Genomic DNA, 72,089 nt, shown 5'->3' with positions numbered 1-72,089 from the left:
TCACCCTAATAAAGAAACTAAAGAAAAGCTGAACAGAATGTTTGAAGAGATTGAACTTGGGAAAATGTGAAAAATTGTCATCTGGTTCCATGAATTTGTGATGATATAAAATATCATCAAAGAGGGGATTGATGGAGCAAGGATTCACACGTACAGCGAATAATGTTAATCAGTATAACCAACATGTTCGTGTTACTAATATTGCACATTTCTACACTACACGGGGTGTCCCAGCGAAGCTTGCATATGTGTTTTCTAACTGTAATACGCTTGCCTCTAAAATGGCCGCTGTTTAGCGGGAATTTCTTCTGCGCATGCGTCGGTCACACTCATGTGACGTGACGTACTCGCAGTTCTGGTGGGAAATCTTTGCGCCTGCGCACTAGCTTTAAAATGGCTGCTCTGTGTTCTCATGTCCAATGCTTGCACCGCAGCTCTTTGCTATATTGTTCGTCTTGCACTAATCCTAATGCTACAGTTGATATAAAGTAAAGGGAGTCATATAGGGATTCCTGGTATACAGTGTAATCAATTTTTCTGTATTTCTAAGTTGTTTTTCTTTACTTTCCATGTATCGAGTCTTTTTGGGCCGGGGAGATGCTTCACACTCCCTCTTAGAAGTCCCTACTGCGCATGTCATCCTAGCAGAGGGAAGAAAACCTTGTACGAGTGGAATCCAGCCAGCTGGCAGCCACAGTCAAGATGCTCCTTGGAATCGACCTGTGACCCAGCAGGACGAAGCTGAACTGTACTACATTTGAAACAATTGTCTATAACTTTGTATAATCCATTGTTAGGAGAAGAGCACACATCATGGGAACCCCAAATTCAATAGGCGGTCCCAAAAGATGTAAATTGGGGCTTGTGAAAGTCAAATCCTGGTTGGTGTGTTGACCTGTCCTACTTGTGGACCAATCGAAATTGGGGATTCTTACACTTGCAACATTTGTGGGGTGGTACACTGACCCGAAAACAGTATAACTAGCCTAGGTTTAGCTAGATAAGTCGTCCGACTTGCCAGAATAGCTGACCTGTCACTGACCCTACGCACTCAATAGCTGATCCAGAAACAGAGGAGCTGCAAAGCACTCTGTCCGACTGTCTCACAGACCCATTGGGGTTTTGAAAACCTTAAGTGCTTGGCGGAGCACTTTGCTGGGGAATTCGATAACCCAATCGGGGTTTTGACTGATAACTGCAGAGAGGGTGTAGCGCAGGCGTTGCAGCTGAACTGCGGGTGCTGGTCTTACCTTGGTGGTCCTGTCCTGATCCTAATCTGGTTTTCCTGTCCTCGGTTTCCATTCTGCACCTGTTGGCCTACTGGCGACCGTTTCTTCCTTGGGTTTCTCCTGTCCTAAACTGACCCGTGGCCAGGGTTGGTCTTCACACCGTTCTAGGTAAATATAGCGCTGAGGTAACCTATTCTGCATCCTTCATTCTTTTCTTTGCTTTAATAAAGACGTTTTCTTGCATATTGGTTTTCCAAACTTCCTCTTTTGGCTGACAAATGATAAAGTCTTACATTATAGTTGTTATATTAGCATGTTCCATTCTTCCCCGTCCTATAAATGAAATTGTTACGTATAGTTCATGAAATATAGATGTTCCTTTTCTTTACCCGTTACTTTCGTTGATTTATATTTTGGGTACATCTTAAGTATATAGGGTGTTCCACTTTTTCCTGTCCTATAGCTACCTGATACCTTCGAATTTTGATAGACTGATTAAGAGTTCCTTTGCTTTACCCACTTTAAAGGGTATACAAACTGTGACATTTTAGCATGTTCCTTATTTTTCCCTGTCCTTTAGTTACTCCACGTCAAGTCTAAATTCCTGAAAATTCTCACTAGCATGTTCCCTGTTCTTACTTTCCTTTAGAGTCCTAAATGGTTGGTCTTATTTACTTCCTCTATGGATATGTGCTCTTTATAATCTTAGTTATTGACAGCTTACTTGCTGTGAACTTTATGCTTTCTGAACTTGATGAAAACTAGATAAAGGTTTTAAAACTTCCTGAGTCTGTTGTTATTATATGAGTGCGAATATAGTAAATGGTGTTTATATTTTGGTGTCTGCCTTTCTTTTACAGCTAGCTCCCTGATCCATTGTGATCATAGGTACCCGTAACAGTGGATTGGTAAGTCGGGTACATTGGAACTAAATAGGAAGGAACTGGGTTACTGGTAGTAGAGTGTAAGGTTGCCCAATTAATAAAGATGGTGAATTAAATTTATGGGCCGAAATTTGGCATATGGTTAAATTGTTGGACGGATGACCTGCACGCTCTATCACCATCGGTTCTCATTGCTTGCACTTGGAGTACTTACTATAATGGGCAACATCCGTCTTTTCTTAAAAAAGCTGAAAAGAATGAACATCTTGCACTCATATTGTTATATTCATTGAAAGAGTCTGAAATTCAATAACTCACAGGTGTGAGATGACTTGTTTGGAATTCCCATGTATGTTGTTACCCTGCAGTGTGGTGCCTGTTCACTAGGGAGGCGATGACCCCAGTACAAGGTGTAAGAAAATAGGTTATTAGGTGAGGAGGATGTAAGTCTGTCCCAAATAATACACCCAGATTCCTGTTAAGTCCAACACACAGGTTCAATAAAAAAAACCTAGGCTCAAAACAATTCACTTTCAGATGACAACACAATCGAAATTCCACAACCAATTTTTTTTTTTTTATGTATCATATCCCATTGAACTAGTAATATGTCAGACAGCTTATCTAACAGGATTTGCATGACTTGGGCGGAGTAGTCTGATGGCTATTTGCCCGACTCCCCAAGACCTAACAATTCTTGTATGTAGTAGAGTAAGCACCGTTAGCAAAATTAAACTCTAGAGAAAAGAGGAATGGGAGAGAAAAGAGACAGCAGGAACACCACAGTCTTGTCCCTGACTAAACTTCTGTTCTAATGCCACATTGGTGTAATTGTGCTCAGCAATTATGTTTTTTCTGTATCGGCAAGCAAAGATTCCTATATGAGTTAAAAAAGGAACCACTGCTTTTTGCTTCCTTTCTTTACATTTCCAAACATGTCAGATTTGCATGAAAAACAAAATACTAAGAGTACGATAAACATGGCAATTGTCTGCCAAGTGTTGTGTAGAGCTTAAGAATTATTAGAAAATAAATGATTTTTGGGCCTCCGTTAAACATTGCCCCTCCACCCACCCCCTTGGATCTGCATGAAATTCGAGGTTTCTTTGCACGTTATACCATGCTAACAGCCTGCCACAATTCTTGGCAATTTATTAAATAGCAATAAAGTTATTATGACATGAAAATGTTTTTGTCCCGCCTCCTTAAAATCTGCCCTCTCTTTTTTATATAAAGGGATGAATATTCGATACCCACCGAAAAAAAATATGCTAATAGTCTACTGAATTTCATGCAGATTTATTAAGTGATTTCAATTATTAGCAAAAAAAATTGGCCGTATCTTCTAAATCTGCACAAGTAACGAAAGAAAGGTAAACATGCTAAGCATCAGCCATCCCTTTCAAAACCATCTACATATTTTATAATTCTAAATACTTAAAAACTACTGAATGGAATTAAAGGCCAAGTAAAGACACTTCTTTGAGTAAAGTTCTAATATTATCAAGATTTCTGGTGTATGTCAGTATTTTCTGTAGAGTAGAGCGAAATATTTGTACAGTGTTAAAATGTATGTTTATCCCCCTTCATTATACGTCGTCTTCACCTCTTAAGTGCAGGTGTCGGCCATTGGCTGACACCCGCACTACCTCTCTAATGTGTATGCCTACCCTTGGCCGACACTGGAAATGTATATTAAGTCCTCTCTGGGGCTCTGCACCAGAGGGATTCCTTTGGCAGCCAGGGTCTTTTCTTTTTCCTTCCTGTAATGATGATAAGTGTGAAGGGCACACAGACGTCATTGCAGTTAAGTGAAAGTAAAAACAAGATGATAGGGTCGTTTACTTTCACTGCATCAATGTTTGGGTGGTATATTTCAGCCCAGGGAGCACTGATTATCTTGGGAGAGGTATAATATGAGCCCTGCTTGGGAATCGCCACAGGAGAATGATCATCAAGCAGGGCTCAACCCACTTAACACAAGGGATTTTTGGGGAGCAGTCTCCTGGGCAAGGGATTGTGCTGCCCCATCCTCAAACAATGTCAGCCTTTTTGCCTCCCGGGGGACGGATGAGGTAATTCCTCCTATCTGCCCACAGAATGCTCTGTGGAGAGCAGGGCAGAATATTAAAGAAATATAGTGGTGGGGGCTACCGGCTATGGGCACGGCCATGCCCCCTCCCCCCAAAAATGTTGCAACAGTCTCTCTGCTTCCCCAGCGGGCAGATGGGGCAATTACCCCAAATTTGCCACCAAAGGGGGCAGAAAGCCCATTAGACACCAGGGACTGCATTTGGCCTATGTTTTCCCCTACCCTAGCGCCATGGATGTGAGTATGGCATAGCCAACCCACTTGACAATAAGCATTTCTACTTGGAATTCCAATGTGCATTTCTTTTGAATTTTTTGATCAGCTTCCAGATCATTTTGAAAACTTTTCTCTTTTAGTGTGTGACTACAAGTGCCCCTTCCCTCCTGTGTTGGTCTCCTGATGCCTGAATTAGGCTAAAAAGATGTATGTTTTATCAGTACTTAATTCATTATTTCACAAAGCACACCATTAATTATTTAATCTGATCATTTGCTCACTACCAGTCATCAATCCAACCTATTGATGCATACATGTATGGAGTGGCTATCCTAGCATCTCCTTTAGCATGCAGAAAACTACCTCATAGAGTGGGTGATTTATGTTATATGTATTGTATTGTCTTGTTTGTTTTTCTAAGGGCAGCACAACACTACCAAGGTCAATGCAAGGATAAGTCATGCACTAATGAAAAATATATCACTCTTGTTAACAAGTTAACAATAACATAATGTCCTATCTTTCCAAATCATACACAAGAAATCTTCCTACTAGGTATTGTATGTGATTGAGAAGTTCTCACCTTAATAGGTATTAAGAAGACCAATAGGGTACTGTTCTAGGAGTGGCACATGGGATCATTTAGTCTGGTGCTGTTGAATAGCCTTAGGGGATAGGCTTGAAACATGTAGACCAGGAGATACACGCCTATCACAGTGTGTTTCTCCTCTTCCCCCTTTTTAATAATACTAGCTACAGGATTTAATTTAAAAATAATTCCATGTTGCCAGGTACTTTTTAACCCACAAGTTAGACCCTCCCTCTCTTACCACTAATCACTTTATTGTCCACACCCTACAAAGGGCTCCCACATCTCCGTTGGTCATTGCACGCCCCATCCTGCAGTGGGGCGGGAAGAAACCGATGATGAAGCTTGCCACTAAGGGACATTTTGGTGGTTGAGGGTAACTTATTTTGAGAAAACATTTCATTTTCCTTGATACTATAAAGAACACAGGTAAGATAGCTATTTCAGTTGTTCGTCATACCATCAACAATAGCAATCCAAAGCTTGTAATTCTCAAACACAGGACAGTTTTGAAATCAACATTTAAAATCTATGGAACTATGCTAGAGTCGTCCAACATTATAATTACCTGGAAGTGTGAATGGATGGATGGCAAATTATCATGTACTGAGCATATATTGAAAAGTAATTCAATCTTAAGGCAATTAATTTCTTCCACAAAGAGGCTTACAACCCTCGGAGGTAACCCTGGTGACATTTAGATCCGTTACTTGGGCACGAGCATTCTTAGCCCAAAAGGATATTTTTCAGAAATGGGGAATTAAAATCCACCCTTATTCTACCCCAGGCTATCCCACAGCACTATTAAAGCAGCCAGCAATCCCGACAAGAGTGCAATGTTCAAGGATTGGTGTTAAAAACAGGCCTTATTCAATCCTAAAAAATGCCTTAGGCACAACACAACTGACCGAAAATTCATGGGCTAAAACCCCTAACCCTGAAAAAGCTCAAGATTGGGGTTGACTTCCGGCCACCCTGTCCTGCAAAAAATTAGACTGACCACTTGGAAAACACTCTGCAGACCCAAATTGCAATGACCCGGTGCAATCAAGACCTTAATTATTACCTCCTATAAACCTTGTAAACCCCCAGTTGCAGCCATCCTTTACACTGTGTTCATGGAACATCAGTGGTCTCCACCAGAAAATGACCAACTTGGAGACGTACAACTTCATATTTGGGCACGATTTATTAGCCTTTCAGGAAACATGGGCCACCCCAAATTGTCCAGTGATAGGCTACATTGAATACTTGAAACCTGCAATCAGAGACCGTATTAACGGCCACCCCAAAGGTGTCTGTCGATCTATGTTTCAAACAACCTAAAAGTTCCGAACGAGCTATTGAACTTTGATGAGGACTGGTTACTCAGAGTTAAAATCAGTTCATGGTGCGAACAGCGATTGCTTTTACTTCTTAATGTTTACATTAACCCGAGCACGCGTTCGAAAAAGGAGCATTTAACACGCTTAATTAAAATCGTATGTGACCTGGCTGTGGATTATCCTCATTCAGACTGTATGATCACCGGAGACTTTAATACCAACCTCTTTCTGGGAAACTCTGCTGACTTTGAAGGGCTTTTACCATCCATATTAACAGAAGTAGAGGCACAGTCCAAACCACCAAACCAAGCATATTGTGGTCTAGGAGAGCTCTGTGTGTTGCAATTTTACAGTGCCGGCTTTTTGGTAATGAACAGTAGATCTTCGAAAGACATTCCGTCAAAGTGGTCTTGGACTAACGGTCGCAAACATTCCTATCTTGATTACACCATCTGTAATTCAGCCCTGTTCCAACATTTGGTAAACTATGGCATTCACCCCCGATCGGAAAGCGACCATCGCCCACAAGTCGCTACCTTCAATGTAAAGCTAGTGTATCATAAACCCACCTTAACAACTTGCAAAGGAACTTACACCGAAAACGTGGGGGGCGCTAGAGGGCGCACACGCAGAATGGCCGCACTTGCGTGAGGCTCCTGCCGCCTGGACAAATAATCCTTTCATTTATCCTGTGAACTAACACCTTACCCGACTGAAAACAAGCACGAGTGCGGAAGATACTGCTCTGCGACTGAGTTAGAGGCTACGGAGTTTTGGCCGGGGACTGTGCCGGAGCTGGGCGGAGCAACCTGCGGGGCTTGAGAACTACACTAGGCCGCAGCGGCCCACGAGGCGCACAGGCCTCGAGAGGAAGACCGCCCTTCGGCGCTGCTGCAGTGCGGAAGAACCAAAGGCACCGGCGCGGAGCTCCAACGGCCGATGCCATCTGCGGCGCCCGGCAGGGAGTCTGTATAACAATCGGCTGTGTTCCAGGCGGCTGGCAGAGGAGACCGGAGCACCGCGGTGAGGAGCGAAGGCTGCTGATGCACTTCAGAGTGGATGGGTGCTGTAGTGACTGCGTGCGACACCATCGGTGAGCAAGAACAGACATAAATGCACGTGAACAAGAGGCTGATTCCCCCGCTACTGGACTTTAACAAATAGATCGTGAGTACTTGTGAGGCCCGACCTAGGCGCGGCGCGGCTCCCCGTTGTGACACTCAGAATCAACGGGGCTGTCCGTGTGCATCTTTCGGGGGTAGCCTGGGATTTGACCGGTGTGGAAGGTCTTACCGAAGGGGCCCTGCCTACGCATGGACTTGCAACTGCAATCGAGTGCACACTGTGAGGCCTTGGCTCACGCTGAGGCACAACTTGCTACGAGACCTGTAGACCACCTGTGGACAGGCCCCAGAGCGAAGCAAAAGAGAGTTGTAGGAATCACTGGAGGGGCCTGAGACACACCAACAAGTCACTACGCACCCCTGGGAAGACACATGGAAGACACATGATACCGTGACGAAGAGATTGCACAAACTTTCCCATAATAAGGTGAGCAGCTGCGTCAGGAAGGGGAGCTGAGGAACGGCGCGAGTGCTATATCCTACATGAACAAAAACATCCCCGCTGCCTGCCATGGTGCCACGGCTACAAGGACAAGCCCAGGGAGAGATAGAAGTTGACTGCATCACGCCTTAATATCACGTAAGGGCAGAGGTGGCGCGCTCTCCGTTGTAGCTCTCACCACTATTTCTAAAATAAACTGCGAGCCAGCGTCTACGGCTATATCAGAGGCACTATTGGGACACAAGATCTAACGGCTCTTGCCGCACTTCCTTGACCCGCGGTCAAGTGGCCCGCCCTACTGCCCCATTTGTCCGGATTGTGGTGAAACTACCAAGGGTGCCACGTAGACAGGCCCTGTTTGCTGCCTGGGACCGCGAGTAGCCGCCCTCGGCGTCTCCCTGGCTGGTTGCGACCGGGCGGTAAGGAACAATTGCTGCCTCCGTATCCTTATCTTCCTGCTGGGCATATTATAGGTACCGCAAGGCTACATGAGGCTAAGACTACTCTGTTAGAAGTGGGGTGCTGCGCCCCTTTTCCCGCCTAAATATCACGACTGGTGGCATCGGCTCATTTTTCCCTGTGCACTAGTAGTGGAGATATCCAGTCGCACTGCACTGTGCTCATGAATACAGGCTCCTGCCCTCTCCGGGAAGAAAGTAGAAAACGACCCTCACCACCCACTGCAAGTCCCTGCAAGAGACCCACCATGGGTAAACAGGATAATCGGCAATCTAAATTGACCTTTGAATCCGCCACAGCCAAGAAAGGGTTGCGCAACGCGACGGATGCAGTGGGCTCACAAAGCCCATCGACAACAGGAGCGAGTTCTCACTCCTCCTCGTCGGACATACAACAGCTGATGCAAGAAATGAGACAAGGATTCACCACAATAGTAGACAAAGTTGACCGGATATCGTCAAGGATGGACGCCATTGCACAGAAAATGGATGTAAACGAAGAGCGAATCACTGAAACTGAAAGGCGAATATCTGATAACGATGACACCACGGCCTCGCATACCACGCAACTCTCGAGAATGGACAATGTCCTCAGAGTCATTGCTGCGAAAAATGAGGAATTGGAAGCTCGCAGCCGGCGCAATAACATTCGCGTGATAGGCCTGCCAGAATCCACCAATACGGGGCGCATGGAAGAGTACGTGGAAAAGATACTCCTTGCTGCGGTTGGGCCTGAAGCGTTCTCCAAACAATTCATCGTTGAAAGAGCTCACCGCGCGCTTGGACCGCGGCCTAAGCCTGGGGCCCCACCAAGACCCATTATTGCACGGCTCCTAAATTACCGGGACCGGGATACTGCGTTGCGGGCAGCACAGTCCAACCAAAATCTTGCCTGTGATGGTGTCAGCTTTTCCCTTTACCCAGACTTTACGCCTATAGTGCAGGAACAGCGACGAAAATTCCTGGAGGTCAAGAAAAAGCTCCGTGCACTACAGATTGACTACGCGTTGCTATACCCAGCAAAGCTGAGAGTGACACACCAAGCTAAGCAACACTTCTTCACGAATCCGCAGCAAGTGGACGATTTTTTGAAAACTCTACGACGGACATGATCTGCTCATAATAATAACGGTGAAGAAGGGCAGGAAGAGGAACAATCACTGAACGGAGACATGTAAATTGAAGTGCTGATTGCTGAGGTGCTATGATGTCCCATTGACATTAACTTGGAAGCCCACAGGAGGGCTTCAATCGTGAGAGACACTGCTGCTGATTGAGAGTACCATGGACGGGTATTGGACTGTTGGTGGTAATGTATACCAGGCACCACCCCCTTCCCTTGAATTTGCCCTACCGCAGCCGAACAGGATGAAGGGCAAGGTGTAGGGGGTGGCTATGTGCATACTGTTGTACATTGATTCTTCATGTAATATGGTTGTCTTTTGTCTTAGTCCTTTCTTTGTGTTTTCTTGTTCTCTCTCTACCACAATGCCTATGTATGTTCTGACTTCTACCTGGAGAATTCTACTAGTGTCAGTTGGTAGTCTGGTCAAGCCATCTTTATTATGAGGTTGCACTGACATTTGGTGTCTCATTCTAGTCTGAAGGGCCATTTCCTCCGATGTACTCTATCTAGGAGGGCTTATGTGTTTTTCCTGGTGTGTTTAACTTTTTGAATGTTTTGGGGGTCAGTGTGGAAAGTGGTTTGAGAGCTGTTGTAGCTCTACTTTCCTATGGCAGTGTCTTTTACCCAATGGTGTACCCTTCTATGGGGAGGGTGTGGGGCCAGTTGGTACCCATGGTATACCTTATGTAGGGCATGTTGGTATATAAGTTCCAGGGTATGAACCCTGTGCAACCTGTGTGAGTTGTTGTTGTTGTACTTTCCTATGGTGGTGTTTTTACCCATTGATGTACTCTTCTTTGGGGAGAGTGTGGGGCCTGTTAGTACCCATAACATGCTGTAGGTTTAGTTTCAGGGTTTGTACTCTGTGTTGTACCCTTCTTTGGAGAAATAGTGTTGGAAGTTAGTCAATCTCCAGGTTAACCATCCTGTGCTGTCGTGTGGTGTAGTCTACTTTGGAGGGTGTAGAGTTGGTGAGTAATCAATACTTATATTAGTTCTCCAGTTGTCTGATTTAGTTTTTCTGAAATGGGTTGTAGGGTTAGTGCTGCTCTTATTAGTCATTGCCCATGTCAGTTCCCTGGTTGTCTATCCTGAGGTGTACCCTGTTAAAGGAAAGTTGTGTTATTTACCAGGCTTGGTTCCTTATGTTGTTCCTTATTTTGAGGGGTCATGTTTACACTGTCTGTGTGTCCGAAAAAGGGAACTTTTGGTTTCTTTAACTTTCTTGGGGTATGTTGTGTTTCTCCCAATCTCTAAGGGAGGGGGATGGAGTGTATTGATATTTCGGATTTGGATTTATCTTGTTATTGTACAACATGGGGTAGGTGTTGTTTGAGTGTTTTGTTTCATCTGAGAGTTACATTTCATTCTGTGTCTCTGAATACTCTTTTGTCTTTGTGGTTGTTGTTGCAGTCTTTTGTATTGTAATCTTCGTTTCCTTTATTTCTTTTCTTTTCTATAAAGGAGGGAGATGTGTTGTACATTGATTCTTCATGTAATATGGTTGTCTTTTGTCTTAGTCCTTTCATTGTGTTTTCTTGTTCTCTCTCTACCACAATGCCTATGTATGTTCTGACTTCTACCTGGAGAATTTCACTAGTGTCAGTTGGTAGTCTGGTCAGCTGGCGAGCCTTGTGCTCAGCTGTGTCCTGCATTAAACCTAATTGTAACCAACACGAAGTATCCTGTCATCTGTTCGCATCATCATACAACACATACCCTAGATGACCCCCATAGGGAATGCCTCAATGTTCATGTTGGTTACACTGCAGATGTTGGGTTGTTTAATTGTAGCTGGGGGAGGTGGGTGGGATGTGGTTTCTGGCAAGTTGGGGATGCTTCAGTGGGAGGGGGGTGGGGTAGTGACCTTTGAAAATGACTTGATGCTATATGCTACCATGGGTGTTACTGAGATATCTCTGACAAATGTGCACAGTTATGAATGGTTAAAAAGCGAGATGCTTAACCTACTAGCAAGTGAACAGACGAGGTCGGGGAATGAGGATTTAACTGCTTTGTTCATTTGGGTTTTGGGAGGGGGAGCGGCATGGTCATGATGCCTCAGTGGAGCCAAAGACTCGAGGCCTTGAACTGTTGTGTGAAAAGTATACTGGACTGACGGCTGTAACTACTCCGGGGTTTTCTGCTATTGGCAAGTTAGAGCTGCTTCAGCGGGGGGGGGAGGGGTAGGGGTGTTTGAAAATTTTGTTACAGGGTTGGGCGAAATGTATACTCAGGAGATGTTGCTCCCAGAATCAACAGCATTGCGAGGTGACGAAAGGCGGGAGATAACTCCCGCAGTGGATATTGTACACACACGAACTCATTCACAATACTGCATTGGCATGTACAGTACTACGGGGCCCGGTTGACTGCCTGTCGTCTCGATGGACAGGTGCAATTCCCAAGCGTCACTGCTTGCGGTGGCTGGCCCTCGTGGCCTTCCCTAACACACTGCATAATCCCGCGAGGCCAGCCTAATCATGGGGGACACTAATTTGAACATATTGACATGGAACGTGAGAGGCCTAGGAGACCCACGGAAAAGGCGACAAATTCTATCTTACCTGGACCGCCACGCAGTACACATAGCCTTTCTCCAAGAAACCCATTTCAAAGCTCAGGCTGTTCACTCCCTTGCCAGCAGGTGGGCGGTGCACACTGCCTTCTCCTCCTACTCTACGTATGCTAGAGGTACAGCGATACTAGTAAAGAGGGGTACGCCATTTGTTCTGGCGGGCAGTAAAGTGGACGTTCAGGGGAGGTATTGTATGATGTGGGGTAGACTAGGACACACTGCAGTCACGTTGGTGTGCTGTTACGGCCCCAACATTGATGACCCTCAGTTCTTCACGGACTTATGGGCGGCCATTGTAGGTACGGGCCCACAGCACCTCCTCTGGGGGGGAGATTTCAATATTACACTAGACCTGGCTATAGACAGGTTTCACCCCGCCCCTCATCATTACACTAGGGCTAGGACAGCGCTGCTCACGTCACTGAAAGATCACAATTTAATAGACGCCTGGAGACACCTACACATGGACACAAGGGAAGGTACACATTTTACGGCACAAGCACATTTATGGGCGAGGCTCGATTATATTTGTATATCACCACAGTTTTATTCTGCGCTTGTAAAGGCGCAACACCTCCCTAGAACATACTCTGATCATTCGCCTGTCATAATCACGTTGCGGTCTGCGGACCTCGGCCCCCCGATGGCTGCCTGGCACTTACAACCCACGATGTTACTGGATACGGCATTTCAGGAGGAGCTGCAAAAAGAATGCTTGGATTTCTTCAAGCGCAATAAAGATTCTGTGAATGACGTAGAAACTATTTGGGACGCATTCAAGGTGACTTTGAGAGGAATCTGCATTGCTAAGGGGTCGGGAGTTTTAAAGAGTATAATGGCACGACTGACGAAATTAGAGACTGAGCTCAAAAGCCTTGAAGCATCGTTAGCTAACTGTCCTGATGATACCACCTTCTCACGCATACGTAAAACACTGACTGAATATACTGTCAAAGCCGCTAGGGAATCCAAATTTAGGGGCAAACATTGGATAGCTCGCCGATTTGGCGAAGGCGAGAGGCCAGGGAAGGCGCTGGCCGCGACGATAAAACTGATGCGTTCCCCTAATATTATATTTGAACTTGAAGGCTCTGAGGGTGAGGTGTATAGAGATACCGCGCAAATTCTCAGCGCTTTTGTGGCACACTACAGTGCATTATACACGTCCACTAGAACTGGTAATCTACACTTACAGGAATACCTTGACGATGTGTCCCTGGGGTGGTTGAGTGATGCACAGAGGGCATTTCTGAGTGCCCCTTTTGAATTGGATGAGGTGCGAGATGCTATTATGAGCATGCAGTCGGGTAAGGCTACAGGACTCAATGGGATTCCAATGGAATTTTATAGAACATACATTGACTTTATGGCACCAGTGTTACGAGAGGTCTACGAAGACGCCCTGGAGGTGGGCCACTTGCCCCCCTCTATGCGTGCGGCACTAATCACATCACTCTTAAAACCCGGGAAGCCGGCGACTAAATGCAATTCCTACCGGCCCCTTTCATTGCTTAACTGCGACGTGAAAATCCTCGCAAAGCTGATTGCCACCCGTATCAATCTCCTACTCACTAACTTGATTTTACCCGATCAATCAGGTTTCGTACCTGGCAGAGCAACATCACATAATCTGTGCACCTTCTTTTCAGGTCTAAACACAGTACACGAAGATCAACCCATGGCTGCTATTTTCCTTGACGCCACGAAGGCTTTTGACTCCTTGGAATGGGATTATGTGTTCCAGGTATTGGAGCGCATGGGTTTCCCAGCTGTATTTATCTCATGGATCAGGCTATTATACGAAGCGCCGGTGGCCAGAGTGCTTATAAATGGCAGGCTCTCCTCTGAATTTTCTATCACTAGAGGCACCAGGCAGGAGTGCCCCCTGTCTCCGCTGCTGTTTGCCATAGCTACAGAACCGCTTGCGGCAAAGCTGAGGCAACATTATAGGGAAAAAGCGCTGAGATGCTTTCAAAGGCAAATACTAATATCTATGTATGCAGATGATATCACTTTATATGTGAAAGACCCCAGGGACAACTTAAATCCAATTCTCAGGGAATTTGTTCGCTTTGGTAGACTCTCTGGAGTCCAGATCAACTGGGGCAAGTCCTGTATATTTCCACTCACGGCAGCCACTGGGTAGTTTGAGCTGGATTACCCCATTGCATGGTGCGAGGGGGATTTTAGATACTTGGGTATCCACAGAGAAAAAGACCGGGATGAACTCATGAGGGCCAATTATGGCACGACAATGACTCGCATTACGGACAATATAACACGCTGGATCACCCTGCCTCTCTCCATGGCGGGTAGAACGTCTTTGATTAAAATGGTGATCCTGCCACAATTACTATATTTGTTTTTAAACATTCCTTTCTACCCAGGCAGGTTTTTCTTTCAACAACTCTGAATGGAGCTCATCAGATTAGTATGGGGCGGAAAATCACCCCGGCTCAAATGGGACATCCTTACTAGGCCATATAATCAAGGCGGGTTTGGCGTGCCCCAGCTGGCGGCAGAACACTGGTTGGCTCATCCAATCCCCATAAAAGGCACACTATATGCCGTAGTCCTAGGAAGAGATAAGACGCCCACGACAGTGATGAGCACGGTGAATGCCTGGACCCGACTGGCTGCTAGATTGGGGATTAGCATGCTATACGCGCCGCTCTTGCCCCTCGTTTATCATCCAAGCATGCCCCATCTACAAGAGGCAGGATTTCGTAGGCTGCTCCACAGCATCCACGTCACGACGTGGGGAGACCTATATCATGCTGGTACGTTCCGATCTATGGAGCATTTATATGAAGGCATACAGCTGTCTCCACTTGACGTCTTTCTGTACATTAGGCTACGTCAGGGACTTAGAGCACTTACACCTGACTTTCCTCATGAGCCTCAGACCTTTGCACCGCTGCAACGCATCCTCCAAGACGATACACCCAGCAAACTGGTATCGACGATCTACAGGTCGGCCCACTCACTAATAGACGCCCCACCATTAGCGGCTAGAGCAAAATGGGATCAGGAACTGGGAGGGACACTAACGGACAAACAATGGGAATTTTGTCTACAACAGACAGAGCGCATCTCCTCTTTCAACTTCGCGCCACAGACAATTGTGATATTTGTCACGCCCCAGGGGTGGATTTTCTACACCTGGCATGGGCGTGTGAAGAAGTGCAAGGATACTGGTATCAGGTGTTTGCAGCATTGTCCAAAATGATTAATACTGAAGTGGAACCCTCCCCTATTCTGGCTCTTCTGGGATACGTAGAGCCCATACAGGCGACACACCGCAAATTCACTGCGCTTGCCTTTTTAGTTGCCAAAAGAAGAGTTGCATGTAGATGGGGCAGGGGCAGAGCCCCGAAATTTAAGGACTGGATACGTGACCTTACCTATTGCCAAGAACAGATCAATACATACACTGAGTTATTACCGATAGCCTCGCGGCCCGCAGATATTTGGGCTCCGTTGCAGTGTTACCTGCTGGGGAGGGGTGAAGTTGCTGAGGACGGCGCCCCCACCTAGATAAACACTGGGTGCTCCTTTATGGGATACTCTTCGGCACACATCTGGGATCACTGCAATGTGTGTTGAGGGTTGGAATGCTGGAGTGGATAGTGCGTGCTGAATGACTTTTGGAGACGATGTGGTATCGTTGTGCAACCCTGTAATGGCTGGAGCGCGCTCCCATTGCTTGTGGACAGACCTTGGGTACTTGTTGATCCTCCTTGGTGGGTATTATCCTGCAGAGACTGTTATTTGTAAATATGGGCGGATGTTGTGGGCAGCTTGTGATACGAAATGGCCGCGGGATGGGTAAAGTGTGAGACCAACTACTTATTGCACAGTGCTGTTATGATGTGACTGTTTGAATTAAATGGCCCTGTTTCTGTACATGCATTTTTTTGCTTATAGACTGAAATGTGTACAAATGAATGCACCTTCTTTTGATGTAACGTCGCTCAAAATTTCAAAATAAAGTTTAAAAAAAAAAACTTACTCCGAAAACGTTAAACGACTAAGATGGAGTGAAGACATCTGCACTAAAGTTATGAAGGAATGTTTGGCCTTTACAACAGGAGGCATTGACTTGGCGGCCTCCCCCACTGTTTCCTGGTCCACCTTCTGTTCCCATTTGATAAGCATTTTTCCATCTAAACAGCATTTCCATAAGGCTTCTTCCAGTCCCCAGTTTTCGATCTCAAGCCAAACTATGGCACTGAAGAAATCTAGAAACAATGCCTTGCACACTTTTAAGAAATCTCCTGGGAACAGGGAGCTCCTGAATGTGTATAAAACAGCCCCAAAAAAAATTAGGCAGGGTCAACAAAAAGACAAACGACTTTACCTAGGCCAATTCTGGTGTAAACTACTATGGGAGAGCAAAAATCGCAACCCAAGAAATTGTTGGGCCTTAATCCATCGTCAAAACTCGAGATTACCCACCTCTGGGTGTGCAAACATTGCAGAAGCCGACTGGTCTGCCTTTTTGATTGACCACTTTAGGGCCACAGAGGGAACAGCCTCTACAAACATATGTGCTCTCAATCCGACGAAAGTAAGCCCGAGCAAGGGCTGGAGCAGTTCCACTGAATTTTCAGAATCTCCAAGTGAGGATCTGCAAATCTCTCAAGAAATGGTCACCAAAGTACTAATAAAAGCAAGATCAGATGGAGCTCCTGGCCCAAATGATCTACCACAGATTTTGTTGAAAACAAATATAAACCTTTGGTCAGGATATTTAACTAATCTTTTCAACTTCGCATTAAGAAGCTCAACCAAACTGGATTCTTGGTGAGGCGCAATAATCCACCCAATCTACAAGTCAGGCTCTCACGTGTCTCCAAACAACTACAGACTAATCGCCCTTCTAGACATTGAGGCAAAGTATTACGCAAGTATTCTACTGGATGAACTGAGAACCTGGGCAGAGCAGAATAACTTGATCCCAAGGTACCAAACTGGCTTCACTGCAAATTCTGGCACTATGACTAACCTACTGACACTGTCTATAACTGTTGATAATGCACTTATTACATCTAGGGCTGTTTTCTGCTGCTTTGTAGATTTTAAAGCCGCCTTTGACAGGGTCCCCAGGGACGCTCTTTGGGTAAAGCTAAAAAAATGGGGGATCCCAGCTAAACTTCTGGAGGCGATTATCCAACTGCACTCCGGCACATGGATACAAGTCAGGCTGGGGACTGGCACACATCTCTCTCAGAAAATCATGACAACTAGAGGTGTCAAACAGGGATGTGTGCTAGCCCCATTACTCTTTATTTGTTCATAGCAGATTTACCAGCTATCCTAGAAGAAATAAACAGCCATCCTCCCAAGATTGGTGGTGTGTCAATAAGTAACCTTTTATATGCTGATGACTTGGTCTTTTTTAGTCTCACCCGGGTAGGGCTGCCAAGGCTACTAAACAAACTACACAGCTACACCACCATGAATACTGTAGAGGTTAATCTAAAGAAAACCCAAGTGGTTATCTATGGCAGAAAACGCAACCACGGTGGTGGATGGCTACACAACAATATGAGTGTTACAATAGGAAAAACATATAAATATTTAGGGGTCAACTTTGACTCTAGGGGTACCTTCGCCAAACAACGTAGCGAAATATCAATAAAAGCCACAAACCTTCAGGTGAACCTTTCTAAGCTCTCAAAAAAACTGTCTGGTCCGAGTTTGTCACAACTGTTGGAAGTCATGAGAGCAAAAATCGGGCCTACCCTGTCATATGGCATTGAAATTTTTAGGGGAAAACTAAACACCAACTTAAACCAACATGTGACCAAAATTTATCAAAAAGTCCTTCACATGCCTAAAGACGCCTCTGCCGCACAGATTAGATTAGAACTGGGCTTACTAAACTATGAAATTTCAAACACTGGCACGTATTTGAATCTGTGCCACAAACTTAGGCAAGCAGACCCAGGTTCCTTGGAGTCATTACTATGGCTAGACATTTCTCAGAAAAACTCAGGTGGCTCTTATGGCCGATTTTTTAGGGACTCTGTCCAGCAAATGTCTGCGGGCGATCTGTGGGCTCTCAACCCCAGCAAGGCAGTTTTTAAATTCAGCATTAAGAAACGCATTCGAATGAGGTCCCTAATCACTGATAAAGCTCACCTTGCTAAACGTAGACACGTATGGGCAATAATGAATTCTTATGGGTTGGCCTCTCCTTCTTCTTATCTGTCCTGCACTGATCCCCTGCACATAAAACTTAGCTTTATGGCTCTTAGATTGGGTGACTGGCAATTTTTAAAGGATTTACCCTTCTGGCGCCGAACGTCAGAGGATCTATTGTGCAGAGGGTGTGGCAAGACTGCTGAAACTCTGGAGCATGCAGTATGTCTTTGCCCCGCTCTACTGTCACAGTGCAGACTAAAATTGAAAACTGAGTAGAACAGGCTGGGAATCCGGACCCGTAGACAGGCAATTATTGCAGCTCTGACTCCTGAAAACACAGCTTTAAACATAGGCCTTACAATTTTCATTCGTTATGCATACCGTAATTTCACTCAGTAATCGGAAGGGCCTGTCAATGCTTTTTTAAAGAAACCAACATGGGACAAAGCTAGATTTTAGTACCAATATTGATAAATGTTTCTTTTTCTTTTTCTTTTTTAAAAAAAAGCAGTTCCATCACATTTGAGATATTTTAACTGTTTATTCATGTATATGCTTGCATGTACTCCACTTTTATGATTATAATTTTTTTTTAAATCAAATAAAGTATCATTAACACTTAAGGCAATGTGCCAGCCAGTATTACGCTTCTCAAACCAACAGAATATTTTATCCCCTCTGTCTGTATACAATGAAAGCCATGGCTTCCAAATCATATGGTGTAACTGGGGGCACTAAAGGACACCACATCTGTAAGCAACATAGAATAATTTCCTGCAATGCATTTTACACCTTGTCCTGGGAACACTATCTACTGTACTCATAGATCCATTATGTATGCATAAAATTGAAGATCACATAGCGCTACAACCTGCCTTGTACTGGGTTCGCTTATGGGCCAAATCCAATCAGTCAATTTTCCAAAACGCTCCCCAGGATCTTTGAGGAAACCCAAAGCATACCTCTCTGCCAGATTAATGCATGTCGCTGAAATGTATACCGAAATTGGATGCCATGATTTCTGGACCAGGGGGGAGCTCATCATGACCAAAGGAAACCACCAGACAATTAGGAGCTAAACTGCGACTATATCCGGAAGTGGAATGTAACACATGAAAGCAAATTATTTTTCCAAACCTTTTTTATTTCAAATTGTTTTTACTGATTTTACCAAAAGAATAATTCAAAATAAAATAATATAAAATAAATACAAAATAAATATAGCACAAAATAAGTATATAATATATAATAAGTATACACTGAAAGTGACCTAACTAAAACAATATCCTTATAATATGATGAGGTCAAGGCAAAATTACAAAGGAGAAAAAGACAGCTAATAATCCAGTTTTGATGTAATAAGAAATGCAGTTATGTAGGAGAGGCATCAGAAGACTATGAGCATCATAGGTTACAAATTAGTTTTGATTCATTGCAGGCAACCCCTGAAGGGCTATGAATATCATATTTCCTCGTATAATCTGTGATCTGTGTCTAAACTCAGAGGGACCCATTTATCTGGAACGGAAATTTATTCCTTATGCTCCAGTACGGTCTCTTAGATCTAGTAGTAATCTGCTTTTGGTGGTTCCCCACATAAAAAAAGTAAGACATGGAGGCAGAGCCCTGTCTGTTACTGGCCCTAAGTTGTGGAACAAGTTACCTTTGGCCTTAAGACAATGTAAAGAACTTCTGACTTTCCGCAAACTTTTAAAAACAATTCTTTTTAAAAATGAAGTCTAACTCATCCCCTCACTGTCAATATGCTGCTGATCCCTGGTCAAAAGCGCAGAGATACTCCTGTAGGAGTGATTCTAGCGCTATACAAATCTATAAATAAATAAATAAATAAATACCATACAGGCATGCGAGAGAGGACATAGTAAATTCACTGCAAAACCCTTCATTACATTAAAGTCGAAGAACATTCCATAACATACGGTCTTTAAGAATGAGGGGATAGGTGGGTAAACATCCCTTAAAGTACGAAAGCATAGTTTGTCAAGTTAATGCAATGGGTTATAAAGGAGTGCGATGCAAAATACTCACGGCGGATCAAATGTAAAGAAGAAGGCATCAAGGGGCCTCCACAGTTTCCTATGTGGGGTGCGCTATGTAGAGGAATGCAGAGAGAGGTTATCAGCCCCTCTGAGGAAGGACAACCATTCCTGCCATATACGGAAGGAGACTTATTTGGAGTTTTTCCATTCGTTAGGCACAACTTTACAGGCCAGTGTAAGCATGAGGTCTAGTATGTAGCGATCATTTACACCTGGAAGCATTGGGTCCAGAAATCCCAGCAGCATGTAGGAAAATTCCCCTGGAGGTGTGATGTTAAATGTTTTGTTTATACATACATTTATTTTGTCCCAATAAGTTTGTTGGATTTGTCAATAGCAAAGCATATGGGAAAAGTAACTGACATGTGTGTTACAATTCCAGCACAAAGGATTCTGGCTGAGTTTAAGTTAAAAAATCCTTTCAGGGGTCTAGTATGTCCTATTTATTAGCATAAGATATGTGTATCTTGTCCCAGTCAAAGTGGATTTCTCTGGAGTTAGTTTCAGATTCCCATTTTATCTAACTTTTTAGGTGTGACTTCCGGGGTTTAGGAGATAAGAGTTTGTAAATTTTAGAAACAGTATGTCCTGATTTTATCAGTTGTAGCAACCCTTTGAGGATTGATAGCTCATTAGGTTTTATGGAACGCAGCGTGAGTTCAGACTAAAGCCTAAGAAACTTGCAAAAATCTAAAGAATCTAGAGCAAATCATGTTCGCAGCTCAGAAAAAGTCAAAGGGAGTCTTTCTGTAAAACAGTCTTTCACTAGAATCATGCCATTGTGGAACAATTTGTCCAAGAAAAGCATCTCACCATCAACCTTCATGTAAGGATTATACCACAGGGAGGTTAAGTTGAATTTGTTAATTTTAACCACAGATAAATGATCCAGGCGTAACAATGCACGTTTGGTATTTTGAATAATATATTCAGAGTGAGGGATGGAAGAGAAATCCATGGTTAGGAGATCAGATAACAGAATGTTGTTAATGAGTGATCTTTCAATCTCCACCCAGACTGGAGTGTAACAATTATGGGGGAATAGCCGGTTTGCACCTTGCAAACACGGATACGTAGTTTGATAGTTCCTAAAGTTTGGAATGCTCAGACCTCCTTTTTCTTTGGTTAATTGAATGTTTTTCAGAGAAATTCTGGGTCTCTTCCCTTGCCACAGGAACGAGTTAAACATTTTATAAATTCTGGCCCGGAAGTCATTAGAGAGTGTCATTGGTAGAATACTGGCTAAGTAATTTACTAGTGGTGTGATCATCAATTTTAACGTCTCCGCTCTTCCCCACCATGATAAAAATGTTGGTGTCCAGCCATCTAGTATCGTTGATTTTTTTTAACGAGAGCATTCTCGTTCGTCTGTACGCTGGTGATTAGGTCCCTTATAAAATCAAATCCAAGGTATTTGATGCAGTTTGGTAGCCATGAAAGGCACCAATTATTTCCTTTCCGCCAAGGTTGTTTAGGAGTTTTACCTCAGTTTTGTCTTTTTTTAGTTTGTAGCCATAAACTGTCGCAAACATTTCAATTGATGTTGTAAGTGCAGTTATGGCTTCTTCCGCATTTTCAGAGATAATTAACATGTCATCAGCCTAAGATGTTATTTTAACCGTACATGTATTGAAGTGTATATCTGTAATCTGGTTGTTGTTCCGAAGTTGATAAAGGAATGGCTCTATCATCAGTAGGAACAAGGAAGGGGAAAGGGGACATCCCTGTGTAGTGTCCTGCTCTAATTTAAAAGATGAGGAGAGGTATCCCCCTGCCCTCACCCTGGTGGAAGGATTAAAGTACAGTGCCATGATCATACTGATAAAATTATCTCCTGGGTTCAACTTGTCTAGTGTTGCTCTAAGGGAGGCCCAGTTGATCTTGTTGAAAACCTTTTTGGCATCTAACGTGATTGCAACTGTTGGGGAATCAGCTTTTTTGGCTTTCTCCAGGGCATGACATAAGATACGTGTATTGTCACTAGAGAGTCTATTCCTTAAGAATCTGATTTGTGAAGGGTGACTGAGTTTCAGTAAGTATTTTTGGAGACATTTAGCGAGGATCATTGCATACATTTTCCAGTCTAAGTTGATCAATGATATAGGACGATAGTTTTTAGGATGTGTAGGGTCCTTTCCATCCTTTGGATTTACTGTTGGAACACAGTTATGATAGCTTCTGCAGGAGTCCTGTTAATCTTGCTGGATGCACTAAATTCTTTATACATGGTTAGCAGAGGGGGGATCAGAGCCGAAGAGAAAGACTTACAGAATTTAGCAGTAAAGCCATCAGGCCCCGGTGCCTTACCAACATTGAGGATTTTTATAGTTTCTCCAATTTCGGTTGCGGTTATTGGGCCATTAATGTTATCCTATCTTGTTCTGAGAGGGCTGGCAAGTTGCATTTGCGTAGATAGTCTTTGGCTTTTGCAGTATACAAGTCTTGATTTTTACTATACAATGTACTAAAGAAATCTTTAAAGATTTCTGCAATTTTTTCAGGATCAGAGTAAGCTGTTCCATTTTGATCTGTTAGGGACTTGATCGTATTTTTTTGTAGCTTGAATTTTAAATAGGAAGCTAAGTCCTTCCCTGCTTTGTTGGACTTACAGAGTTTGATACTTTTTAATTTGTTAATCCAAACCTCCGCCCTTTTACTTATTATTTTATTATACTCGTATTTCTTTTTCACAAATTCATTTAAGATAGAGGTTTCTCTTGATATAATATGCTTAGTCTCCAATGCAGATATCTCTTTTTCTAGTTTTTTAAGTTTGCTGTTAATGTCCTTGTTCATGGCAGACCTAATTTGGATGATCTCACCTCTAAGAGTGCTTGTTAGTGCTTCCCATCTTGTGTGATCAGATGTGTCGCCTATTTTATTTTCTGCGAGGTAATGCTGAATTACATTCTCAATACTTTGCCTATTTGATTCTGTGTCTAATACCTTGTTACTGAATCTCCAGAGGGATTGTTTTTATAGGGTTTTAAATCAGTTATGGTAAGAATAATACATGAGTGATCGGAGATCACTCTCGGCTCAATTGAGGTTTGTTCAAACCTAGGCCCAGCATTGGTTGAAATAAGCAGGTAGTCAATAAGCGAGTAGGAATTATGTGGGGATGAATAAAAAGTATTCTCCCTTCCTGAAGGGTTTTGTATCCTTCAACTGTCAGACAGATTAAAATGGTTGCATTGATTGATAAGGGCTTTGTGTGACTTTGTTCCACGGAAATGGCAGTGTGAGTCCCTATCTAATACTGAGTCCATGGGTAGATTGAAGTCACTGGCCATTATGTGCATGGCAGAATCCGGATTGTTTTGATTTGCTTGCCAAGATTTCCCCAGAATGTCGGATCATCCCTGTTGTGAGCATTTACAAGTCTTGTTGCGACCCACATTCCTTGTGTATCTGTAGAGCTGGATACTATATCTATATTGTCTTTTTTAGCTATTAAGTGTCAGGACGCTGTTCTTTTTACCCACGGCTTCAGAACCGGTAATGTAGCTGTATGACCTATTTCTAAGTGAATTAAATTGCTTGGAGTCTATTTTTGTTTCCTGTAAAAGGATGATATCAGCCTTCTGTTTTTGGAGATAGTCAAGGATCTTCTTTCTTTTGATAGGGTTTAGACCCTTAACATTCAGTGAAACTATCTTGATATTTTGTTGGGCCACAGGTGTCAGTGTAGATCAGGACATCATAGATGAGATATGATCATAATGAATAGTATTCCGTGTACTAGTGACGTTTTGAAGTATTGACACTTAATCTTGAGTAGGTCTAGAGCAACTCTTTTTACCAACATTAGGGTATTTAAGGGTGCTGAATGTCGTTCTAACTTTAACTTAGGCATTAGCTTGGTTGCGATTATTCATCAGCAATACACTCCCTCTCCTGAAGAGTCGCCTGTATGCACACTAAATACTCTGCATTTCTTTATGTTTGGATGACTAAAACAGAAATGACGATGGCAAGAATGGAGATAAGGACAATAAGAGCAAAGAAAAACAACAACAACTCAAATACATAAAGTAAATAAACGAACTCTAAAACCCAAACTCTCCCTTCCCACACCCCATTCCCTCCCACCCAACCCTCAAAGTAATGAACTGGCTTGGTGATAGGGGAAGACGCTTCCTTCCTAAGGAAAACAAAATTTAAGACTTTGAACGCATTTGTCCAAACTGTAATCTAAGGCAAAAACATCAATATCAGAGAACTGTGAGTAATAATAGGAATTGCTGGAAGATAAACAACTCAGCATTATTCTCGATGCAATCAAGGAACTGATGATATGGAAACTTCCTACATAGTATGCGTAAATTAATATGTTCGGTGTATGTTCAACCTTGCAGCCGTGGAAATAACTCATTGGATGTATGTCTTATTAAAGCAAACAACTAAAGAGGCCGGACATATTCAGAAATATGGCAGATCGCTAAGGGGTGGCATTAGTTACCACAATGAATGCAACATTATAGAGTTTCATAATTTCTCAGGCTAAGAGAGTTTATCCTGTGATCTCAGGGGATTCTTTTTATAGGATGTGTTGCTAATATGGCAGATGTATGTTTAATGTTATGATCAGTGTAGTCAGTGAAACATCTCATTTGTTGTATTGGGTGTATGTCATACTCTAGACAAACACTAACTTGACCAAGCAGCTGCAAAGTTCTGAAGCTTAAAGGATTTAAAGGTGGCAATAAAATATAATTTCGTTTATGTCTGACCTATAGTACACCCACACGTGTGTGATATCTATCCATTATTCAGGTGGGCACTAACAAAGAGGCCATAGGATACAAATCTGCATACTTGTCTGAACAGATAGGATTCGATATACTGTGGTCCGGTCGGAAACGACACAAAGACATATAGAGTACAACGGTAAGTTACTAAAAAAAAAAATGCAGATGACCAAGGTGAAGACCAGGCAAGACAAATTTAGTTTTTTGGCAAGTGAGTGTCAACATGGTTCATGTTAGGGGGCTATAGTAGAAGATGAGGCTCCAGAGGAAGTGTCCATGTGTGACTCATCTTTCCCGTCCAGGATTTTTTTCAGTTGTAGGTGGCCAGTAAAGAAATGCGGAGACCCCTGAATCATGGCGCAGTATCTTGCTGGTGCCGCTCATGCAAATTATTAGTTCATGGCCCTTAGCCTGGGGCGGAGTGCCAGAAAGCCCTTCCTTGTTTCAACAGTTTCTTTTCTATTGTCCTGTGAGTTATATATTTTGTTATTTTTCCAGAGGATGTGATTATTTTTACGCATGTATATAAGTATCTGTTCAACATGCTGATAGCAAAGATGTTTACATACAATTGGTCTTGGAGTTTTCTGGTTGGCAGGCAATTGGATAGGTACACGGGAAGCTCGGTCAAATTCTAGAGGGTTACTGAAGGATAGATTAGTGGATTGAGTGAACCATTCTTCTAAGAACGCTATGCAGGACCCAGAGGAATATTCCTCCTGCTCCGGGATTCCAAAGATTCAGCGGTTCCCCCTCCTTATACAGTCTTCCAGACCTGATACACGCTTTGTGAGGGAGTCCGTAGTCATTGTTAGATCTCTGATGGATTTGCTAATTTTGCTTTCTTCATCATCTAACTGGCTAATTCTGTTTTCTGTTTCAGTTATTCTGACGTTAGCATCCCTGATGTATTTCTGGATTGCAAAGATCTCAGTCTGCATTCTATCCGTATTTTGTTTTGTAGATTTGGCAAGGTCATGGACCACCGCTAACTTAAGTAATATGGTGTTCATGGTAACACTGATGGCACTGATGCTTTTGGTTGGTGAGTCAGGGTTTGGTGAATCTGCTTTCACCCGTTAGAGGTTTGTCTTGGTCTCCTTGTCGGCCATTTTTTTATGACTGCCGTATTTCTTCAGTGTACCTTATTTTTGTTGACACCAGCAGTTGCCTGTAGTAATATGCCTGTTGGTTTATCGATTGTTCTCAATAGTTAAGACAATTGATTATTGGATTGGGACCTATTGAGGCCGCTTTACGGTCTGCTATTCTGAGCCTTCAGGGTAGTAGTAACCTGTAATCACCGTTTTTCTCTGGCCACTGTGAGCATTTATCTCTTGTTTCTGTTTCAGCTGTTAAACTGGAGTGATGCCGGTACGGTGTTATTTTCCACTATTATTTCCACTGTTTCTCTTGTAGATCCTGTTTATAATGATCACTCCGGAGGATCTCCTGTTCTTTCTTTGGACACTCTGCTTTGGACTCACTGCTGCATTACTTGCACTTAGAAGCACAGTGCAATGTAGTGTCCGTACTTTCTGTACTGTTTTGTTGTAGCTGCCGCAAATACATGCAGATTTCACTATTGTGGTATTTACATCCCACACTGGTCTTTGTTTTCTGTTTTAACTGCTTTTTCTATTGTCACTTTTCACTAATCTTTGTTTCCTGCTGAACCTTGTATCCTGCTTACTGTCGTTTGTTGTTATTGACCCTTACGTTTCCTCACATGTGGGCCTGAATGTTTGTTGGGCTTCTAGGACACCCGCAGGTTACAGGAGTCTACTTATAACATTATCATCCCAGGTGCCATCTTAGGGTCAGGTACTGTAAGGTGGCTAAAGCTCTTTGAGAACATTACCATCACAGGCGGCATCTTTGTGTCAGGCACTGTATGGTGGCTAAAGTTCCTTTTGTCTGCGGTAGAACTCCCTTGAACACACAGTTCATTCATTGCGCGCAGCATTCCTTACATTCCGCCAAGACTTAACAGGTTACTTAAAGGATGAGAAAAACAGAGCGCATGTTCTGGACCTGTGTACGGTGTTAGATGCTGAAAGCTCTCAGCTGTCTCATTGCCTGTGTCGCTTGTGTTTACTTAAAACCTTGGAGATACTTGCTTTTTTTTTTAAACTCTTTATTCGTGACTGCATCAGATATCACAGTTTACAGTTATACATTATCATCCTCTTACAGTCTTTTCACGTTTTCTCCCATTAAACCTCAATTAGCTGTCATGGTATCCCGCTCCGGTCCTTACCGAATCAAAGCGTCTGTGAGTATTACATATTACATCAGCATTTGTACAGCGTTAATATCATATAATCCACTCATAACCAAACCCCCTCCCCCCAAACTCCCACCCCTCCCTGTACGTCTCCTGGCTTCTCCATCTGTTGGGCTCTGTGACCATCGGCACAAAGGCCCGGGAAGTAAACACGCTTAAAGAAATGTGTTCTCAGTCTGCTGACTAACCCGTGTACCCTCTTGGACAAGTTCTCCCTTCGCATTTCCACCATACTCTGCCTATCAGACTCGGTTATGAGGTATCAGCCTGTGAGGGCGTCATGTCTATTTCCTCTATCTCCAGAAGCATCCGCTCTCAGTCCTGCGCTATTGGGTGTTTTCGTAGCCCTTTCTCCTCTTCTCTACGCAGAACTACACCTTCCGCCCTGCCCCATTTCAGCAAATCAGATCGCCACGTCTCTACAGCTGGGGGTCCGGCAGACTTCAACCTCATAGTTATGACTCTAACTGCCAACAACAATGCCAAGTCCAAGAGCTTCAGCTGGGCTTTATGCTTCTTGGGTCGTTTCCTGTGCCCTATCAGACAAGGAAGCGCTTCTTCTGGTACCTGTATGGCCGTAACAGTGTGTAGTATATGGCGGACGTTCCCCCAATAGGTGCGCAGGCGAGGACATGACCACCTCATGTGGAGAAGGCCGGCCTCCTCTGTCTGACATCGGGGGCAACAGTGGGAAGAAGGAGGGAACATCCTATGGAGCCTTTGGGGGGTAAGATATGCCCTATGCAGCACCATGGCCTGTATAAATTTGAATTTGACATTCCTGGACACCCTTCTGGGATGTTCAAGGACAATTTTACAGGCCCCATCTGTCATAGCCTCTCCTGTGTCTAGGGTCCAGTTGTCTCTGAGTGTGGTAAGGGGTAGAGCAGCGTGTTCCCTAATCCCCGTGTATAGCCATCGAACTAAGTGTCCCCCTGTCCCCATGTAATGGAGGAGGTGCACCAGTTCATGTTGCTCAGGTTTACTGCGCTGTGGGGCCCATGTATGCCGAACATAGTGCGTTACCGTGGCGTGTAGGAAGTACAATCACGGGGGGGGCCCTGTCGACTGTACGAAGGAAGCGTGGTCCAGCAATGTGTCGTCTCCAAACAGGTCGCCCACTCTGTCAACTCCCGCCTCCGTCCAAGGTTGAAGCCTACGTTGTGTCAGGCGCCCATGCGGTGTTGGAAACCCTAACAGGGGAATATTATCTGCATAAGGTCTGACTCCCGACGTGTACGCCAGTGCCTTACGCCAACACATTAGGGCGGTATGTAAAAGAGGGTGGCAGCCCCGAGGGATCCTGGCCCTGGGCAATAGGAGGGAGTGCAACTCCCCGCGCCAACTGGTTTTGTGTGACGTCAATTTCGTGGAGGTTCCTACCCGCCACCTAGCGTGATAGCCATTGCAATTGACTTGCGTAGTAGTAACCACGCAGATCTGGTACTCCAAGTCCTCCCTGTCTGGTGCTCAATTGTAGTTTCTTAAGACTTATCCTCCGCCGCCCAGAGCCCAAAATGAGGGTAATCGGGATCGTATTTAGTGTAGTAAATATGTGTTGTGGGAGGAGAACCGGCAGATTTACAAAATAATACAATATACGGGGGAGCATGACCATTTTAGAGACTGCTATCCTACCCATGACGGACAGTGGTAAAGACGTCCAAAAGTTTACACTACTACGGAGGCTGTTAATGGCTCTCCGGACATTGCCTTCGATCTGGTCTTCCGGTCGTTTATAAACGTTAATGCCCAAGTACTTGAATGTGGTCTGTGCTATTGGGATCTGGCAGTCACCGAATTGTATGTGGAAGGGTCGCTGCCCTTCACGGAAGTAAAAGCCCACCGATTTCGTCAGGTTGATAGCCAGGCCTGACACGGTCTTAAAACGGTCAAAGATGGTTGCCAAGGCAGAGTGGTTCCCATCCAGGTCCTGAAAGTACAGTAAGATATCGTCGGCGTAGATCGATATCAGGTTATGTGTCCCCCGAATGGAGATGCCTATCCTCTCTATCCGGGCTCGGAGGGCTATCGCTAGGGGCTCCAGTGTCAAAACAAACAACAGAGGCGATAGTGGGCAACCCTGCCGGGTGCCTCTGTGGATGTCGTAACTATTTGAGATGTGCCTACCAGTTCGCGCTCTGGTCGTCAGGCTCGAATACAGTAATCGGATCCAAAGGAGTCGGGGAAGCCGAACCGCCATAGGACCTCGAACATAAATGTCCATGACAGAGAGTCAAAGGCCTGTCGGAGATCCAATGCGACACAGCCGGCCTGAGGAAGGTCCAGCGGCATGACAGACATGAGGGCGTGGAGCCTCCTTGTGTTTTGGGAAGTACTCCTCCCCGGAAGAAAGCCGCATTGATCCGAATGTATTAGGGCAGGGAGGTGGGTCTGTCTTCGTAGGGCTAATGCTTTACTAAGTATTTTATACTCTGTGGGGAGCATTGAGAGGGGCCTATAATTAGTCAGGTCCAGGGCGTCCCTGCCAGGTTTTGGTATGGATATAACTGAGGCTTGCATTGAGGAGGCAGGTAGGTGACCGACCTCGAAGGATATCCTATAAATATTCTCCAAGATGGGTACTAGAGTTGTAGAGTATGTTTAATAAAATTCTACAGGTAGCCCGTCCATGCCGGGAGTTTTACCTCAATTAAGGGAACGGATGGCTGTTCGGATTTCCTGCTGTGTAATGGGTCCGTCCATCCCTGCCTGCTCATCTCGGGTCAGGACTGGGAAGGGTAAGTCTCTCAGAAATTCTAACATCTCATCCCTGTCCTCCGTGGGGGGAGAGGCATATAGTAGTCTCAGGTGGTCTCTAAATGCATCATTAATGGCTGATTGTGTGGACAGCACCTCCTCCGTCCCATTTCTAATTTGTGTAATTACTGGGACTTCTGGACTATCCCGTACCAGTCTAGCCAATAGAGCTCCCGATCTGTCCGATTCCGCCTGCTGGCGTCTTAAATATTCTTTTTGAGCAATAACTCGTAATGTTTCCAGGAACTCTGCATGCTCTACATTGCATGTTTGCAATTCCTCTCTGCGCCTAGGGTCTACGCCCACCGCCGTCTCCAAGTCTTTCAAGCGGTCTTCAACCTCACAAAGTTTCCTGTGAATTTCCTGCCTAGCACCCACCAGCTGACCTATGGCAGCTCCTCTCATCACAACCTTCATAGCATCCCATACCGTTAAATTCGAAGTCGCAGAGTCCCAGTTCTCTCGAAAGTAATTGTCTAATGTATCCGATAGGGATGCGCGGAAGGGACCGTCCTCCAGTAGTAATGGGTTAAGCCTCCAGGTGGGCACCAGGGACGGCACCCTCCCCCACTGCAGATCGAGTGTCAGCGGTCTGTGATCAGAGAAGGTTTCAGCTAAATATTCTGAGGAAGCACATTTGGACAGCAAAGAGCTGGTACACAAGAATCTGTCTAATCGAGTATGTAGGGCATGTACCGAGGAATAATAAGAGCATTCTTTGTGTGTTAGATGCAGGGTTCGCCACACGTCTGTCAGTCCCCATCCCTGGAGCCAGGTCCCGAAAGATTCCGTCAGGGATGCGACCTATCCAAATCAACATCTAGGACCAAGTTCCAGTCTCCTCCCAGGATCCAGGGGATGTCCACCCAGTCATTCAAAGCCCGGCCCACTTTTGCAAGGAATGTATCTTGGTCAAAGTTCGGGGCATAGATGCTGCCCAGAACCAGTAGTGTGCCGTCCAGTGTACCTTTCACCAGTATATATCTCCCCTGGTCGTCCACCTTCCTCTCTATTTCTACAAAGGGAGTACCGTGTTGCACCCATATGGTAGCCTCCCTAGAAAAAGTAGAGTATGACGTAGAGAATACAGTTCCCCTCCATTTCCTCCACAGTGTGTGTGCCTCGGACAGTGTTAAGTGGGATTCCTGCAGGAACACTATTTGGGCACGGTGACGGAGTAAAAATGCATGGATTCTATGTCTCTTCTGTATGGCGGCAAGTCCCCGTAGGTTCCAGGTAGCCAGCCTGTACTTCCCTATTGTTTCAGCCATATTCGGATTCAAGCGCCATGATAGACAGTGCCTTGTGCTGTAGTGTATATAGGTAGGTATGTATATGTTGGTCAGTGTCTATTTAGTTAAGATAGTTGTTTTGAAAGATAAAGAAGTTTTTGGTCATCGCAATTTCAAGTAGATCAATTAGGAATTCCGTGGGAACTCCTGCTGGTTGGGGTCTTGTTGATAGTGCTCTCCGTATAGTTGTTAGCGCTGGGTCCTGGGGGATACTTGTGTCGTTATACAGGATCTTTCAAAACAACTATTACATGCAGACGAAAGGGGTGGCGATGGGGGCTGCATTTGCTCCGGACCTAGCGATCCTCTATATGAGTGACTTCGAGCAACATCACATTCTCACTCCCAACAACCCCTTTGCTAACAACATATCGGAATACCGCAGATACATCGATGATATCTTGATGATCTGGACTGGTCATAAACATGAGCTGGAGACCTTCACGGAATGGCTGAACAGTCGATCAAATGACATCAAATTCACCTCTAGTTGCAGCAATGAATCCATAGACTACTTGGATATTACTATCAAGGAACAGGAGGGAATGCTATATACCACCTTATACAGGAAACCCAGTGAGAGGAACACTTTATTACGATATACAAGCCACCACACTCGGACCCTGAGAGATAATTTACCCTTTGGGCAGTTTCTCCGCATCCGGAGGAATTGTTCAATGAAAGACGACTACTTTGCGGAATCGGATGGACTAATTTGCAGGCTTTTGGAAAGAGCACGGAAAAGAGCATGGTTCAGTGACAGGGAAACACTACTCACACCAAAGAATCGTCAACTCCCAGAGAACAGGATGGTCTGTGTTACCACGTACTGCAGCAAGAGCAACGAGATTAGGAAAATAATCAACGGCCATTGGAGTATTATATCAGACGTGATCGAAGTACCAGACCCACCTATGCATGCCTTCAAGAAGGCAAAGAGCATCCGAGATGTTGTGGTTCGCTCCTTGCTGGACACCCCACCAGCTCCCACAATTCAAACAATGTGGAATCTACCTAATGTGGTTGGGAATTACAAATGCAGCACCTGCAAAGCCTGTGTCCTGTGTTTGGAGACTAAAACCGTAACACACAATAACATTACCATCAATCTTAAAACATTGACAAACTGCAATAGCAATGGGTTGATTTATGCTATATTCTGCCCATGTGGGATGATGTACATAGGCCAAACAAAGCAGAAGATCAAAAACAGAATACTTCAGCATTGCAGCAGAATTAGATGCCAAACCGTGGGGGCACCCTTAGTTGACCATTTTCAGACAAATGCCCACACACCTGAATCACTCAAATGGGTGGTTATTGAGAAGGTCACACTAGGACCGAGGGGTGGGGATCTAGACTCCATCTTGAACATGAGAGAATGCAAATGGATGCAGCGATTTGATTCTGTGCAAAATGGGTTGAATGAAATGGATTCAACATTCTCTCAAATGGCTTTGATTAATCGTGACTGAGCAAGGGGGATGCACCTATGCGTCTTATCATAGCTATGTGTCGAATGGATCACATCTATCCATATGCTGCCATGTTGAGCTATGAACTACAATCTCCTACACATGACTGTTCAAGATCTGTATGGCATATCATTTCTTTAATCGTACAATGTATAACATCATGTATGCTCACGGTTAAATGTATTGTGACACTCTTGTGGTCCTTCACGAGTGCATCTGTTTTGAAGTACCACATTCAATCGGTCTGCCCGTCCGCATTATGCCCGTATTCATATGTATTCATTTTCCATTGAATGGTAAAACGTTAGTGTGTGCCAATCTGTAACCAACGTGTGTTGTACAATTCTATAAAGACGCGTAATATGTTTAAAATCCAGCTGATCACTATTAGGTTATTTTGACAAAACCAAGCAAAGGGTTATTAGGATGTGCATTTTGGAACCAACGCTGATACACACAGAAAGCTAGGCACTGTGCTTGCACTGGTCAGGTCTCCGATTAACTTGTTACAGCCCTTGTCCTTCTTAATATACTCCCTTCAACCATGCCGGAGCGGGCCACTCCCCATTGGCTTATGGAGACGAGCCCCCGGCTTAATGTCTAAACTTAGTAAACTTTTACCAAACGGCTTCGAATTATACCGAGTTTACATGTTTTCAACAGTGAGCGGGCTTTATTTTCCCGTCCTGAATCCTATGAATCATGCAGAATAAGACCCTTCACAGTGAGACGCCCCAGTTCACATTTCCCAGCTCGTTTTACACACTCCCTAAAACGTGTCGGAGCTGGCCTCTCATGATTGGCTAACCGAGACGAGCCCACAGCAGGTATTCAGCGCCTGCACCTCGCGCTCCCTTCACTCGCGGTCAGGCTGTGTTGCTGTTAACACCCGCGCAGATGCTGAACTGAGGGTAAGATACTGCAATCCGCACCCGCACGGAGGGCTCTCTGAGACTAATTTAACTCCCTGTCATGCACGCTCGGAAGAACTCTCGAGCAGTGCATGCTGTATACATGGCATTTTTAAGCGATAATTAACACAATGTTCCCACTAATTTACCTAGACAACGCCCACAGACCATGTTCTTTTCGTAAAATAATATCTCCCACATCGGAACTGTTTCATTTTCATTTTGGTTGTCTTGAACCCTCAGATACCTTTCATCTGGAGGAGCGGAAACCAAGCAATAACGTTGTGAAAGATTGGAAAGCCCCGGATGCCCTAGTAAGTCCCCTGTGTTATCGCATTTTACATACAAGTGACAGGGTTAATTTCTAACCCGTTTCCTAAACCACAATCCTCCATTTTCGAATTACTTTCAGATTAATGGCTACGACTGAGGAACCGATTTAGGTCCACCCATAAGAGGCCACTGGACGGCCCGTTTTTAAGTAAGAAGTCTTTTCCTTTCCATTGAAATAGTTGTAGTACAACTTTGCATAATATTCAATTCCTGATACTTCCCTTTCTTTCAAATTGTATTACCTGTAGGCGCTCCTTGTACTCACGTCCTGAAGAAGACCCCAACATGAGGCTTCAATCAACCCTTAATCCATAGGGGTCGAAACGTAGACTGGATTGTTTTTACTTTCTTAACATAGGAAGCAACCCGTTGATACATACAAACCCTATGTTAAAGTTTTCCTTGGAACTAATGAACAAAATTAGTCTGTAAAGGTTGCATTCATCACTGTGATTGTAATATGGTCACAACATCCTTTACCCAGTCCCCACCACCACCCAATCACACCCATCCCTCTCAAACTGTCTCCTCTCTCCTTCACTTTGAGCGCATTTCTTAATGTATTATCACGTGTGAATTTCCAATACTGGCGAATGAATCCACAAGGATTGTTTTGAAACAACTGTGTTGAGACTTTTGTCCGGTTGACTCTGCTTGACTCAATGAAGAAATTGTTTACTTGCATGAGGCATAACTTGTGGCATTCCTGTAAATATATTATCATGTATATTAATCTTTGAAAATGTTGGAATACATTTCTTGTACTACACGAAAGTAATTTCTAAATAAGTTTTTCATATAAAGGTTTTCTATGATGAATTCTTGATCTTAACTAAATAGACACTGACCAACATATACATACCTATCTTTACTGACCCAGGTCAGGATGTCCTTAGGGTACACCCCGTTGTGAATTTAGTAGTGTATATAGGATCAGCGATAGCCAGGAGCCATATTTCTTCCCACCCCAAACTATAACTCTAGTGGTGCAGCCTGGGAACCCTGCTGTGCCGAACAAGAAAATGTAGAACATAACAAAACAATCATTGGTGCATACGCCTTTGGGGGGTCGACTAAGCATGTACCAAGTCCACGCATTCATACATTTCTACGCTGCAGGCTCAACGGTGCCGCTAGGGAAGACTTAATTTAAGCATCAATTCCTTGTAGCCTCTGGCCCCCTCCCCCCCTCGTTTACACCAGGCATCATCATCCTGTGGGAGTCTAATTTGTTAGTTCTACCTTCTGCAACTGTCATGTAAGAGGTACACAAGACGTATGTTTAGCTCCAACATCCAGATATTTCAGAAGAGTCATCTCCCAGCCTCCCAGGGGTCCCGCCCGCTCCTCCTGCTCATTGTAGCAACATTTAGGTTACAAACAAAGGATATCAGTAGAACATAGGGTTTCAGGCCACATCGTGATGGACAGTTACTCTTGTCCGTTATCCAGTAGTTCATCTGCTGCTCTCGGCGCCACAGTCTGGAACAAAACCATGCTGTGTTCCGAGTCCGAGTGCAGCGTGCTGTCGTCCGTATCCGTGTTAAGTATTTCTCGTTCTTCTCTGAATGAGCCCACCATGGCGACGGCTTCCATCTGGTACTCTTTCTTCTGGTTTTTAGAGGGCTTGCCCTGCCCCGACTGCACCGTCTGTGTGGGGAAAGCCCTGTTTGTGCGTTCTGAATCCTTCCTGGAACTGCTGGACGATGCTCCTTGGGTCTTGTCTGGATTCTCAACAATGTCCATCACCTCTAAACATTCCTCCACATCGGTAGGGCTCTCAAAAAAATGGGTCTTGTTGTCATGTATTATCTTAAGGCGAGCCGGGAACAATAAGGCATAGCGAAGTTTGGCTTTCTGGAGTCTCTTCTTGACCTCAAAGTAGGAGGACCGTTGTTTTTGCACCAGGTTGGTGTAATCCGGATATATCGAGATTCGTCGATTTTCATATTCTATGAGAGATTTCTCCCGGGCCTTTTGAAGCAGCTTGTCTCTATCCCGGTAGTTGAGGATCTTGAGGATCAGCGGTCGTGGTGGCTGTCCCGGTCTAGGTCATCCAGTGGGAATACGGTGTGCTCTTTCCACAAAGAAGAGCGGCGACAGGCCTTCCATGGCCACAAAATCTCGGAACCATTGTTCCATGAATTCCGTTGCGTTGGTCCCCTCACTCTTCTCCGGAAGCCCAATGTCAAAGGTGCTAAAATAATCTTACCACTTAGTCTTGCGCAGGAGCAGAAGTTGGCTCTAAGCTGACTGTTCCCAACTCCCTCTCAAAGATCCTACAGAGCCCGTTATGAACTTGACTCTCCAAGACCTCCAAGGGGGAAGGGGGAGTGGATAAAATAATAAATCAAAGAAGAGACTGCTCTGGAGCTGTTCCTCAGCTTCTCTTGTTTGTCCGTCCTGCAGACTTCTTATTCAGAGAATACCTGCGGCACAGTATAAGCAATTAAATATATGCCTATTCTAGCTTATTCAACTATCTAATTATTAGCTCCCTATTTACCAATTAGTCCAGAGGCTTTAACTTCTCTTCTACTCTTAGATTATGAGATTCTCTCTCTCTCTCGCTCTCTCTTCTTAATATGAGGAACCCTGTATATACATAATGTTAACATTAGCCTGACATAACACTCTGTACATGACCTCAGGTTTAATTTATAACTGAAATATTCCTTACCTCATATCTTTGCGGGTTCAATAGTAATTATGTGCCAATTGTAGAAATTAACTTGCTGTACCAGAAGTTTTTTTTATATGTTCCTATGAGTAACCTATCTAAACTACTATTAGTCTAATTAATGCTAAAGTCTTCAATAATGTGAAAATAACATTGCATATAAACTGCCTTTAAATCCAAAACGATAATTGCAAACTTCTTCTCTCCACAGAATGAAATTCCCAGTAGAAAACACCTTTCAATTATTTAAGTACTTCTAGTCTCATCCCAAGGTAAGTAATCTCTCCTCAAAGTCGTTTTTTTTTATTCAGTACAGTTCTTATTTTTAAGATATCCAAAACGTTCTAAATCCAGTTCACTTATCTCTTGTCTTGAATGCTTTCTTTATCTTCGCAGCTGCTCTCAGGATACTGGTGCCAAAACGAAAGTTAATTTCAGCTGCTCAAACCAAAACTCGAACTTGCTTAACACTGAAGTGACGTGTGTAATATTATAAACACACTCACCCCGGAAGCCTTATCTGTACTTGAAATCTCTCGTTTTATAACTCACGAGAATGCATTCACAAGTACCAAGAACTGTCTCAGGAAACGCGGAGCTCTGAAACACTCGACTGACTGTGGAATGTTTCTCGGTGAAGTGCGCAGTTCTTCAGAACCGCGCGCTCCACATTAGCCTGACACCTGAAAACAGCCAAATCAACTAGACCGCTAGCCTTCACCTTTCTTCTTCTTTCTTCTTTCCTTTTTTCTCTCTCCCCTCTTTTCTCTTACTATCCTTCTCTCTTTTTTTTTTTTTGCTCTGCCTTTCTTTTTCATTTCCTCTCTTCTAATGAACCGTTTTATTTCATAGTTTTTTCTTTGCCTCAATTGTGTATCTTGGTTCTAATGTACTATTGTATTACCTTTGTATTGAACTTTATTTAAACAAAATAAAAAACTTCTTAAACTGAAAAAAACAACAAAAAAAAAATACTAGACCGCTAGCCCACACTCGGGAATAGCGGCCAATTTGAGCCTCCATAAATGTTTCAATAATGCCCAACCATTACTCTTGGGGCAATTAATCTTGCAGCATCTTCGTGACTTCCAATTTATCACGGAGACAGAGTGGTTTGGTTTTGAGGTTCTGACACCCAATGACGCGGATGTTACTGCGTCGATTACGGGCTTCTGCATCCTCCACGCGCTCCATTAGGGACGTCACTTGTTGTTGCAGTTGTTGGATGGAGGTAGTGCGATCAGCCACCGTCGGGGCAAGACCCGTCAGCGTCGCGCCCTGGTCTTTAACCTTATCAGCCAATTTACAATGGTCGGCTTTTAAAAAAAGAGACATTAGTAGTAAGAACTCCCATTTGTGTTTCCATAGCAATCCTGGAGTCCCTAATCTCTTGCAGTATCAGGTCCAACTTGTCCGTATGGTGGTCTCCCGCAGGGGTCAGGTCAGTTGGTTTCAGCGTGGACCTCTCTGATCCAGCCTCCAGGGTCGGTCCTGTAGCCATCGGGCCGTCCTTGCCATTCAGCGTTTTAGTCCCTTTACAGACCATGGCTATCACATTTAGATGCACTCGGGGTGTTTTCCCAGGGCGTCTCCTAGGGGCAGTGTCCTCCCCACCAGCTGCAGCCCCACCACCTCGTCTCAAATCGCTGTCGGCGGAGGCCCACTATGTCGTGTAGGGTCCACCTAGGCCTCTCCCCGACAGACCTGCACTAGTACCTACAGGCCTCCGTCAGAGAGGATCGGGGAGGGGGCTAGGTGCCTCAGCAATGTCTCTCTCCTCCTCTCGTAGGAGCACAGTGAGGGTCCAGGCGGCCTCAACATGTTCCAGGGTGCCTGCCGTGGTCCTACAGCACCCCAGGGCCTCTCCACGTGGTCTTCCGTCCCCGTTCTCAATGGCCGGCTGCAGCTTTGCCCCCGCACCGTGACCGTCCCCGAGAGGAAGAGAAGAAGGGGGAGGTGGGAGGGGGGGAAAGGGAGCAGGGTCCAGTATCAGCTATTTCCCCCATGTGTCATCTCCTCGCCCCCCTACCGTCCGGTGTTCTCCCAGGTGGGCCCGCAGGGTCTCCGGGTCTTTACAGCAGTCAGGGCACTCCAGCCGGGTCCCGCCCTGGTTACCCGCCGCGTTTGTGTTGGTGTCCCCTCGGACCAGTCTAGGTCTCCTTCGGGGGTGTCGCCGACCCCATCGTTCCTCCAAGCAAATGCTAGTGAGGTCGGAGTTCTGTGTGGTCCGATCGGATCCAATCTCGGCGCTTCCGGCGGCCGGTGCTCCGCAGACCGGGTGCGCTTCCAACTTTAGGTCCCGGCTGTACTCAGGAAGACAGGCTGTAACCTCCCCGATCCCGGCCGTTTGAGAACCCCGGCCGTCAGGATCGTCAGAATTTCACCGAGTCCTCGGGGAGTCCAGCGCAGTCAGGGCCGCCCTTCCTGAGTGTCTCGTAGCCCCGCAGAAGCCTCCTACAGGATCACTACTTCCCAGCGGCACCGGACCTCTAGCAGACTCTGTCCGCCATCATGGCCTGCTAGCCACGCCCCCCCCGTCCTTGGAGGTACTTGCTAAATATGTACGCCAAGCTTGGCGCTGTTTAGGGGCCGCACTTGCGTCGGTTAATTTGCTTGTGTGGCCACCATTTAGAGCGCAGGGAGCCCAAATGCAGGGAAATCAACATAAGCCTTACTTGGTACATTGGCGCTTTAGAGCCTCCATAAATGTGTGATTGCAGGCTCACATTCCAAAAACATTGTCTGCGATACCGGTGTCCACAGCAATGTGATGGTTAAGCAGATAGCTCTAACCTCAGCTCGCTTACATGGGACTGAAATGGCGAAAGTTCTGGGAGGGGTTTGGCTCAATTTTGGTACTGCTGAATGCCTCCGTGTTATGCTTGTATATCGGCACAAATTGCAGCTTTAAAACCCACGGAAAGCGTTCACAAAAGTCAGCTGTGGTATTTCCATGGGTGAAGAAGCAGGCTCAGGCAGCCACCTTCACCGCGATCCAAACCACGCCATTTATACAATTGTTAACAGTAATATGTGGTATCTCCTGCAAACCACACCTCGACTACATATTTCCCAAAGAAAAAAGGGCACTATACTGTAGGTTCAGAAGATCAACCCTCCCAGTCCTTTTCTATGTTAAAATATGACATAATGACCAAACTGCTATTGGTTCATGCAATTGTTTTGCTGGAATAGCTGAAACAGTCATGCACTGTATGCTTTTGTTTGTTACGTATCTGTACGCGAGAAGATATTATGTGTGGCCTTTTTTTCCAAAAGAAAACAGCGTTACATGGTGTAGGGAAGCACTGCTCCTATTTTATTGAACAGACTTAAAAGCTATCATCTTGCCTGTAGCCTCATATATAAATATATTCAGCATGGAAGCTCACTAGACCTGTAACCCATCGGCAAATAGGTGACCATGACAATAAAAATGGCATTTGCACTATTTGAAAGCGAGTTGAGGCACCCAAGTGCACATTAAAACACTTTATATAAAAGCCAACTGCACTTCCTGAACATATACTGTAATATCAACCGCACTTTTCATCTAATTATGCTATGTAATGTATAGTTTTTATTAAGCTAAACAATTGAGTATTGGTTGATTGTGTACAGATCATTTTGATGTCCCTATTCAATAAAGTAAATTAAACTGTATTCAGTTCAGATGAGCAAGTAGAGACTAATTTGTTAATCCTGAGAAAATATTTGGATGAATGCATGGAAGAATTGTATGCAGGAATTACTGACCCTCTCTGTTACTTCCTAAATAGGTAGTGGTGGATTCCACCTAAATACTGCAAATTAGATTACAAAAATTCGATCATTTATTACTTCCAAGTGAAAGCTTTTTGTACAAAAAAAGCAGGAATAGCAGATCCAAGATAGAAAACATTAAAAAGCAGCTTCTACTCTTTAACACCATCGGTGCTGCGCATTTTCCCGCTGTGCACTGACTTTTTGAAAACCCGCGGTTCATGACGAGCTCAGCTCGTCATGAGCGTATGAGAGGTGTACCCTCGTCATCAGCGTTGAAGGGGTTAACACGTATTCTTAAAATCCAAAATGTAGAGAATACGATAAAAAAGTAACATTTGTACAAAATCTTATACGTAGCCCACACACACGAAAAAACACTTCAAGAGCAACGTTCATACTGAAAATGATTTGTTTAGCAGTTGGAACGCTTTCCATTTCAACAGTTTTTTGTCAAATCGTATAAGGCATTACTCATCAGTCATATTGTGCAGAACAACCGTTGCTCTCAAAGGGTTGATCTGGTCCAATTCTAGGTGCACAGATCTTATTGATCTTTTTGAAAATAACAATATGCCAAGCAAGCCTAACATTTTAGTAACATATTTTCTATTCTACTTGATATTTGTTGTTAGGGTTTTGACCTTGTTAGAAATGGGATTTCTGGTTGGCTAGGGCATGTGCCAAATTCAGGCAGAAATCACCAGTCTAGTCAGGGCAAGGGAGTTACAATACGAAGATAACCCCTGCTCATCCCCTTGGTAGCTTGCCACGAGCAGTCGGGCTTATCCCAGAGGCAATGTGTAAAGCGCTTGCGCAAAACACACACACAGCAGCAACACACTAGGCACACTAAAAAAGAAACTCCACACAAGGTTATATCAAACATAGCCTTTGTATTATCTAAAACACATTAGATCATAATCACACATATACACTATGCCAACTGGCACTAGGCAATATTCACAGGGGATTATATACATGACAGGGCCAATCTGGCCACTGTCAAAACCATTAGAATCCCAGGGAGTGAACATAACACAACCAGTAACTATGATATTAGCATTTCGCATAAACTACATTGGGCCTCATCAAAGTAGGCATAAACACTGGGCCTAAACACACCATGCCTGTATTAGGCATAAATGTAACTGTGCAGTATGCTACATAAGCAAGACCTAAACATTATCAGCAGTAGTGCACATCATCCCTGTACATATCGGGCAGGTACTGCGCAAGTATTCATTATCCCAGGATGGCATAACAACGCACCACCCATGCTCTAATGATGGTGCTTTGTGTCCCTCTTGTAGGCTTCTGGGCCACATGCCCACCTACATCAGGAATGCAGTCATCACTGATCCCAAAAGGGACCTCCAGTGCACCTCCTCTGTTTCAGGGGAGGAGTGGGGGCCTCCGCCGAGGTTGGTCCTCTTAGTCTGTGCCTATATGCTGCTCCACGTCAGTATTTTCTGAAGCGGGGGCCCTATCCTGAGCTTGCTCCGCAACATCACCAAAAGACCCAAATTGGCACCCGCTACCTCGGAAATATGCAGCTGCCCACAACCCTGCAGCGCAGCTGCGCTTAAGGAAACAAATGCTGGAAGGACCTTAGTGCTCCCCATGTACCCCCATGAGGTTGTCTAATGGCTTTGGGGGCCGCAAAAGGACAGCGCAGCACGGGACCAGGGAAATTCCGGTCCCCCGGCACTCACCGATGAACAAGGCTGTCTCTGTGGCTGGCACAGCTCTGGCTGAGTCTCTGTGCTCTTCTGTGGCACCGGTCTCATTACCACAACGGGATCGGTCACACGCGGAGCTCTCCTCGGCCACGGGAGCCCTGCCTACCACCAGGCGCTCACTCTGACTGGCTTCCGGCCGCACATGGATCAAAGTCTTCTTAGGATTGGCTTCTTCCCGCTTCTTGGGCCAGGCCCCGCTCACATTCAGGCAATCTTTGCCTGTTTTCCGCGTCCCAAGCGAGGTGCAGTGCTCCTGTTCTCCGGGGCAATGCGGGATGGGCTCCCGCCAAGTTGCAAGAAAGAACACCTTCATGGGGTCACAGCCCCAGTACTTATACCACATTATCTTTGTCTGCCCTGGCACAGGGCTTGGGGAACCAACCTCAATTGGTTCTGGGGGGGTGTGGAGCACTTTGTTTACAGGGCTCCCACCCTCCTTTGTGAGGCTGGGGCTCTGTCATCGGACACACCACAGTGGGTGAAGCCAGCATTCACCTAGGCAGGCACAGACCTATTCAGGGTCAGGGGACTACTCCTTCCACTACTACAAATGCAGATCCCCTATTCAGCCTAGAGCTGACTCACCCCGCATTCCCTGGAGCCACACACACCTCACCAGCCCCTGTCACTCCAAAGCCAGATATGCAATCCACATCAGGCAGGCAGACACATAGCAGATAGAAAATGACAACTTCTAAAAGTGGCCTTTCTAAAATAGATATAATAAATCCCTGCACACCATTGTGTAGCATTTATTTTCACTATTCCAACATACCAAACTTGACCACACTGCTCCTCTCATATCGGGAACTACCACTGAGACACTGATCAGAGAATCCACAACGCATTCCTATAGGAGGGCAGCCTCAAAGCAGTGAGAAAACAAAAATGGCTGTTTGTCACTACCAGGACATGTCATACACTTAAGGTACATGTCCTACCTTTTACCTACAATGCACCCGGCCCATAGGGCTAGGTAGGGCCTACCTCAGGGGTGACTGACATGCAATAAAAGGGATGTTACAGACAAGGCACACACTTTAGGTACCATGTCACAGTTGCAGTAACACTGCACATACTGGCCCTGCTATGGCAGAGGCATGATGCAGGTTTGAAAAGCTACTTTGGTGGGTGGTGCAATCAGCGCCGTAAGTCCACCATTGGCATTTAATTTATTGGCCCTGGGTATCTGAGATAGCACATTACAAGGGACTGACAGGTAAATTAAATATGTCGAACAGGTGTAGACCAATCTTACCATGTTCATCACAGGGAGCACATGCACTTTACACTGAACAGCAGTGCTAAAGTGCCCGGAGTCCTAAAACTACTAACACTATGTCACATAAAAAAGGCACAAAGGTTTGGGATGACCGTGAAAAAAGGGCCAAGTCCAACAGACCTATTGAACCATTTCCTGTAACTGACCTCCCGTCCAAACTTGGCACACATGGGGGCATCTGTATAAAGAAGTGATGGAGCGTGTGGGTAGTCTCATTGGCTTAACGACACCTCCGACATTTCTGAAAAGCAGGGCTGCACTATATTTACAAGAATATGGTGTAGCGCTGTGTTTCCCCCTGTGCTGGTGCTTAGTTTAGCAGCTTAACACCAACGCAGAAGCCCTTGCACCATAGTACAAGGGTGTCCACTTTCAGAGGAAGATTGTTTAACGTACAGGAATCTTTAAATGCCGCTTTGTAACTTCTATGTGTGCTGCTTAATGCAACATACACAGAAGATGCAAAACAGCATGTTTTTAAATGATTGTTTATTTAAAGGAAGGGGACCTTCCTGTACATAAACAATCATTGGCCTTTTGCTGTTTTTCCGCAGCGATAGGGGCTTGTAAATATACTCCATGGTTCACTGTAAATTTCATTCTTCTATCCTCTATCCGACTCCTAATTAGTAACCAACCATCTGTCACATTGATATCAATGCCACAAAGCAGGAGCCGCATTATTGATGAAGAGACTTGTGAGAATGTGAATTATTAGTTGAAGTGAATGGTACGTCCCTTCAAGTAATACTGGCCCTATTTCTTACTATGTACAGTTAGATCTCAATAATTGTAAACCTCAGCCACAGTCCTTTTGGGCTGTGGCATAGTGCAGACAGGCTTAATTTTGGAGAAATATGTAAAGCATTTACCAGTATCAAAATAGTTAAAAACTAGAAATAAAACCAATAAAAATCTCACTCCAATTTATAAAAACATCAATTGATTAATTGAACAACAAAACAACAAAAGTCAAAAGTAGGGAACTGGAGATGAGATTTTTGGAAATGTTGAATTATTCTAGCATTAAAAAAGCACAAAGTACTGCACATATCTGGTCGGGGAAGAATATGTCAAAGTCAAAAATTAATGCTGACCACAATGGAGCATGGGTCAAGTACAGGGACACAGGTTCGTCCCACTGGAAAGTTTACTTTCTGACATAGTTGTTTATCTGGTGAAAATTCCTTGTCGAAGGTATTGTCAGCGGATCATTCAATTGATTGAATCCAAAGAGGGATTGGTCATCAGCATCCAGCAACATGCAGGAGACTCAGCACTGTCAGGAAGATCAATGCTCTTACTGCTGAAGGTGTGAAATGTCTTAACAGGCAAAGTCTAAATATCAGGCCCAGGAAGGTGTCATTGGTGAGAGGGTGCTGCTCAGCTTTGGTCCCTGTGATATCTTCCATGTTTGGATGTAGAAACTTTTCTGGACATCGAGATTCTTTCAGCTGGATGAACCAGCAAGTTGAGTCTGACCAACTTGGCAATGGTCCAGTGGTAATCTCTGGTTCTTTTCACAGAAAGTTTGGAAAACATTTCTATGTGTTCCGTCTTGTAGATTTCGAGGGCGAAAGGGTATCACTAGCCAAGGGTCCAGGACTTTTTGGGCATCACTTGAGAGTTAGGAGTCAATTACCAAAGAAAATGGCAGGAGTGTCCAGGCAAATCCAGTTGGAACTGGTCAGCTAGGCTTAGCAGATAATAGAGCTTGTTGCACCTTTTGTGTTCTTGGCCTGTAACAGTAGGCTAGCCAACTAGTCCTCAGAGGCCGCTCTTCTGTCATGGGATCAAGTGGGGAACAAGTCCAACCCTTGGGATTTCTCTTCACAGGTTCAACAGCAGGTGCAGTACGTCTTCTCTTTCACAGACTCCAGGGGTGTTCTGAAGAGGTTAGTAATTGAAAATCTGACCTCATTAGAGTGAGGTTAAAATTAATATTACTAAGGGTGGGCGTAGTTCGCGAAGTAGCGCTACGCGAAGCTACGCGAAGTGCACTTCGCACTACGCGAACTTCACGTAGCACTACGCGAACTGCGTAGTAGCATGTTCGCACTGTGCAAGATGCATTTTCAATGATTGCATGGTGCGAACAAGCATCCAGCACTGTGCAATGATTGAAAACGGCATCTTGCACAGTGCGAGCTGTAGTTCTGCCGCTCGAGTAGATTCTTACTCGAGCGGCAGCTTTCTCAACGCGAACTGGTAGTTTCTCATCACGAGCGGTCGCAAGCATGCACGACCACTCGCAATGAGAAACCTGACCTCCCCGCATTGAGAGTCTCGCCCGAATGTCATTTTGCTTGCTCGCGGTCGCGAACATGACGTTGAGGACCGCGAACAAGCAAAAAATGACCTCTGCACTATGCTACGCTGAGCTACGCGTGTTCGCACTGTGCTACGTGCAGCTCGCGTAGTGCGAAGTTGCGCAAACTTCGCGAACTACGCGAGCGTAGCGTAGTACTTCGCCCAGGGTTAAATATTACTTTGAGTCCTTGAATCATAATTCTGCCTGTTCCCAAATAGATGTTATGCATTATAAGGTCTCACGGTGTAGCCTAGTGCTTTTCAATGGAAGATCCCGCCTTGCCACAGTAATTTTTCATTGCCAGGACAGGTAAAACTTAAGTACACATGTCTTATTTTGTAAATGCCATTTTCCCAGCCCTTTGAGCATTTAGGGAAACTTATCAGTATTAAAAGGAAGGTTGAAAACTAGCAAAAGGTTTGTTTTCATAGTTAGAATTTGCAGTTTTAAAGCTGCAGCCTCAGGGTGCAGGGTCAGGCTTGATGATATGCTTTTTCTTGTCACTTTACTGTTGGTTCAATAAGTGCTGTGTTCAAGAGTGACATTTAACTTACAGGCCCTGGGTACACAGACAACCACATACTGGGGATCTATAGTTATGTTAAATATGCCAATCAGTGATTAGCCAATTGTACATGTTTTGATAATCAGAGCACATACATTGGATGCTGGATGGCAGCACTCCAGTGATCAGAGTCCATGCACAAGCAAATACATCCAGCAAAATTGTAAAAAATTGTAAAAAGTGTGGATGTGTTTTACAAAAAAAGGACATTTTCTAGCATCTCTCTGATCTCTTTACATTATATTTTACAAAGGTATGTTTCCGTGGCATGGGTGATCAATGCAAAACATATGAATCTCTTTAGGCATGATTTAGGATCTATCAGCACCAGTTGCCTAATAAAGTATTCCACATTTGTTATTCTATGGTAATAGAATATTGTTAACATTTCTCAATCAAAAAGGCTAGATTCTTGTGGGTTATACAAGATATAGATTGTGGCAGATACGTTGAAGTTTCATAAAGATTCTGCAATGGCAATGTTACACAGACTCTTTACTATTTGTTACTTCTTAAGTATTGACTTCGCCTAACCACTTAAACAGGACCAGATCCCCAGCTTGTGATGCCCAGAAGGTAAACTGCATAGCTAGTCGGACAGTTTTGAGTTTTGTAAGTTAATAATTAAATACTTTGGGGCATATTTATGCAAATAGTGATGCAGGGTTGCCAAGCAAATCACCTTGCTGTACTGCCCTGCGTCACTGGGACAGGGTAGAATGTGCCGTATATAAGTAATATAGCACATTCCTGTCCTTTCTCCCTTCGCTGGTGCTTTCAGCAGCCTAGCGCCAACGTGGACACTCTTGCACTATGGTGCTAGAGTGCCTGTGTTGTAGGCAGGATTGTTTTTATGCCGGAAGAGGCCCAAAAACAATCAATATAGGAATTTCTTATTTCTATGTGTGCTGCAGAATGCAGCACACATAGAAAGAGGAAAAACAAGGAGAAATAACAATATTTCTCATTACGCCTCACCTGGGAGGCATATCTTTTGGTACATTCTCAGGTTTACAGGGATTGGTAAATCTGGAAATGCATCAAAAGCCATGGGATTTGGGTGGGAACACCCACAGCAACTCCCATTGAACGCCTCCCTTGCGTAGATTAAGGCAATTCAGCAATTTGTGCTGTGTTGCTTTACTCTAGATTTATGAAGTCATTCAAAGCCATGCAATGTAGCTTTTTGTGGCTTCGTAAATCTGACTTAAAGGTTTGTGTCACACATATACCACTTTTTCCCTCAGTGGTGCAAATGCAAAAATGGAAGAGATACATTTTTAGCCACATCGTGTTCTTCCATGAACAGGGGTTTGAGAATAAAAGAATAAGACAAAGTCCTGTTTCACTACTTGCATTATCGTAAATGTGCTGATAACCCTTTTGGAACCTGAGAAGGAGTACCAGAATGTAGCTGCTCAGTAATGTCCAGAAGAATATAGTCAATTACTTTTCTATCAGTCAATATTCATCAGATCAACATTTGATTGAAAATGAAAAATCCATTCAAAGGTTACATATACTTTAAAATCTGCAAAAACAGCAAAAAAAACAAGATGAGGTCGATGGTAGATAACCCTACTTGAATGTTACCTTGAACACATATTAATATATATTCTTCACCAATCCATTTATTTGGTGCTTTTTGTATCATTTGAGATAAACTTTAACTGTCAGTGTTGATCAAGGTGATAACCCTAAATGACTTTTTTTTTAATAATCTTTAATGATTTTTTAACAATTTACACAAATAAACTCTATCAATGATGATATGCACAGTAATGCACAGGCAGTTACGAAAGCAGCTTTGGTGGGGTGCCAAACCATAAGATCAAACCAATATTGACATTTTATGCCGGAAATCCTATTTTTTCTAACCTCATCAACAATACTAATAACTGTCCAATGTTGTCTGTTCATGTTTGCCGTAGATCTATAGTTTGTAACTAGCTGTGTGCATTCAGGTCTGAATATCTAGGTGTCTGCTTAGGGGCGCTGAAAGGGAAGCCTTGTGCTTTATGCGATTATGTATGTGATTCCATCAACCCCGAGTTCACGATTGCGCTCAATAGATGTTTACCTTATATACTATGCTATTGTGATTTGTTCTTCTGAATGTGCAAGGAGATGGTGTATTTTATGTTGCAGATGGAGTTATTGTGCTCAATTTTTATTTAATGGCAGTTAGATAATCTCGCCATTGCACAAAATTGGTCTTTGGTGTATTGGTCAATTGGGTCTTGTATTCTGCTACAAGTGTCCTCCGAAGGTCTAAGAGCCATGTTACTGTGATGGGGCCTGCTGGTGATTTCCAAGCCGTGGCTAGTCTGCGTTTTGCCAGCCTTACTGCCAGAACTAGAAACGTATTAAGGTTCTTACATTGGGTGTTGCGCTTTGTTATTCCAAGTATAAAATGTGGACCCTGGGCTACTATCAGACTGCCTGCTGGGTCTGTCTATGTCCCAGCTACCTCATTCCAAAATGTCCTGAGTTGTGGGCATGTCCAGACCATTATGGAGGAATGTTGTGTCCATAGCTATGCACCCAGGACAAATGTCAACAGACGTGGGGTACATGCGTGCTAATCTATGCAGTGTTAGATATGTGTGGTGGAGGTAGTTAAATGGCGTGTATTAAAGCCTAGGGTTCAAGGATATAGTTTAAGGCTGGCTTATGCATTGTGCCCACTACTTATCAGTGATACTGGTCATCAGTGCAGAGTACCAGTATTCGCGCAGTGGTACCAGAGGTAATTGTAGATCTCTGTGATTGTCTTTTCACCCCATCCATGCATTAGTTGAGTTTGCAGTACCCGAGATGTAGTGGGTTCAGTGCACGTGTCACCCCATATCTTTTTTTTTTGTATTGTCCTCATACATGCCACCAGATGATAAATACTCTAGATGGGAACTCCTGAAGCCTTTCACACTGTCAATCTTAGTTACTGCCCTAGAATCAGCGTGCAGCAAACAGGAATCTCCCAGAGGTAGGCTGTTTTCTTTTCCTACTCCCGTTCTTTCCGATGGAGCGCCTCATAGAACTGGGAGGACAGGACCCACACACCTCTGGCATAATCATTGGACCGCCATTAGATATTGAACCAGGCCACCAGTGCCGACCCTACCCTTTCTGCGCTCACCTCTTGACATGCCATGTCTAACTTACTGACTGACATTATATTTCTTAAACAGTCGGCAAACCTAGGCGGGGCATCAGACTTCCATTCTCTACAGATCTCTCTCCGAGCTATAGCCATCACGTAAAATATAAATTGTGAGGCAAAACTATTAACATTATATCCAGCTGGCAATCCAAAAAAGACTAATCTTGGAGAGCAGGTAATAGGAGCTGAAAGAACTTCTTCCAAAAAACCAGTAACAGCTTTCCAATAATCAGTAATATCTGGACACTCTAAAAATATATGTAGATCCTCTGCTGCCAGGAGTTTACATCTGGGGCAACAATAATTCTTTAACGTAACCTTAGATAATTTAGCCGGGGTCCAATATACCCTGTAGGCAGTAAACAGTTGGTTTCTTCTAAGGATAGCCGGTTTTTATTAAACTCTGAGACATTGAGAATGCATCTACCCAAATCTTTTGAGTTTTCTTCGGGACTATCTGCTATCACATTACCCCAAAGACTCACCAGCTCTGATTATAACGTTTCTTTTGCCCCCGTTAACAGCCTATACCAACAAGAGAGCTCTCGTTTCCAGAGTCCTTCCCTACAGACAGAATCAAGAATCCCAGTCTCATCGTCAAACTCTAGCGTCTCCCTAGACCACCAGGCAGAAAGTTGGTAAAATTTGAATCTTGCTAAAGACCCGTTGGTCAGGGACGCAAGAGAATCCCAGTCCATAAGGACTGAGTTAACACAGAGATCTCCCCATCTAATTAAGCCAGCTGTTTTTAATGGCCGAGACAATTGATCCTGCAGGCATTCTGGAGTCCCCGGAGAGTCCCAAATTGGGGCATGTGTGTTATAATATGGAATCCCCAGAACTCTCCGGACATATACCCAGTTCTTAAGTGCTGACCGTAGGATCTTAAGTCGGACTTTTTTATAGAATTTCTCGTCTCCAAATTTAAAAAGGAAGAACTCCTGGCCCTGTGGTTGATCATGCAACAACGCCTGAAAAAGGCGGCCCTGTGAAGAAGAGTCCAATTTATTAGTCAATAACCTAAAGTTTTTTAAATGAAAGGCGTGACAATATGAAAGTAGATCTGGTAGAGCTAGACCACCTATCCTCAACCCCCTCCTTAATTTCTTCCAGGCTATCCTAGGAGATTTTGAAGCCCATATAAAGGAACCGATCTTCCCTTGGAGGCTCATGATATCTTTCAGGGCAAAGGGTAATGGGATGCTGTTAAAAAGAAAGGTTAATTTGGGGAGTACTGCATTTTAATGAGGTTCACTCGTCCATATATATTCAGTGGCATATTACCCCATCTTGTTAGTGTTTTGGTAATCTCTCTCAAAACTATCTGCCAACTGAGTTTAGGAATATCATCCAATTTTTGGGCCAAGTGGATTCCTAAGTACCTCATTTTATGTTTAGCCCCCTGAATAACCGTGCGGTTATTCCACCACATTATTTCTGTTTTCTCCTTGTTGATTTGATACCCTGAAAACCTTCCAAACTCCTCAGCAAGATGAAATAGCCGAGGAATTGCTTCCTCATGGTTGGAAGTATATAAGAGGAGGTCATCCGCATACAAAGCTACTTTAAGCTCCAGGTCTGCTATTTTAAAGGGTCGAATAACCTGATCAGCTCTAATCGCACAGACAGACTTTGATCTATTGACAGTAGTTTCTTTGGAAATACTGCAGACTTGGACCGGTTGACCCGTAGACTAGTTATTCGGGAATGTTCATTCAGGAGCTCCATTATCTCTTGCAGAACTGTAATCTGGCCATGCAGATGAACTAACGCATTGTATGCATAGAGAGAAATGATGTGCCCATGCCTGTACGCTTGTATGCCCCAGTCTAAGACACCGTGGTGAAGATTATATGTCAGGATCTCCATGGCCAACACAAAAATAATGGGCATCCCTGTCTCGTTCCGCCTTCTATTGCAAAAGACCGAGAAATGATGCAACCAGTTTTGACTCTGGCCTGCAGCTTTGTATATAATATCTTCACCCATCTTAGAAAGTTAGGGCCCATGCCGAATCTTGCCAACACAGTTAGTAGATATTGCCATCCCAAAATATCAAATGCCTTTCCAATGTCTAAGGCAGCTATCTACTTCTGCCTGAGCCAACTCCAGTGATCTGAATAGTCGGCGCAAGTTCAAACTGCTATTTCTCCCTGGGATGAACCAATTCTGGTCATTGTGAGAAAGTATTTGTAATGTGTCCTGTTAGACTTGGCACCATTGGCATGGGTCTCCCTTCCATTTTTGCTGTTGCCTCATGTATTTTTGCTGGTGTTAATGCTTTGGGCACTGTGCCACTGCTATCCAGTGCAACAGTGCAGGTGCTCCGTATATTAAATTGATGTATTAATCAGTGGTTCCATCTTTGGCTATTTGGTTTACGTGTAAATCCAAATGCTGCTGGTGGGCCTGCAGCACTGGTTGTGCCACCCACAGAAGCAGCCTTGTAAAATGTGTCTAAGGTCTGCCATTGCAGAGCCTGCGTGCAGTCTGGTACTGTCATGCTGACTGGGCAAGTGCACCCTCTTGCCAGTCCCTAAACCTTCCCTTTTTCTTCATATCAGTCACCCCTATGGTAGGCCCAAGGGCAGGGTGCATTGTAGGTATAAGGTAGGACAAGCCCTGGTGTGTGTGGCATGTGGCATGTCCTAATAGTGAATTACAGCCATTTTCGTTTTTCACTATTGCAAGGCTACCTGTTCTCCATAGGCCAGAATGGGCTGCTAGAGATATTACATTTTATAATCCTAACTGTATCAGAGATAATGGTAGAAATGCGAGTTTAGTGGGCCTGAACTGAATAATAAAATACATCTTTTAGTGAAGTAGGTTTTAATATTCTGTTTTCAAATACCACTTTTAGAAAGTAGGTATTTACTTGTCACACCATTCAAACCTGCCTCTGCTAGGTTGTGTATTCCTTTGTCTGGTTTTGTGAGTGACAGGGCTGGGGAATTCCAAGAGACAGGCTGAGTTACCCAGCGGTGAATAGAGAGATCTGCATTTAGATGGGAGGGAGGAGTTGCACCTGAACCTTGAATAGGGCAGTGCCTGCCTTCCACAATGCTGGCTCCACGTCCTGGGGAGCGGCTGATGTATCTGCCCTGAACACTGAAAGAAAAGAAGGAGTACTGTAAACAAAGTGGTCCAGGACTGTACTTGCCTTCCACAATGCTGGCTCCACCACCTGTGGGGCGCCTGGTAAACAGAGTACTTCAGAACTGGTTTAGACTGGGCAAAAGCCCCTCTCCAATAGGAAAACAAAGGGTTTTGGGGGATAAATATTGGAACCCTGATCCCATGAAATTAGATCACTTTGGACTACAAGAGGAAACCTTTACTGAGGTGAGGAACCTGAAGAAACTGAGGAGAGACTATTCTCAAGCTAAAGTGCTGCTTGGGGGTTTGGCCTGCAGTGGTTGCTTTACTGCCGTAGGAAGGAGAAAAGAACTTTGTGTACTTTGCTTTCAACTTGTGAAGGATCTCCAAGGGCTTGGAAAAGAGCTTGCCTCCTGCTGAAGGCTCAGGGACAACAGACTTCACCCCCCAGCTCCCCAGAGTTATTTCGGAAGTGCCTGCTGCTGTTTTGGGCCTTCTGAGGAACTGCATGTCGCAAGGAGCTGGAAGCGCGACTTAACGAGAAGAAGCATGTCGCCATTGCTGTGCCTGCCTTCGCAACTCCGAAGGAGGGTGTCGCCGCTGGAACTGTCGCACTGCACCAAATCAGGAGAAGAATCTCGCAACGAGGTCAGAGCGTGTCGCCGTCGCTGTGCATGCTGTCTTAACTCCAAAGGAGGGTATCGCCGCTGGAACTGTCGCACTACACCGCATCGACCAAGAGCACCTTGTATCGCGCACCACCGTCAGTGCTGCTGCTATCGCATCCTGGATGTCGCCACTGTAGTTGTCGGATCGAGAGGAAGCTTCACGCATCGTGGGAGAAGAGCCTCGCCGCTGGAGCTGCTGCCGTTGCATTGTCAGGGTGTCGCTGCTGCAGTCCACGCATCGAACCGAGAACTTCTCGCATCCCCATGAAGCGTGCCGCCTCTGGAAGATCGTCATGTCTTTATTTCTTTGTATCTGAACTTTGCCGCATTACCCATTGCTGTGACATTGTTTGTCGTGGAAGCGCAACGCAACCTAAGGTACATTGACGCAGAGTGTCGCATCTAAGAACTGAACCGAACTAAGCTTACATCTACCATCTTAAAGTAATCATAGTGTGTATTTTTGTTGTTTATGCTCTTGTGGTAATCTATATAAAGTCTACTTATTTTTTATATAAAACCTGTGTGGTGTCCATTTGTAGTGTTGTCACTGGGTTACTGTATGTGGTCACAACTGCTTAACTTACAACGCCTCTGAGATAAAGCCTTGCTGCTCGTCCCAAGCTACCAAGTTGGTGAGCAGGGGTTATTTTAGGAGTGTAATCCCCTTTTCCTGACTAGAGGATAAGGTCCCTATTTGTCACACGCACCTACCTGTACATGTGACAAAATCTACCATTGGTGGCAGCGGTGGGATTCTGAATTTGCATTTGTGAGTCATGTACAGTGACTGGTGAACACTACTTAGTGAGTGCAGACCATAATGATACCACATACTTTTTGCTGGATTCCTTTTTGGATTTTTGTTCTATTGTTGAAAGATGCCTGATACAGTTGTAGTGGAGAGAGCAGAATCCATAGCCTCTACTGATCTTGAATGGGAAGAAGAGAAATTGGAAAGCTACAAATTTGCACAGTTGAAGTATTTTTGCAAGAAATTCAAGGTTTCCATTGTTGGGTGCACCAGGAAAGAAGAATTCTACAAGGCACTGAGGGCCTGGGTAGAAGCAAGGAAAACCCCTGAAATTGAGAAAGGGCATGACTTGGCAATTGTGCAACAGGCACTGCGCGCTATCTGTGGGGGCCGTACCCTTGTGTGTTGTGTGTTGTGTTGTGTTTATTTTAAAAACCTGCACTTTGGAATTGCTTTTAATTCGAAATACCTTCGCTCTCTGAAGTCCTCCTGCCTTGCCCTGATCACGCCGCACGCCTCCCGCTCCGACCCCGGTCCACCGCAGCTGATTGCTGTTTGAGTGGAGGGCGGACCGGGTGGAGCGAGACACGCCCCCTGCTGGCGCTGCCTCCCCAGGAAACTGTACATAAGGCTCATAGAAGTGTGGCTCACTGGTTAGAGGAGGCAGACCCGGAAGCCGAGATCAGACCCGGGACCAGGGTTCAATTCCCGACGCGGCAGGGTCTTGAGCCCAAAATGTCCACGGACTCGGTAATTCTCGCTTTGGTGCCTACTCAAATCACAGGTTCACACTCTGCAACTCTGGGCAATAGCTTGCTTAATCTCCACTACGGCCCCCTGCGGCGGGATGCCTGGCTTTCACCTTGGGGAACCCAGTAGGGGCTATCTCACAGGGAAAAACCAGGACGGGTTCCCAATGCAAAGCGCTTTGAGACCTGGCGGTGATATTGCGCTATATAAAAACCCATCCATCCATCCATCCATAGCCCTCACGACCGCAAGACTAAGCACTGCGTGCTATCTGTGGGGGCCGTACCCTTGTGTGTTGTGCGTTGTGTTTTGTTTATTTTAAAAACCTGCACTTTGGAATTGCTTTTAATTCGAAATACCTTCGCTCTCTGAGGTCCTCCTGCCTTGCCCTGATCACGCCGCACGCCTCCCGCTCCGACCCTGGTCCACCGCAGCTGATTGCTGTTTGAGTGGAGGGCGGACCGGGTGGAGCGAGACACGCCCCCTGCTGGCGCTGCCTCCCCAGGAAACTGTACATGAGGCTCATAGCCCTCACGAACGCGAGACTAAGCACTGCACGCTATCTGTGGGGGCCGTACCCTTGTGTGTTGTGTGTTGTGGTTTGTTTGTTTTAAAAACCTGCACTTTGGAATTGCTTTTAATTCAAAATACCTTCGCTCTCTGAGGTCCTCCTGCCTTGCCCTGATCACGCCGCACGCCTCCCGCTCCGACCCCGGTCCACCGCAGCTGATTGCTGTTTGAGTGGAGGGCGGACCGGGTGGAGCGAGACACGCCCCCTGCTGGCGCTGCCTCCCCAGGAAACTGTACATAAGGCTCATAGCCCTCACGAACGCAAGACTAAGCACTGCGCGCTATCTGTGGGGGCCGTACCCTTGTGTGTTGTGCGTTGTGTTTTGTTTATTTTAAAAACCTGCACTTTGGAATTGCTTTTAATTCGAAATACCTTCGCTCTCTGAGGTCCTCCTGCCTTGCCCTGATCACGCCGCACGCCTCCTGCTCCGACCCCGGTCCACCGCAGCTGATTGCTGTTTTGAGTGGAGGGTGGACCGGGTAGAGCGAGACACGCCCCCTGCTGACGCTGCCTCCCCAGGAAACTGTACATAAGACTCAAAGCCCTCACGAACGCGAGACTAAGCACTGCACGCTATCTGTGGGGGCCGTACCCTTGTGTGTTGTGTGTTGTGGTTTGTTTGTTTTAAAAACCTGCACTTTGGAATTGCTTTTAATTCAAAATACCTTCGCTCTCTGAGGTCCTCCTGCCTTGCCCTGATCACGCCGCACGCCTCCCGCTCCGACCCCGGTCCACCGCAGCTGATTGCTGTTTGAGTGGAGGGCGGACCGGGTGGAGCGAGACACGCCCCCTGCTGGCGCTGCCTCCCCAGGAAACTGTACATAAGGCTCATAGCCCTCACGAACGCAAGACTAAGCACTGCGCGCTATCTGTGGGGGCCGTACCCTTGTGTGTTGTGCGTTGTGTTTTGTTTATTTTAAAAACCTGCACTTTGGAATTGCTTTTAATTCGAAATACCTTCGCTCTCTGAGGTCCTCCTGCCTTGCCCTGATCACGCCGCACGCCTCCCGCTCCGACCCCGGTCCACCGCAGCTGATTGCTGTTTTGAGTGGAGGGTGGACCGGGTAGAGCGAGACACGCCCCCTGCTGACGCTGCCTCCCCAGGAAACTGTACATAAGACTCAAAGCCCTCACGAACGCGAGACTAAGCACTGCACGCTATCTGTGGGGGCCGTACCCTTGTGTGTTGTGTGTTGTGGTTTGTTTGTTTTAAAAACCTGCACTTTGGAATTGCTTTTAATTCGAAATACCTTCGCTCTCTGAGGTCCTTCCAGCCTTGCCCTGATCACGCCGCTCGCCTCCCGCTCCGACCTCGGTCCACCGCAGCTGATTGCTGTTTGAGTGGAGGGCAGACCGGATAGAGCGAGACTCGCCCCTTCCCTCCCCACCGCCCTTGGAGCATAAAAACCAACGTATGCCTAGACCGCGCAGCGGACGCGCGCAACGGGCACGCCGGCGGCAAAGGCAAGCCCGTCTGCGCCCGTCCGTGCCCAGCCAGGACCAGGGCCCAGTCATAATGCCCATTTGATCTCCTATACATCTGACGAGATCCATAAACTTCGGAGGCACTGGCCCATTAGCCCTAACACCAAGCTAACGGCCTTAAAAGAGGGAATCCTGCATCTAAATGATCCCTGCCCCGAGTACCCTATCCACAGTCCAGAGCACTTACATCCCACCTGCCTCAATGAACCCCCGGTGCCCATCATCTCCCACTCCCAGTCAGATGGCTCCCTCACCATCGTTTACTTAAATACGCGGTCGCTAGTAAAGCACCAACTTGAAATTTTCTCATTACTCGATGCTGACAGGCCTGATATCTTACTACTATCAGAAACATGGCTTAATGATGACTCCTAACCCGACATCCTGGCAGCAACGCCCACTGGTTATTACATCCTCCACGCTAACAGAACTTCGGACAAACCTGGTGGCTGTGTGGCAGCCATCATCCTACAGAAACACAAATTTACCACCCTACAGGCTATTAGCCATCCGTGTGTTGACAGCCTCATCCTAAAACTCGACTCTCCCAGGTCCCCTCTCATCTGTGCCCTCGTCTACCGTCCCCCCGACCATATGCTGCAGTTTCCTTTTTGGTGACTTTATTTCTCAGCTAGCAATTAACCACGCCCGGATCATTATCCTCGGCGACTTCAACTACTGACCCTCCGTTACCCATGAGTCCGCCACCTCCATCGAGTTCACGGACTCTTTATCAGGCATGAACTTCACTCAACTTGTCCATGAGGCAACTCATGTCAAGGGGCACACCCTGGACCAGGTCTTGACCTCCAACTTAGAAATAACCCCCCCATTAGTTTCCCCCTGTACCTGGTACGACCATTACTTTATCTCCTTCACCATGGCCTATACCCCCTGCACCATGCCCCCTCCACCAGGCAACTTTTTGGCCAGAAACTGCAAACGAGCCAACCTGGCAGACTTCCACATGCTCCTAACAGCCTCCTCCCCCAACAAATCGATCCCTACTTCCCCCTCACTTCAGGCCTCTAACCTCGACCACTGGCTGAAAGCAGCCAGTGACATAGTAGCTCTTATGAAGAGAATCAACCTTAGGCGCCCCCACGACGCCCAACGTTGGTTCTCCGACGATCTAAAAAAGAGGAAATTGGCTCTTAGGCAGGCTGAGCGCCGGTGGCGCCGAGCATATGCCCCTGAGGACAAAACCGCCTACGTAGCCTTGTTAAAAACCAACAAAGAGGCCATCCTCCAGGCCAAAACTGCCTATTTTTCACAGAAAATCCAGAACTCATCCACCAAAACGAGGATATTATCTCTATTGTTAATGAGATGGTTTTGCCCGACAGGGTAACTACTAAACCCGTCCCCTCCCAAGCTTTATGTGACTCCCTGAATTTGTTCTTTGTTAACAAGATTACCCTCATTAATGACAATATCCCTATCCCCATCTCCCCCCCACCTCCCCCTGTAACTTGCACAAACACCCTCACTTTTGACCAAATTCCTCCGATTTCTCAAGAGGAATTCGTGACCCTACTGAACAAGGTGAGATCAGGCTCTCCCAACGACTGCTGCCCCCCCACATTCTGAAAGAGGCCTTCCTTGCCTGCCCCGATTCACCGCTCTCTCTCCTCAATAACTCCCTCAGGACAGGTACGGTTCTAGACACCTTAAAAAATGCTGTAGTAGTCCCAATACTCATGTAACCTGATGCTGACCCACTGGTGTTAAGCAACTTCCGCCCCATCTCTTTGCTCCCCTATCGTAGTAAGATACTGGAGTCTCACGTCACCAATTGCCTCAGCTCATTTATTGAGCACTCCCAGTTTCTGGACCCCCAGCAAGCAGGTTTCAAGCCTGCCCACTCCACAGAATCTGTCATCTTAGTGGTCATGGATGAACTTAAGAGAGGAGCTGACAGTAACATCACCCAGGCCCTGGTACTCCTAGACCTGTCCGCGGCCTGTTGTTTCCTCCTGCTTCTTTCACCTCCACAGAATCCGTAAAATCTCTAGGTTCCTAAACGTCGAGGCCCTTACTTTGATCATACTAGCATTAGTTACCTCCCGCCTCGACTACGCAAACACTCTTTATGCTGGCATCCCAGCCTACCAGCTTCATCGCCTACAACTTGCTCAAAACCAAGCAGCCAGGCTCATCTTTCGCCAACCCAAACACCACCATGTCACTCACCTAATGAAGAGCCTTCATTGGCTCCCTGTGGCAAAACACTGTGATTTTAAGCTGGGCTGTACCATCTTCAAGGACCTCGCCTGCCTTGGCCCTGCTTTCGTCTCCTCAAGACTTCAACGCTATACCCCATCCAGGGAACTCCGGTCCTCCCACCTTCATCTCCTCACCACTCCCACTTTCAAACGGAAAAAACACGGTGGCCTTAGCTTTTCTTTCTTAGCCCCCCGCTTCTGGAACTCCCTCCCTAACAACCTTAGATCTACGTCCTGCTACACCCAGTTCAGAACCCTTCTCAAAACCTTCCTCTTCTCACAAGCATACAAGTAGCTTCCCGCTGTCCTCCCTGCCCGCAGTTCCCTGTCCGCTGCACCATGAAACCGCTTGGTGTAAGTGCGCTTTAAAAATCCTTTTAACATAACATTTTAACATAACAGGCAGGGCCGGTGGGCCTAGGAGGAAGGAGAGTACCTTCCCCTGCAGGTAGCAATGCTTCTAACAAAGGTCTGTCTCCAGAGGAGTTGGAGGACAGAGAGAGATCAAGAAGGCATGACATGAAGATGACCAAATTCAAGGTGAATAGGCAACTTGAATTAGAAAATAGAAGATTAGATATTGGGGAGAAGAAAATGCAGTTTGAGCATGAAAAAGTTTTGAGAGAGTTGGAGTTTAAAACCAAACGTTTAGAAGTTACTACCTCTGGTGGCAGCTTACCGTCAGTACATACAGAAAGTGTGTTTATTCGCAAGGATGTTGTGAAGGAGTTTTACAAAAATGATGATATTGGTCAGTGGTTCAGAGCCTATGAGGTAGCCATGTCTTCCCACCGGGTCCCTGAGAGAGATTATGGAGCAGGGTTGGTGGAAAGGATCCTTAGTGACAGGCGGGACACATTGTTAGACTTGCCTTCTGAAGTCCACAATTCATACAACCACATGAAAGATGCATTGAAGTCTAGATATGGTTTGACACCTGAGCTCTATAGGCAGAGTTTCAGGAAATGCAAAAAAATTAGAAAACAGTACTTGGGTTGAATATGTCACCCTCTTTTGCAGAGCATTGGATGGTTGGGTAAAGGGCAGCAAGGTTAATGATTTTCAAGGTCTCTTTGATTTGATTGCATGTGAGCACTTGTCTGATAAGTGTTTCCCAGAGCTGAGCCAGCATCTGATAGATAGCAAGCTGACTAACCCTAGGTAGCTTACTGAGGAGGCGGACACCTGGGTGAGCACACGGGTCCACACGGGTCATGTGGGATACTCAGCCAAAGGTGGACAAGGTCCCCAGCAGAAGAGTGGGGGGGACAAGGGTAAACAGAAGGAGTTCCGCAGAGGACCCCAAATAAGTCCCCGAGGGAACCCGTGAAAGGTTCCCAGCCTCCCCCTGAGAGAAAGCAAGGGGACCGACAGGTAGTCCTGTTCCCCAGGGGCCCCTGAAGTGTTACAAGTGTGTCAAACTGGGTCATAAGGTGAATGATACCAGGTGCCGCCTGCTTGGTAAACCAGCACCCACTGGTGCTCCGCCACGGCAGATGGCTAGTGTAGCCTTGGGGGAGAAGATTGATGTCCAAGGTGGGTGGGGTGTGCACAGATGACCTTAGTCTCTTTAGGAGACTGTGAGATGGTCTCAGAAGCTCAGCTGCCCAGGAACACTAAGAAATATGGGCAGCGGGTGACCATCAATGGCCAAAAGGGGGAGGCTCTTAGAGATACAGTAGCCAGTGTGACAGCTGTCAAATGTCACCTGGTGTCTCAAGAGCAGATTGTCCCTCATGCATTTTGCCGAGTTGTTAACGCCGACATCACAGAGAGTCATTGTCCAATGGCTCAGGTTCCCTTTGAGTGGGGGGATGTCTCTGGTACTCGTCAGATAGCTGTGAGGCCCGCCATGCCTGTTGACTGTTTGTTGGGAAATGATTTGGAGAGCTCCTCTTGGGAAAAGGTGGAGAAAACAACTCACTTGAAGATGGTTGGACTGCCTGACTGGGCGTGCGTGACCACCCAGTCAATGTCAGCCAGTAGGGGCTCTCAAGAGGACCTGGAGCCTGTATGGAGGCCCAGGAACCTGCCGAAGAGAGAAGTGGCGGGGCATGGGGAGCCGGCCTCCAAAGTTCCCACAGCCCAGGAGGATGTAGACCCTGAGGGAGATGCCCTGGAGCCTACCGGGGAGCAAGTAGCTGAACTGGAGAGGTGCCTGAGCTCACTCATTGGCATCAAGAAGGAGGGCCCTCCAGGGAGGAATTTTGCAAAGAGCAGAGAGATTGCCCTTCTCTTGTGGACTTACAGCAACAGGCTACAAGCCAGGCAGCAGGTGATCAGTCAAGGTCACACTTGATTAACTGGGAGAATGGTCTCCTGTATAGTGAGCCTAAGGTTGCTGAACCTGGGTCAGCCTGTGTGCTGATGGTACCGCAGAAGTTCAGAGCCTTTCTACTGGGCCTGGCTCATGATGTGCCATTAGCAGGACATTTGGGGCAGGACAAGACCTTTGAGAGGCTTGTCACCAACTTTCATTGGCCCCAAATGCGCAAGAGGTCTGATACTCATTGCAGGACTTGTCAGACTTGCCAGGCTAGTGTAAAGAGTGGGACGAAGCACAAGGCTCCTCTCCAGCCATTCCCTGTGGTCAGTACCCTCTTTGAGCAAGTGGGTATTGACAATGTGGGGCCACTGGACCCCAAGGCAGCCATAGGCAACAGGTTCATCCTGGTCTTGGTGGACCACGCTACCCAGTACCCAGAAGCCATACCTCTGAGGACAGTGACGGCCCACGTGGTGGGACGAGCATTGATGGGAATTTTCTCTCGAGTGGGATTCCCCCCCAAGGTAGTATCTGACCGGGGCATCAACTTAATTTTTAAGTATATGAAGCCCCTGTGGCAGGAGTGTGGTGTAACCTACAAGTTCACCACTCCTTACTACCCCCAAGGAAATGAGCTGGTTGAAAGGTTCAACCGGACCCTGAAGGGCTTGATAATGAGTCTTGAGGAACCCATGAGGCGTAAGTGGGACGTCCTCTTACCATGCCTACTGTTTGAATACCGTGAGGTGCCACAGAAATCTCTAGGGTTCAGTCCCTTTGAGCTTCTCTACGGATACCCATTTAGAGGACCTCTGAGTCTGGTTAAGAAGGCTGGGAGCAATCTCCCAGGAAACCTCTCCAGGGTGTATATAGCTACATGCTGGCCTTCAGGAACCAGACTAGACGTTTCAGGCAACTCGCTGAGGCGAATCTGGAAGCCAGCCAGGAGGAGATGAAGCGCTGGTATGACCGAAATGCCACTCTGGTAGAGCTTCAACGTGGCCAGAAATTGTGGTTCATGGCCCCAGTCGAGCCCTGCACGCTCCAAGATAAGTGGACCGGACCATTTGAGGTTGTGGAGCGCAAGAGTCCAGTTACCTACTTGGTGGATTTGCGGTCTCCTAGGAACCCCTTGAGGGTCCTACATGTCAACCGCCTTAAGCCCCACTTAGAGAGATCTGAAGTGGGCATGCTCTTGGCAACAGATGCTGGGATAAAGGAGACTGAGCCTCTTCCTGACCTCCTGTCCGCCTCAGAGTAAGAGGGGTCAGTGGATGTTGTTAACCTCTCTTCCACCCTGACCCATGAGCAACAGAATGACTGCCGCCAGTTACTGGGACAGTTTTCTGATCTGTTCTCCCTGGTTCCTTTTGTCACGGATTGGTGCATCCATGATGTGGACACAGGAGACAGCTTACCTGTGAAGCACAAGTCTTAGAGGGTAACTGACAGGGTGAGGGCTTGCATCAAAGAGGAAGTCACAAAGATGCTTACGCTAGGGGTGATTGAGTCCTCCCTCAGTCCTTGGGCCAGCCCAGTGGTCTTGGGCCCGAAGGCTGCAGTGCCGGGGGCCACACCTGAACTCCGGTTCTGTGTGGACTACAGAGGGCTCAATTCAGTCACGAAGACTGATGCACACCCCATCCCCAGCGCTGATGAGCTCATTGATCGGCTAGGGGTTGCACGCTACCTCAGCACATTTTACTTAATGTCTGGGTACTGGCAGCTTGCCTTGACTGATGGGGCCAAGGAGAGGTCAGCATTCTTCACACCGGATGGTCATTTACAGTTCTGCGTTTCAAAAGTCGGTCAACCAGGTGTTGGTTGGACTGGATGAGTTCAATGCCGCCTACCTGGATGATATCGCAGTGTTCAGTGCCAGTTGTGAGGAACATCTGCGCCACCTCTGGAAAGTATTGATGGCGCTGCGGAAAGGAGGCCTCACGATCAAGGCGAGTAAGTGCCAGATCGGGCAGGGTTCCATGGTGTACTTGGGACACCAAGTTGGTAGCGGCCAGGTGGTGCCCCTACAACCCAAGATTGAAACCATCCTGGCTTGGGAGCCACCCAAAACCCAGACAGAGGTGAGAGAGCCTTCTTAGGTCTCACAGGGTATTACAGGAGGTTTGTCAAGGGGTATGGCAACATTGTTGCACCCTTGACAGAGCTAACTTCCAGGAAGCAGCCCAAGAAGGTGATCTGGACTGACACGTGTCAGAAAGCTTTTGATTCCCTGAAAGCTGCCATGTGCACGGCACCCGTACTCTTGGCACCTAACTTCTCAAGAGAGTTTATCGTCCAAAAAGATGCTTCAGAGCATGGTGTGGGGCTGTTCTGTCACAGATGAATGAGGAGGGCCTAGATAAACATGTAGCCTTTATCAGAAGAATGTAACTTCCACGGGAACAGAGGTGGAGTGCTATTGAGCGTGAGGCATTTGCTGTGGTCTGGGCACTGAAGAAGCTGAGACTGTACCTGTTTGGGACTCAGTCCTGGGTTCAGACAGGCCACAGGCTCCTCAGATGGTTGATGCAAATGAGGGGTGAGAATCCAAAGCTGTTGAGGTTGTCTATTTCCCTACAAGCTATGGACTTTATGGTGGAACACCGACCTGGTACAGAACACACCAACGCTGATGGTCTGGCTGTATTTTTCCACCTTAGTAAAGAGAACTTCCAGGAGTTAGGGTAGTTCTCTCCACTTTTCAGCTGGAGGGGACACATGTTAGACCTGGCACCATTGGTGTGGGTCACCCTTCCATTTTTGTTGTTGCCGCATGTATTTTTTCTGGTGTTAATGCTTTGGGCACTGTGCCACTGCTATCCAGTGCCACAGTGCAAGTGCTCCCGATTGTAAATTGATGTATTAATCAGTGGTTCTATGTTTGACTATTTGGTTTACTTGTCAGACCCTAGTCTAGTGCACTGAGTGTGCCCAGGGCGTGTATATCCAAATGCTGCTGGTGGGCCTGCAGCACTGGTTGTGCCACCCACAGTAGCAGCCTTGTAAAATGCGTCTAAGGTCTGCCATTGCAGAGCCTGCATGCAGTCTTGTACTGTCATGCTGACTGGGCAAGTGCACCCACTTGCCAGTCTCTAAACCTTCCCTTTTCTTCATATCAGTCACCCCTATGGTAGACCCAAGGGCAGGGTGCATTGTAAGTATAAAGTAGGACAAGTCCTGGTGTTGTGTGGCATGTCCTAATAGTGAATTACAGCCATTTTCGTTTTTCACTATTGCAAGGTTACCTGTTCTCCCTAGGCCAGAATGGGCTGTTAGAGTTATTACATTTTATAATCCTAACTGTCTTAGAGAACATGGTAGAAATTCGAGTTTAGTATGCCTGAACTCAGAATAATAAAATACATCTTTTAGTGAAGTTGGTTTTAATATTCTGTGTTTGCAAATACCACTTTTAGAAAGTAGGTATTTGCTTGCTCACCATTCAAACCTGCCTCTGCCAGGTTGTGTATTCCTTTGTCTGGTTTTGTGAGTGACAGGGCTGGGGAATTCCAAGAGACAGGCTGAGTTACCCAGTGGTTAATAGAGAGATCTGCATCTAGATGGGAGGGAGGAGTTGCACCTGAACCTTGAATGGGGCTGTGCCTGCCTTCCACAATGCTGGCTCCACCTCTTGGGAGCGGCTGATGTCTCTGCCCTGCACACTGAAAGAAGAGAAGGAGTCCTGTAAACAAAGTGCTCCAGGACTGTGCCTGCCTTCCACAATGCTGGCTCCACCTCCTGTGGGGCGTCTGAAGTGCCTACCCTGCACTGTGAAAGAAAATGAGAAGTCTGGTAAACAGAGTGCTTCAGAACTGGTTTGGACTGGGTAAAGGCCCCTCTCCCCTCAGAGAACAAAGGATTTTGGGGTATAAATATTGGGACCCTGATCCCATGACTTAGATCACTTTGGACTACAAGAAGAAACCTTTCCTGTTCCAGGGCCGAGTCGCTCCCCTGCTGGACAGCACCACCAGATGCACGTTCGCCCCCGCTGCTGCTGCTCCTGAGTCACAGGTTCGATCCTCCTGTGCCCTGATCCCCATCTGCTGTGCTCCGTGTACTCTTTATATGTTTCCCCTTCCTGCCTGCTTGTCTAATTTGCTTCTGCTGTGCTGCCTGTATTTTGCTTCTGCTGTGCTGCCTGTACTTCATTGTTGTATATCTCCTTGTTGCCTGTTTTAATTCCTTATTCTTAGAACCGTTTTTCCCACCGTCTCAGCCCCGCAATGCCCCCCTCCCCCTTGCTTCCCTTGATCGCCAGGTTTGTTTCCTGGCGTTGGCCCCCGAGGCCACGCCCCCTCGCCTCCCCGCTCCCGCCTCCCAGCTGACCCTCCACGCCTCATTAGGCGGCCACTGTCGGACAGAGGGGGTGACCTCTGACCCTGTTCCAGGGCCGAGTCGCTCCCCTGCCGGACAGCACCACCAGTAGGCGTTCGCCCCCGCTGCTGCCGCTCCTTAGTCACAGGTTCGATCCTCCTGTGGTCTGATCCCCATCTGCTGTGCTCCGTATACTCTTTATAAGTTTCCCCTTCCTGCCTGCTTCTCTAATTTGCGTCTGCTGCGCTGCCTGTATTTTGCTTCTGCTGTGCTGCCTGTACTTCATTTTTGTATATCTCCTTGTTACCTGTTTTAATTCCGCATTCTTAGAACCGTTTTTCCCGCCGTCTCAGCCCAGCAACGCCCCCTTCCCCCTTGATTCCCTTGATCGCCAGGTTTGTTTCCCGCCGTTGGCCCCGGAGGCCAAGCCCCCTCGCCTCCCCGCTCCCGCCTCCCAGCTGACCCTCCCACCCTCCACGCCTCATATGGCGACCACTGCCTGAACGCGCACAGGACGCGCGCGCCAAAGGCGCACCAAAAGCAAGGCCGAAGGCGCACCAAAGGCAAGCCCGTCTGCACCCATCCGCACCTGGACTGCACCCAGCGACAGAACCCCTGGACCCCGAAGCCTCCACAACACCAGACTGCACTATGACTCCAGCACCCTCCACGCACTCAACCCCGGACGAGACCACTCCTGCTACCGGGCCATCCCAAAGCGCACCCAAGGGCCCTTCACATGCCGGAACTGCAGCTTCACCAGCATCCGGCCCGCCAAACCATCAACCAGAGAACACAACCACCTCCGTTGCATCCTCCTCAACACCCGCTCCGCTCACAAGCACGCCATCGAACTCTGGGACCTTCTAGACTCAACCACCCCGATGTCGCCTTCCTGACAGAGACCTGGCTGAACACCACCTCGGCACCAGACATCGCCATAGCCATCCCAGAGGGCTACAAGATCTCCCGCAGAGACCGCACCAAAGGAGTGGGAAGGGGAATCTCCATCATCCACAAGGACACCCTCAGAGTCTCGACCAACACCGACGACACCCTCACCACCGCCGAGCACATGCACTTCCAGATCCACACCGACCCCACAACACCACCATCAGAGGAACACTCGTCTACCGACCACCCGAACCCCGACCACAGTTCAGCGGCACCATCGCCGACCTCATTAGCACCCACCTCCTCGCCTCCACAGACTACATACTCCTCGGGGACCTGAACTTCCACCTCGAGAACAACAGCGACACCAACTCCACCGCCCTAATTGACAACCTCGCCAACCTCGGACTCAAACAGCTAGTGACGACACCCACCCACGCCGCTGGACACACACTGGACTCCATCTTCTCTGCAAGTCCCCACATCTCCTTCAACCACACCACCAAACCCTACTGGACAGACCACAGATGTGTCCACTTCACCTTCAGGAAACCCTCCACACACCACCGCACCCAACAGTTGCAATGCCGCTGCTGGGGCAAGGTCAACAAGGACCAACTGACCACCACCCTCACCCTGGGTCCACCCGCCGACCCCACTGGACCCGACACCGCCGCCATCAACCTCAAACAGTGGATCAACGACTGCGCCGACACCCTCGCCCTACTCAAGACCTCCGCAACCAATCACAACAACAAGAAAGCCGCTTGGTTCACCGAAGACCTCCGGACCTCCAAGCTCACCTGTCGGAAGCTAAAGAAGAACTGGCTCCACAACTGAACACCAGGCAGCTACACAGCCCACAAGAACTCCACCAGCACACACCACCAATTCATCAGGACCACCAAGAGGACCGCCTTTAAGGACCGCCTAGTGAACAACGCACACAACACCAAAGAGCTCTTCAACATCGTGAAAGAACTCTCCAACCCCAGCTCCAACACCAACGACATTCCACCATCACAAGACCTGTGCGACTCGCTGGCCACCTTCTTTCACCACAAGATCACCGACATCCACGACCGCTTCAACACCGACACACCCACATCCACTGCCGAGACCACCACCCCTGCGACCTCCACCCGCACCAGTCGCCTGACCCCCTGGTTCAACGTCAGCAACGAAGACACCATCAAAACCATGAACTCCATCCACTCCGGATCCCCATCTGACCCATGCCCTCACCACGTTTTCAACAAAGCCAGCACAGCCATCGCACCCCATCTCCGGAAAACAATCAACATCTCCTTTGAGACAGCAACCTTTTCGGAGAGCTGGAAGCACGCAGAGATCAATGCCCTACTGAAGAAACCCAAGGCGGACCCCAAGGACCTCAAGAACTTCTTGCCCATCTCCTTGCTCCCTTTCCCGGCGAAAGTCACGGAGAAGATTGTCAACAGACAGCTGACCGCCTACCTTGAAGAAAACAACATCCTGGACCCATCCCAGTCCGGCTTCCGCAGCAACCACAGCACCGAGATCGCCCTCATCGCCGCCACCGACGACATCAAGATCTTGATGGACAAAGGAGAAACAGCCACCCTCATCCTTCTGGACCTATCAGCAGCCTTCTTCATGGTCTGCCACCGCACCCTAACAGCACGCCTCCATGACGCCGGAATCCAAGATAAGGCCCTAGCCTGGACCACATCCTTCCTCTCCGCCAGAACCCAGAGCATCCGCCTCCACCCTTCCGCTCCAAGACCACCAAGATCATCTGTGACGTCCCACAGGGATCTTCCCTCAGCCTGACGCTGTTCAATATATACATGGCACCACTCGCCCACGTCACACGACAGAATAGCCTCAACATCATCTCCTACGCCGACGACACCCAGCTGATCATAATCCCTCACCAAAACCAACCTCCACAGAGGAATGAAGGCCTTCGCCGAATGGATGAGGGACAGCAAGCTGAAGCTGAACTCAGACAAGACGGAGGTCCTCATCCTTGGCCCCACTCCATCAGCCTGGGACGACTCCTGGTGGCCAACATAGCTAGGAACAGCCACAGAACCCACCGACCACACACGCAACCTGGAGGTCATCCTCGACTCCGCCCTCTCCATGACCAAGCAAGTCAACGCCGTCTCTGCATTCTGCTTCAACACCCTCCGTATGCTCCGCAGGATTTTCAAATGGATCCCCCGACACGAGAAAAACCGTCACCCAGGCCCTCGTCACCAGCAGACTGGACTACGGGAATGCCCTCTACGCAGGAACCACAACCAAGCTCCTGAGACTGCAGCAGCGCATCCAGAACGCCTCGGCACGACTGATCCTCGCCGTCCCCCGATGCAGCCACATCACACTCCACCTGAGAGGCCTGCATTGGCTCCCCGTTAACAAAAGGATCACCTTCAAACTCCTCATCCACGCACACAAAGCCCTACACAGCGCCGGACCAGCATACCTCAATGATCGACTCAGCTTCTACACCCCCACCCGCAGCCTCCCCTCTGCCAACCTCGTCCTCGCCACAGTTCCCCACATCCGGAAAACCACCGTCGGTGGCAGATCCTTCTCCTACCTCACCGCCAAGACCTGGAACACTCTTCCTACCGACCTACGACAGACCCAGGACCTGCTGGCCGTCAGAAGACTTCTCAAGACCTGGTTCTTCGATCAGTAGCAGCCCCCCCCCCCAGGGCCTTGAGACCCTCACTGGTATGTAACGTGCTTTACAAATGTTTTTTGATTGATTGATTGATTGAAGAGAGGTACCTGAAGAAACTGAGGAGAGACTTTTTCCAAGCTAAAGTGCAGCTTGGGGGATTGGCCTGCAGTGGTTGCCTTACTGCCAGAGGAAGGAGAAAGGAACTTTGTGTACTTTGCTTTCAACTTGTGAAGGATCTCCATGGGCTTGAAAAAGAGCTTGCCTCCTACTGAAGTCTCAGGGACAACAGACTTCACCCCCCAGCTTCCCAGAGTTATTTTGGAAGTGCTTGCTGCTGTTTTGGGCCTTCTGAGGAGCTGCGTGTCACAAGGAGCTGGAAGCACGACTCAACGAGAAGGAGAGTGTCTCAAGGAGCTGTGTCTGCCGTCGCAACTCCGAAGGAGGGTGTCGCCACTGGAACTGTTGCACTGCACCGCATCCGAGAGAAGCGTGCCGCAACGAAGAGGAAGCATGTCGCCGTCGCTGCTTTTGCCGTCGCAACTCCGAAGGAGGGTGTCGCCACTGTAGTTGTTGCACTGCACCGCATCAGGAGAATCTCACCACGAGGTCGGAGTGTGTCGCTGTGCCTGCCGTCGCAACTCCGAAGGAGGGTTTCGCCGCTGGAACTGTGGCACTGCACTGCATCGACCAAGTGTACCTCGCATCCCCGAAAAGCATGCCACCATCGGAGCTGCGGCCATCGCATCTTGGATGTCGCCGTTGTAGTTGTCGCATCGAGCGGAAGCTTCACGCATCGTGGGAGAAGAGCGTCGCCGCTGGAGCTGCTGCCGTCGCCTCATCAAGGTGTCCCGCTGCAGTCCACGCATTGAACCGAGAACTTCTCGCATCCCCGAGAAGCATGCTGCATCTGGAAGATCTTCACGTCTTTATTTCTTTGTATCTGAACTTTGCCGCATTTTCCATCACTTCGACATTGCTTGTCGTGGAAGCGCAACACAACCTAAGGTACATTGACGCAGAGTGTTGCATCTAAGAACTGAACTAAGCTTAAATCTACCATCTTAAAGTAATCAGAGTGTGTATTTTTGTTGTTCATGGTCTTGTGGTAACTCTATATAAAGTCTACTTATTTTTGATATAATATTTTTGATATAACAACTGTGTGGTGTCCATTTGTAGTGTTGTCACTAGGTTACTGAATGTTGTCAACTGCTTAACTTACAACGCCTCTGAGATAAAGCCTTGCTGCTCGTGCCAAGCTACCAAGGGGGTGAGCAGGGGTTATTTTAGGAGTGTAATCCCCTTATCCTGACTAGAGGCGAGGGTCCCTATTTGTCACACCTTACCTACCTGTGCCAACTAGAGACCCCCAAATCTAACACATCCATTAATCTATTATCTAATATCTTGCCCAAGATTTTGTAGTCTGAGTTCTTCAGGGAAAATAGGCGGTAAGAGACCATTTGGTGTTGGTCCCTGCCTGGCTTTAGTAATACTACCAGTATCGCCTTGCGCAGAAATGGAGGGAGCTACCCCTGTTCAGATGCCTCCCCATATATAGTGCATAGCCGGTGAGTAGGTTGTTCAATGTAAGTTGAATAGAATTCTGATGGCCATCCAGCTGGCCCCGGAGCCCTGCCTTCAGCTAATTGTTTGATGGATTCAGAGATCTCGTCTTCAGATATAGGGGCCTCGAGCAGTGCAATGTAAGCTTGCGTTACCTGCTGGAGGTTCATGTGGGACAAAAACCGCTGCATGTTCGAGGGGTCATCAGGGTCGGGAGCTTTGAAGAGAGAAGCGTAGTATTTAAAGAAAGAATCATTGATTGTTTACTGTGTATTTACCAAGTGGCCATTGGATGCGCTTATTGCCGTAATAGGAGTTTGTGAGGCATCAGCTCTTAATAACCATGCCAGCATTTTAACAGCTGTGGCCCCTTCAATATGTTGCCAGGCCAAGTATTGATCATAGTCTAAGCGCTAAGACGGCCCAACATCTCCTCATATGCTGGGCGAGCTTTAGCCAATGAGGCTATAAAGTGTGGGTCACATCGCTGCATCTCTGTCTCATGTTTCAGCAGCTCTTCTGCAAGTGCCATGCGAGATCCGCAAACTGCTTTGATTACCTGTCCATGGAGAACAGTCTTAAATGCATCCCACTCCATACCTGCACATGAAGCAGAACCGGCGTTTGTTTGAGAGTATGAGTTGATGGATTGCGTTAAGGATGTATGAAGTGTTACATCTTTGAGTGCCTGTAAAGGTAGTCGCCAGGTTGGAATGCTAGCTCTATGTGTTCCCCATGATAGCTGCAATTAGAGTGGACGGTATTGTGCGGGCCAAATACTCTTCATGTGACACCCCAGATACAGCAGTTTCAGAGCAGTATATGGCGTCTATATGTGTGGGCAGGTCATGAATCGTAGAGTGATGTCAATAAATGCGTGTTGTGGGATGTTTGCTGCGCCAGTCTTCACTTAATTACATGTTGCTGGCCTAGTTTTTCATATGTCTTGCTATACTAATGGATTGCGCCCCCCTGAGTGGTAGGCATGAGCGACCTAAAATCAGATCATGTACGCAATTGTTGTTCCCCCCAGTATGTTGGCACCGTTGGGTCACAGAGTAATGATGGCGTTATTGTATGCATAAATGAGGATTGCCTTGAGTTTGCTGCATGTAAGGAGACTAATGTAATTGGGGAGCGGTTCAGAATTCCATCCAAGATTGCGTAGCGCCCTGTGGGTCTACCATGGTATGTGATATCTGTGGGAGGGTTCCTGGCACTATCCAT

The sequence above is a fragment of the Lissotriton helveticus genome, chromosome 6 (genome assembly GCF_964261635.1).
Source record: "Lissotriton helveticus chromosome 6, aLisHel1.1, whole genome shotgun sequence".
In the NCBI taxonomy this organism is placed as follows: domain Eukaryota; kingdom Metazoa; phylum Chordata; class Amphibia; order Caudata; family Salamandridae; genus Lissotriton; species Lissotriton helveticus.
The sequence above is the reverse complement of the archived record's forward strand: the minus strand, read 5'-3'. Positions refer to the sequence as shown.